The sequence below is a fragment of the Oncorhynchus mykiss genome, chromosome 23 (assembly GCF_013265735.2).
Source record: "Oncorhynchus mykiss isolate Arlee chromosome 23, USDA_OmykA_1.1, whole genome shotgun sequence".
In the NCBI taxonomy this organism is placed as follows: domain Eukaryota; kingdom Metazoa; phylum Chordata; class Actinopteri; order Salmoniformes; family Salmonidae; genus Oncorhynchus; species Oncorhynchus mykiss.
The window spans coordinates 57,566,176-57,638,264 of record NC_048587.1 but is presented as its reverse complement, the minus strand read 5'-3'; the positions used below and the strand labels follow the sequence as shown (position 1 = coordinate 57,638,264).

The 72,089-nt window shown below is 43.1% G+C and overlaps 1 protein-coding gene and 1 pseudogene across 2 annotated transcripts; one reads left to right on the top strand and one right to left on the bottom strand.

The window, feature by feature from the left end:
• The first annotated feature begins 22,143 nt into the window (after positions 1-22,143).
• Positions 22,144-48,264, top strand: LOC110503041 (lutropin-choriogonadotropic hormone receptor-like). The gene is made up of 14 exons (XM_036960878.1): positions 22,144-22,457; positions 22,741-22,812; positions 31,775-31,849; positions 32,697-32,771; positions 32,947-33,027; positions 33,366-33,443; positions 33,837-33,905; positions 34,460-34,534; positions 38,757-38,945; positions 39,035-39,097; positions 39,252-39,476; positions 40,427-40,538; positions 45,943-46,200; positions 46,518-48,264. The coding sequence occupies exons 1-14, from the start codon at positions 22,240-22,242 to the stop codon at positions 47,082-47,084; spliced, it is 2,157 nt and encodes a 718-aa protein (XP_036816773.1). The 5' UTR covers positions 22,144-22,239; the 3' UTR covers positions 47,085-48,264.
• Positions 48,265-49,769: 1,505 nt separating this feature from the next.
• LOC110503040 lies at positions 49,770-67,519 on the bottom strand (annotated as a pseudogene). The gene is made up of 16 exons (XR_005039135.1): positions 67,174-67,519; positions 66,874-67,071; positions 66,439-66,573; positions 65,740-66,263; positions 65,293-65,488; positions 62,675-62,776; positions 62,162-62,291; positions 61,736-61,785; positions 57,574-57,667; positions 54,325-54,596; positions 53,967-54,239; positions 53,543-53,695; positions 53,180-53,291; positions 52,762-52,904; positions 51,297-51,386; positions 49,770-50,372 (listed from the first exon to the last, which is right to left on the bottom strand). The product of XR_005039135.1 is annotated as an uncharacterized LOC110503040 (transcript).
• Positions 67,520-72,089: the final 4,570 nt, after the last annotated feature.

Here is a 72,089-nt window from a genome sequence, read left to right as displayed (position 1 = left end):
TTCTATAGAAATGAGTGAAGTAAAGTACAGATACCCCAAAGAAAGTACTTTCAAGTCTTTACATCACTGGTGTTTCCCCTCCACTAGACCACTGGTAGATATGAATAGACTGACAAACAGACATGCTGTTATGAAAACTTCCCGGCAGCAACAGATTGGGAACATATAGTTCACCTAGTTTCAAGGTTCAAGAGGCAACCATAGGGTATTTAGTTATTACATCTTAAACAATGTACTGCAGATGCTTCTGAGGAATAGAGGCAAATCACCATTCAGTCGTTAGAGAATGTCAAACTCATTCATATCAACCATTCCAAGACATCATTCATGACCAGTGTCAGTGTACAGTCAAAAGCCATTCAGAGTCCATTATAGATCTTCTCTGAAGGTAACACAAAGGGAGAGAAGAGTAATGTGTTGCACGTTAAACAGATCATGTTGATACAAAGACCATAATGCAACAGTTCAGCCATTCATTTTCCCACGGGGCTTCCCCTAGCCTAAGTCCCAGATCTGCTTGTGCTGTCATGATAACCTCTGTGTTAGCCACACAGGACAAACAGATCTGGGACTCAGGCAAGGCTTCCCCCACTTTGTCCCTGACCTCTTCCTTGTACATTAACTGTCTCAAAACACTGAGCGCTCAGAAAACAAGAGTTTAAAACTAACAACATGTGTAATGTGTGTGTGTGTGAGTGCGTGCGTGAGTGAGTGAGTGATTAACGCAACCAGCTCGCAGAGTTTCACGTTAGAAGTTCATCGCATGTTCCACAAATGTCAAATTCCGCAGTTGTTCCAAACATCAAATTTCAAAGTGTTTAAGATTAAGTTCAGACATTAACTTGAATGTTTAAGGTCAGGTTTAAATCAGGCATTAACTGCAAAGGCGCTAAATAAATAAATAAGTAAAATAAATACAGTAGGGAAAGAAGTAGTTGTTTGGGCTAAATTATAGGTGGGCTATGTACAGGTGCAGTAATCTCAGTAAAGTCAGTGAGTTTTGCTGAGTGGCCCTCTCTTGGCAGGTTTGTTGTGATGCGATTTTCTTTCAATTTTTTTAATAATGGATTTAATGGTGCTTCGTGGGATGTTCAAAGTTTCACATTTTTTTAATAACCCAACCCTGATCTGTACTTCTCCACAACTTTGTCCCTAAACTGTTTGGAGAGCTCATTGGTCTTCATAGTGCCATTTGCTTGGTGGTGTCCCTTGCATAGTGATGTTGCAGACTCTGGGGCCTTTCAAAACAGGTGTATATATACTGAGATCATGTGACATTTCACGTGACACATAGATTGAACACAGGTGGACTTTATTTAACTAATAATGGGACTTCTGGAGGTAATTGGTTGCACCAGATCTCATTTAGGGGCTTCATAGCAAAGGGGGTGAATACATATGCACACACTACTTTTCAGTTGTTGTTTTTTTGTATTTTTTATTATTATTTCACTTCACCAATTCTGACTATTTTATGTATGTCCATTACATGAAATCGCCCCAAAAATCCATTGCAAAAACAGGTTGTAATGAAACAAAATAGTGAAAATGCCAAGGTGGTGAATAATTTTGCAAAGCATTGTACCGTCAGGCTTCTAACCTTCCTCTTAGAACTAAGATTTTACCAAGCTTCTAACCTTCCTATTAGAAGTGAGATATCACCAGGCTTCTAACCTTCCTCTTAGAAGTGAGATATCACCAGGCTTCTAACCTTCCTCTTAGAACTGAGATATCACCAGGCTTCTAACCTTCCTCTTAGAAGTGAGATATCACCAGGCTTCTAACCTTCCTCTTAGAAGTGAGATATCACCAGGCTTCTAACCTTCCTATTAGAAGTGAGATATCCCCAGGCTTCTAACCTTCCTATTAGAACTGAAATATCGCAATCCGGTGACTTCTAGCTGACACATGCACTGTGTGCAAAAAATATTAAGAACATTCTTTCCATGACGGATTGAACAAGTGAATCCACGTGAAAGCTATTGAAGTCACTTGTTAAATCCACTTTAATCAGTGTAGATGAATGGGAGGAGATAGGTTAAAGAAGGATTTTTAAATCTCAAGACAATTTAGACATGGATTGGGATATGGTAGTAGGAACCAGGTGCACCAGTCTGAGTGTGTCAAGAATTGCAACGCTACTGGCTTTTTGAGGCTCAACAGTTTCCAGTGTGTATCAAGAATTGTCCACCACCCAAAGGACATCCAGACAACTTGACACAACCGTGGGAAGCATTGGAGTCAAACAATGGCCAGCATCCCTATGGAATACTTTTGACACATTGTAGAGTCCATGCCTGACCACATTGATGTTAGGGAGGTGTTTCAAATTTTTTGTACACACAGTGTATATTGTTTTGTTATCATTCTAAATAAATACCACTATAAAAATAATACAACACACTGATTTAGACAGATCTTAAATGGAAAATGTATACATTTATAGAAAATTTAATTTCTTTCACCTGGTTCCACAGATAATTAATATGAGGTTAAATGTGGTGAAGTGCCCCATGCCCTTGGTATGTCTCTGTCTCTGTGGTGCTGTCAGACAGAGCTTATTGTCTTCAGTCACTTGGTTCTGGTCAATTATCTACCCTGGTTACAGAAATACGATTGGCATTCTGTTTCAGTGGTCTTCCAAATAAAAAAGGAGGAGGAGGGCTTCCTGACCATCCTCCTCCACTCCTCCACCCGCTGCTCCCCCCTTTCAGTTTCATTCGGAGAGGAGAAGATTTCTTGGATAGATGACCCTACAGTAGCTGGTCCCAGATCTGTTTGGACTGTCTTGGCAAGTTGGCCAGACAGCACGAACTGATCTGGTATCATGCTATCCTATGGCGAACTGCTATGAATCTGAACCCATGTGGAATGCAACCAGACCTGGTTTCAAATAGTATTTATTTCCTTTCAAATATTTGGGATGCTGGATGAGGGGGGTTTTCACATTTGGGACTACTACATAGGCTTCATTGCGTTAGGCAAGCTTAATAAAGAGCAGCCTACGGATTTGAAAGTAAACAACAAGCCAGGTCTGACCTTAACAGAGAGATGATACTCCTCTGACCAGGCCCAGAGAGAGTAGGACTAATAAATACCATCCATTCTAATATGTCTTTCCTCACCTGAGATTCATTCAAACCCCAAGGCAGGCCAGGGAATTGTGATGCATCCCTCTTTCAGACACCCTCAGGTCAAAGCATTATTTTATTTGTGCCCTTCTATTCTCTCTCTGTCTCCTCTCCTCTGCTTTATGTCTTCCATTCTTACATTAGTCTGGTTCCCCCTGGCTCACTCTCTTCAGTCTTAAATGTGCGCATGCGCGTGCACGCAAGACACACACACACATATTGATATAACGCCTGAAGTAATTCACAATGTATGTTCGAGTTGCCAAACATCAGCCTCGAAACCTTAATGACTTGGAGAAGATCTGCAAAGAGGAGTGGGACAAAATCCCTCCTGAGATGTGTGTAAACCTGGTGGCCAACTACAAGAAACGTCTGACCTCTGTGATTGCCAACAAGGGTTTTGCCACCAAGTACTAAGTCATGTTTGCAGAGGGGTCAAATACTTATTTCCCTCATTAAAATGCAAATCAATTTATAACATTTTTGACATGCGTTTTTCTGGATTTTTTTGTCTCTTACTGTTCAAATAAACCTACCATTAAAATTATAGACTGATCATTTCTTTGCCAGTGGGCAAACGTACAAAATCAGCAGGGGATCAAATACTTTTTTCCCTCACTGTATACTGTATATTTGTTCCGTAAGGTAATGCAGTAGTAATGTAATACTAAAGAAAGGTAATGCAAGATTGGCATATAATTTGCAATGTGGCAATAGCCATCTATTGCGATCCAACAGGAGAGCACCCACTTAGCATAAAAAGTTATTTATACAACTGGTTGCTTTTTAGTAATGCTAACTGGTAGGCCTGTGATGCAAAAATAGGCAGCTATTTTTCTGTTCTATCTGAGAAATCACTGATCAACCCCATCAGCCCAGCCAGGCAATTCATTAACTGTGAAAAAGCATCTAGACCTTATTTCCCCTTGCTTCTTGCCTTGCATTTGGTTTGAAACAACAAGGGTTTGTATAAACGTTGATGCTTGCCTCTCTGACCTCAACAAAATTGTTTTTACAAAAGTATAGGGATCTCCACCGTCGCATAGAGAATGAACGTATCGAGATGAGACAGACAGATTTTGTCAATAGGATAACAGATCAAATGAATAGAAAGTCAGCTGGTTAGCTGTCTCTCCAGCTTCAGTTTGAAGTATTGATTTAGCTGTGCAGTTGGCTAGCATGCATACTGTAGCATTGTCTAGTGGGGGATTGAAATAAATACATTGTCAGTGTTATGATTACAATTACTCCCATTTCTGTCAAATGGTCTGGCAGTAGGTGTGTAACCTATAGCATAACTCTGATTGATGAGCATGATGATTGATACGATGAATTCAGCACCATGGACAGCGCCAGCAGTGCATTCCCTGCATAACAACCAACCTGACAATCAAATGGACATTGGGTTTGGCTGGCAGCGGTGCCAATCGAACGAATGACCTGCCGGCTTGGCTAGCAACCCTAGATTTTATATTCTCATAGAGGGATGAAATAGTAGCCTATGAATACTTTTATCAAAATGAGGTAATCTGTTGTTTAAAGAACCATATGTTTATTGGAGCATGGTTAGAGTGTGGTTCCCTGTGGTTATTTAGCGTACAACCCTCCTACAACTGGACAGTTTTTTGGCTCTTTGAATTTTAAAAACAACTTTCTGTTTGACACACACACTTCATTGAAAGAGCCTGTGTGAGTCCCAAATGGCACTCTATTCTCTATATAGAGCATTACTTTTGAGCAGAGCTCTATGGGCCATTTGGGACATAAACTAGGACTGTTCTCTCTGCTACCGCACGGCAAGCGGTACCGGAGCGCCAAGTCTAGGTCCAAGAGGGTTCTAAACAGCTTCTACGACGAAGCCATAATACTCCTGAACATCTACTCAAATGACTACCCAGACTATTTGCATTAAAACTGCATTGTTGGTTAAGGGCTTGTAAGTAAGCATTTAATTGTTGTATTCAGCGCATGTGACAAATACAATTTGATTTGATTTGAACATATCTGCAATACAAAACATTATTACACCACTACTCTACCACTACATATCTACAATACAACACATTATGACACCACTACTCAACCACTACATATCTACAATACAAAACATTATTACACCACTACTCTACCACTACATATCTACAATACAAAACATTATGACACCACTACTCAACCACAATATATCTACAATACAAAACATTATGACACCTTACTCAACCACAATATATCTACAATACAAAACATTATGACACCACTACTCAACCACAACACATCTACATCTATGGCTCCATAAAACCTCTCCATATGCTGCTTTGATTGTGCCTGGCTACAATGTCTTCAGGAGAGACAGGATTGAAGGAAGAGGAGGAGGTGTGATGATTTACATGAAAGAACATATCCGATGTAAACAAATTGAGTGGTCATGTGATAATGAACTAGAATGTATTGGCCTGAACGTTACACTGTCTCCCCAAATGTATTTTACCCTTATTGGAATGTATAGGCCACCCTCCACCAAAGTGTGTTTTTTGATCAGTTTAATAACATGCTTAGGGAATGTGATTTTGGGAAAGATGTCATCTTAATGGGAGATTTTAACATTAATTATGAAGACAAGTCTTGTAGGAAAACCCTCAAACGGATCACTAATACCTTTGACCTCACACAGCTAGTTAAAGTCCCAGCCAGGGTGACTTGTTGCTCTAAAACACAGATTGACCTGGTGTTCAGTAATAAACCAGAGAGTGACTAAATCATTCAATATGGTTACTGGGCTATCTGATCATAATCTGATACTTATAGCCAGAAAGCTGTCTAAGAGCAGGTTTAACCTCTCTACTGTTAGAAAGCCGGATCAACTAAGAATACCTAAGAGTGAATTAAACTATTTTGAAAATGCAATGTTAACAGGGAAAGACCATAGTTACACTGCAAAAAGACTAGAAATCATGGTGAATAACAATCTAACACAGGATGCAGTCGAAATAGCAATAGCCTTCAATTCCTACTTTATTGACTCTGTCAGGGTGCTGACACAGAACACCTACACTGGTTTGTTGGGCTCAGTGCTAGTGAATGAAGCTCAACCTGTCTTCATCATAAGGTAGGTGTCACGCCCTGGCCTTAGTTATCTTTATTTTCTTTATTATTTTGGTTAGGTCAGGGTGTGACATGGGGGATTTATGTGTTTTTACTGGTCTAGGGGTTTTGTATGTTTATGGGGCTGTTTCCTTTCTAGGTAGTTTTGTATGTCTATGGTTGCCTAGATTGGTTCTCAATTAGAGGCAGCTGTCTGTCGTTGTCTCTGATTGGGAACCATATTTAGGCAGCCATGTTCTTTGGGTATTTTGTGGGTGATTGTCTTCTGTCTTTGTGTCATTGCACCAGATAGGACTGTTTCAGTTTTCACATTTGTTGTTTTGTATTTTGTAGTGTTCCCGTTTATCGTCTATATTAAAGATGTTGAACACCACGCTGCATTTTGGTCCTCCTCTCCTTCAGCGGAAGAAAACCGTTACAGAATCACCCACCAAAACAGGACCAAGCAGCGTGGTGACAGGCAGCGGCAGGAGGAGCAGCGCAATCAGGACTATTGGACTTGGGAGGAGATACTAGATGGAGATGGACCCTGGACGCAGCTGGGGAAATATCGCCGCCCCAAGGCAGAGCTGGAGGCAGCCAAAGCGGAGAGGCAGCGGTTTGAAGAGGCAGCACGGAAGCAGGGTTGGAAGCCTGAAAGTCAGCCCCAAAAATGTCTTGGGGGGATGCACAGCCGCCAGTCTGCAAGGAGCCGCCAAAGCCGGCAGTCTGCAAGGAGCCGCCAGTCAGCCAGGATCTGCCAGAGCCGCCAGTCAGCCAGGGTCAGCCAGGATCCGCCAGAGCCGCCAGTCAGCCAGGATCCGCCAGAGCCGCCAGTCAGCCAGGATCCGCCAGAGCCGCCAGTCAGCCAGGAGCCGCCAGTCAGCCAGGAGCCGCCAGTCAGCCAGGATCCGCCAGAGCCGTCAGTCAGCCATGAGCTGCCAGAGCCGTCAACCAGAAGCTGCCAGAGCCGTCAACCAGCATGAGCTATCTCTCAGTCCTGAGCTACCTCTCAGTCCTGAGCTACCTCTCAGTCCTGAGCTACCCCTCAGTCCTGAGCTACCCCTCAGTCCTGAGCTACCCCTCAGTCCTGAGCTACCCCTCAGTCCTTGGCTACCCCTCAGTCCTTGGCTACCCCTCAGTCCTGGGCTACCCCTCAGTCCTGGGCTACCCCTCAGTCCTGAGCTGCCCTTCAGTCCTGAGCTGCCCTTCAGTCCTGAGCTACCCCTCAGTCCGGAGCTGCCCCTCAGTCCAGAGGAGTTTGTTTAGTGGAGTGGGGCCCTTTAGTAGGGTTGCCAATCCTAGGTCGGCGGCGAGGGTCGCCGTTCCTAGGAAGAGACTAAAGCGGACAAAGACTATGGTGGAGTGGGGTCCACGTCCCGCGCCAGAGCCGCCACCGTGGACAGACGCCCACCCAGACCCTCCCCGATGGATTTAGGTGTGCTCAGTTTTCACATTTGTTGTTTTGTATTTTGTAGTGTTCTCGTTTCTCGTCTATATTAAAGATGTTGAACACCAACCACGCTGCATTTTGGTCCTCCTCTCCTTCAGCGGAAGAAGGTGAGTCAAAGGTGAACAAGGTGATTAGGTCACTAAAGAATTCTAAAGCCAAAGATGTGTTTGGGCTGGACTCTACCTTTCTTAAAAACTACAAAGAGTCACTCATTGGCCCCATTACTAAGGTCACCAACACATCTATTGGTCTCGGGGTGTTTCCAAGGGTATGGAAGTCGGCCGTAATAACGGCCATCTTTAAATCAGGCGACTCTGCTGACGTAACTACAGGCCCATTAGTATACTACCTGTGGTGTCAAAGGTTGTTGAAAGTGTGTAGCAGAACAACTGATTGCCCACCTCAACAACAGCCCCTTCACATTACACTCCATGCAGTTTGGCTTCAGAGCGAAACACTCCACAGAAATGGCCAACTGCTTTCTTCTGGAAAATGTGAAGTCCAAGATAGACAAAGGGGGCGTTGTTGGGGCTGTGTTTCTGGACCTAATGAAGGCTTTTGACAAGGCAGGGTACATTTAACACTATAGACAGTAGACTGTAACAAGGCAGGGTTACATTTAACACTATAGACAGTAGACTGTAACAAGGCAGGGTACATTTAACACTATAGACAGTAGACTGTAACAAGGCAGGGTACATTTAACACTATAGACAGTAGACTGTAACAAGGCAGGGTACATTTAACACTATAGACAGTAGACTGTAACAAGGCAGGGTACATTTAACACTATAGACAGTAGACTGTAACAAGGCAGGGTACATTTAACACTATAGACAGTAGACTGTAACAAGGCAGGGTACATTTAACACTATAGACAGTAGACTGTAACAAGGCAGGGTTACATTAAACACTATAGACAGTAGACTGTAACAAGGCAGGGTTACATTTAACACTATAGACAGTAGACTGTAACAAGGCAGGGTACATTTAACACTATAGACAGTAGACTGTAACAAGGCAGGGTTACATTTAACACTATAGACAGTAGACTGTAACAAAGCAGGGTTACATTTAACACTATGCACAGTAGACTGTAACAAAGCAGGGTTACATTTAACACTATAGACAGTAGACTGTAACAAGGCAGGGTTACATTTAACACTATAGATAGTAGACTGTAACAAGGCAGGGTACATTTAACACTATAGACAGTAGACTGTAACAAGGCAGGGTTACATTTAACACTATAGACAGTAGACTGTAACAAGGCAGGGTTACATTTAACACTATAGACAGTAGACTGTAACAAGGCAGGGTACATTTAACACTATAGACAGTAGACTGTAACAAGGCAGGGTACATTTAACACTATAGACAGTAGACTGTAACAAGGCAGGGTACATTTAACACTATAGACAGTAGACTGTAACAAGGCAGGGTTACATTTAACACTATAGACAGTAGACTGTAACAAGGCAGGGTTACATTTAACACTATAGACAGTAGACTGTAACAAGGCAGGGTTACATTTAACACTATAGACAGTAGACTGTAACAAGGCAGGGTTACATTTAACACTATAGACAGTAGACTGTAACAAGGCAGGGTTACATTTAACACTATAGACAGTAGACTGTAACAAGGCAGGGTTACATTTAACACTATAGATAGTAGACTGTAACAAGGCAGGGTACATTTAACACTATAGACAGTAGACTGTAACAAGGCAGGGTTACATTTAACACTATAGACAGTAGACTGTAACAAGGCAGGGTGACATTTAACACTATAGACAGTAGACTGTAACAAGGCAGGGTTACATTTAACACTATAGATAGTAGACTGTAACAAGGCAGGGTACATTTAACACTATAGACAGTAGACTGTAACAAGGCAGGGTTACATTTAACACTATAGACAGTAGACTGTAACAAGGCAGGGTTACATTAAACACTATAGACAGTAGACTGTAACAAGGCAGGGTACATTTAACACTATAGACAGTAGACTGTAACAAGGCAGGGTTACATTTAACACTATGCACAGTAGACTGTAACAAGGCAGGGTTACATTTAACACTATAGACAGTAGACTGTAACAAGGCAGGGTTACATTCAACACTATAGACAGTAGACTGTAACAAGGCAGGGTTACATTAAACACTATAGACAGTAGACTGTAACAAGGCAGGGTTACATTTAACACTATAGACAGTAGACTGTAACAAGGCAGGGTTACATTTAACACTATGCACAGTAGACTGTAACAAAGCAGGGTTACATTTAACACTATAGACAGTAGACTGTAACAAGGCAGGGTTACATTTAACACTATAGACAGTAGACTGTAACAAGGCAGGGTACATTTAACACTATAGACAGTAGACTGTAACAAGGCAGGGTTACATTTAACACTATGCACAGTAGACTGTAACAAAGCAGGGTTACATTTAACACTATAGACAGTAGACTGTAACAAGGCAGGGTTACATTTAACAATATAGATAGTAGACTGTAACAAGGCAGGGTACATTTAACACTATAGACAGTAGACTGTAACAAGGCAGGGTTACATTTAACACTATAGATAGTAGACTGTAACAAGGCAGGGTACATTTAACACTATAGACAGTAGACTGTAACAAGGCAGGGTTACATTTAACACTATAGATAGTAGACTGTAACAAGGCAGGGTTACATTTAACACTATAGACAGTAGACTGTAACAAGGCAGGGTACATTTAACACTATAGACAGTAGACTGTAACAAGGCAGGGTTACATTTAACACTATAGACAGTAGACTGTAACAAGGCAGGGTTACATTTAACACTATAGACAGTAGACTGTAACAAGGCAGGGTTACATTTAACACTATAGACAGTAGACTGTAACAAGGCAGGGTTACATTTAACACTATAGACAGTAGACTGTAACAAGGCAGGGTTACATTTAACACTATAGACAGTAGACTGTAACAAGACAGGGTTACATTTAACACTATAGATAGTAGACTGTAACAAGGCAGGGTACATTTAACACTATAGACAGTAGACTGTAACAAGGCAGGGTTACATTTAACACTATAGATAGTAGACTGTAACAAGGCAGGGTTACATTTAACACTATAGATAGTAGACTGTAACAAGGCAGGGTACATTTAACACTGTAGACAGTAGACTGTAACAAGGCAGGGTTACATTTAACACTATAGACAGTAGACTGTAACAAGGCAGGGTACATTTAACACTATAGACAGTAGACTGTAACAAGGCAGGGTTACATTTAACACTATAGACAGTAGACTGTAACAAGGCAGGGTTACATTTAACACTATAGATAGTAGACTGTAACAAGGCAGGGTACTTTTAACACTATAGACAGTAGACTGTAACAAGGCAGGGTTACATTTAACACTATAGATAGTAGACTGTAACAAGGCAGGGTTACATTTAACACTATAGATAGTAGACTGTAACAAGGCAGGGTACATTTAACACTATAGACAGTAGACTGTAACAAGGCAGGGTACATTTAACACTATAGACAGTAGACTGTAACAAGGCAGGGTTACGTTTAACACTATATATACCACATAATACCAGTAGCCTTGTGTTGTTTTCCTAGTCTCCACCTGGCCCCCCATGGGTTGGTTCCCTGGCACTCATTGCAGGAACTGATTGGCTGTATAATCCATATTCAATCATTAAATCATCTACGTTTTTTATTAAGTAGATTTTATTGAATGTTACTTGTTCTACTGCACTCTATTCTAACCAAACCTGCATTACCAGTTCATATCAGTAGGTGTCACTATGTACTAGCTAGCCGAAAAGGACTTGACGTCATGATGGATGCCTGTCTCTGTATGTGTGAAAATGATGGTGGTGCTAGAAACCATAAATTCTCTCTTTCTGCATTAACCATCCATCTGTTAGGGTTGGACAAATGTGTTAAAATTGTCTGTGTCAACTGCACCATGGTGGAATTTAACATTTCTTTACTTTTAAGACAGTGAAATTTGTGCCAAAAACATTTCTTTATAACCACCATCAGTGGAAATAAAATAAATGTCCAACATTACTTGACTAACAAACTGTCTGAATAACCTTTTCAGGAACTGCAGTATCCCTTGGCCTTGGGTGGCAGCAGCAGATTGTTTCATCTTCTTTATCCTGTGCCAAACCCATTTATTCAGTGAGTCTACTCAAAATGATTAACGTTAGCTGCAGGCTGCATGATTGCATCAACCTAAAATGTTAGTTAGCCTGGCTACTAAAGCTAACATTAGTAGTTTTGTTAGATAGTTATAGATGGGATCATTCTAGCTGACTCAACTTATTATATTAACTGCTTTTATCAATACATACCTTGTTCTCCATGAAAATCTGTGTTTTCTCTCTGATGAGGCAGTCAACCAGGCAGGTGCAGAGTGCGGAGTCAAACAACGAGACTTGAAGTTTGCCCCTGAACATGGCAGTTAACCCAATGTTCCTAGGCTGTCATTGTAAAAGAGAATTTGTTCTTAACTGACTTGCCTAGTTAAATAAAGGTTAAAAAATATATAATAATAATAATAATAGTTTTTGAGGAAATAGCAAGCATTAGCTTGAGATACTTGTTTGAGGTAGGGTTTTTGGTGTGTTTTTTCTCCAATTTATGCTTTGGCCACAAATACAATTATAGGATGAGTCAACACATTTTTGGGGGTATGTGTCACGCCCTGACCTGAGAGAGCCTTTTTATGTCTCTATTTTGGTTTGGTCAGGGTGTGATTTGGGTGGGCATTCTATGTTTTGTTTTCTATGTTTCTTTAGTTCTATGTTTTGGCCGGGTATGGTTCTCAATCAGGGACAGCTGTCTATCGTTGTCTCTGATTGGGAATCATACTTAGGTAGCCCTTTTCCCCTCCTTCAGTGTGGGTAATTGACTTTGTTAGAGGCATTATAGCTTATGTTAAGCTTCACGGTCGTGGCTTTGTTTTGTTGGTGACATTTACCTAAATAAACAGAAATGTACGCTCACCACGCCGCACTTTGGTCTACTTCTTACGATGCCCGTGACAGTATGAGTTAACAGAATATGAACTTTTAAAAGTTAGATTTTCACTGGATAGTTAATGTGGCATGAGAGAGCAGACCTTGGTTCAAATACTATTTCAAATACTTGAAATTATTTACAGTGCCTTGCGAAAGTATTCGGCCCCCTTGAACTTTGCGACCTTTTGCCACATTTCAGGCTTCAAACATAAAGATATAAAACTGTATTTTTTTGTGAAGAATCAACAAGTGGGACACAATCATGAAGTGGAACGACATGTATTGGATATTTCAAACTTTTTTAACAAATCAAAAACTGAAAAATTGGGCGTGCAAAATTATTCAGCCCCTTTACTTTCAGTGCAGCAAACTCTCTCCAGAAGTTCAGTGAGGATCTCTGAATGATCCAATGTTGACCTAAATGACTAACGATGATAAATACAATCCATCTGTGTGTAATCAAGTCTCCGTATAAATGCACCTGCACTGTGATAGTCTCAGAGGTCCGTTAAAAGCGCAGAGAGCATCATGAAGAACAAGGAACACACCAGGCAGGTCCGAGATACTGTTGTGAAGAAGTTTAAAGCCGGATTTGGATACAAAAAGATTTCCCAAGCTTTAAACATCCCAAGGAGCACTGTGCAAGCGATAATATTGAAATGGAAGGAGTATCAGGCCACTGCAAATCTACCAAGACCTGGCCGTCCCTCTAAACTTTCAGCTCATACAAGAAGAAGACTGATCAGAGATGCAGCCAAGAGGCCCATGATCACTCTGGATGAACTGCAGAGATCTACAGCTGAGGTGGGAGACTCTGTCCATAGGACAACAATCAGTCGTATATTGCACAAATCTGGCCTTTATGGAAGAGTGGCAAGAAGAAAGCCATTTCTTAAAGATATCCAAAAAAAGTGTTGTTTAAAGTTTGCCACAAGCCACCTGGGAGACACACCAAACATGTGGAAGAAGGTGCTCTGGTCAGATGAAACCAAAATTGAACTTTTTGGCAACAATGCAAAACGCTATGTTTGGCGTAAAAGCAACACAGCTGAACACACCATCCCCACTGTCAAACATGGTGGTGGCAGCATCATGGTTTGGGCCTGCTTTTCTTCAGCAGGGACAGGGAAGATGGTTAAAATTGATGGGAAGATGGATGGAGCCAAATACAGGACCATTCTGGAAGAAAACCTGATGGAGTCTGCAAAAGACCTGAGACTGGGACGGAGATTTGTCTTCCAACAAGACAATGATCCAAAACATAAAGCAAAATCTACAATGGAATGGTTCAAAAATAAACATATCCAGGTGTTAGAATGGCCAAGTCAAAGTCCAGAGCTGAATCCAATCAAGAATCTGTGGAAAGAACTGAAAACTGCTGTTCACAAATGCTCTCCATCCATCCTCACTGAGCTCGAGCTGTTTTGCAAGGAGGAATGGGAAAAAGTGTCAGTCTCTCGATGTGCAAAACTGATAGAGACATACCCCAAGCAACTTACAGCTGTAATCGCAGCAAAAGGTGGCGCTACAAAGTATTAACTTAAGGGGGCTGAATAATTTTGCACGCCCAATTTTTCAGTTTTTGATTTGTTAAAAAAGTTTGAAATATCCAATAAATGTCGTTCCACTTCATGATTGTGTCCCACTTGTTGTTGATTCTTCACAAAAAAATACAGTTTTATATCTTTATGTTTGAAGCCTGAAATGTGGCAAAAGGTCGCAAAGTTCAAGGGGGCCGAATACTTTCGCAAGGCACTGTAAAATGTATCTGTTCTTGATTGAGCTTGTCTATTGCAATAGAACCCAAAGACAGTGCTGACCTGCCACTCCATGCAGGCTAATATTTTGTGTACAGATGCACTTAACATGAATTATATCGTATTGCTTTCAATAGACTGTGTGATGTGACAACTAATGACAAACTTTGTTCTGCTGGGAAGATTTTTCCGTAACTGATCATTTGGACATCATTATTTCACTGGTGTTTGCATCTTTCACATTTCGGAAGGAGAGGGGACATTTGGGGACAACTTGCAGAAAAAGGGGGGTGGAGCTACCGACGGGAGGAACATCTCTCTTCTGGGTTTACGAGGTGACATGCAGGATAAAGCTAGACGCTCAATGTATTTGAAAGACTTCAAATAGTATTTGAACCCAGGTTTGCATGGGAGAGAGCCGCAGTCAGTCCAAGAGACCCAGCCTGTGAAGTATTATGAAGAGGGCTGCTAACCATCAGGGTCTGCCTGGGGCTGTCATGACGTCTAAGGCAGTGCAACAACAGCTAGACACAAAAGCACTGAATCACAATCTCACAGCGAATGACACTAACAAGAGCGAGAGAGCAGCTGGATAAGTGCAGAGGATGGAAGACATGCACAATAAACAATCTACAGCAACTGGAGGGCTCCTCCTAAAGTGGTTTCTCTCTTACTCTCTTTGAACTTGACCTCAGAGATTAAATAGTACTGACGTTGAGTGAAGACTCTTGTTTTGAAACTAGGCCACCATGTGGTACCGTACAGTGGCAGTCGATGCCGTTTAAGATGAGGGAGGCCAATATTATTTTTTTAGGAGCATGACCTTATTTATAGTACAGCATATTGGATGACTGTCATTCAAAATTGCTTATTGAAACTATCGATTATCATAGACAATGTCTCTTACCCTCAGTGCAGTGGGCAGCAGGGAGGAGGTGCTCTTATTCTCCATGGACGTTACAGTGTCCCAAAACATTCTGGAATTAGTGCTACAAGAAGCACATTTATGTTTGAAAAAGTTAGCCTTAGCTTTCCTAACTGACTGAGTATATTGGTTCCTGACTTCCCTGAAAAGTTGTGTATCGCAGGGGCTATTCGATGCAAATGCAGAAAGCCACGTGATGTTTTTGTGCTGGTCAAGGGCAGTCAAGTCTGGGGTGAACCAATGGCTATATCTGTTCTTAGTTCTACATTTTTTGAATGGGGCATGCTTATTTAAGATGGTGAGGAAGGCACTTTTGAAGAGCAACCAGGCATCCTCTATTGAAGGGATGAGGTCAATATCCTTCCAGGACACCCGGGCCAGGTCGATTAGAAAGGCCTGCTCACTGAAGTGTTTTAGGGAGCGTTAGACAGTGATGAGGGGTGGTCGTTTAACCGCGGATCCATTACGCACGCAGGCAATGAGACAGTGATCGCTAAGATCCTGGTTGAAGACAGCAGAGGTGTATTTAGAGGGCAAGTTAGTCAGGATGATATCTAAGAGGGTGCCCATGGTTACGGATTTAGGATTGCACCTGGTAGGTTCCTTGATAATTTGAGTGAGATTGAGGGCATTTAGCTTAGATTGTAGGATGGCTGGGGTGTTAAGCATGTCCCAGTTTAAGTCACCTAACAGTACGATCTCTGAAGATAGATGGGGGACAATAAATTCACATATTGTGTCCAGGGCACAGCTGGGGACTGAAGGGGGTCTATAAACAATCGGCAAAGGTGAGAGACTTGATTTTTAAAAGTAGAAGCTCGAATTGTTTGGGCACAGACCTGGATAGTATGACAGAACTCTGCAGGCTAACTCCGCCCCCTTTGGCAGTTCTATATTTCTATGCCAGAGCAGAATTCTACTGTCTGAAAGGGTATAGACAGACGCTTGTGATGCAGCACTTTATAGTTAGGGATAGAAATGTCAGGATTTTTGGTGGCCTTCCTAAGCCAGGATTCAGACACGCCTAGGACATCTGGGTTGGTGGAGCTTGCTAAAGCAGTGAATTAAATACACTTAGGGAGGAGGCTTCTAATGTTAACGCATAAAACCAAGGCTTTTACGGTTACAGAAGTCAACAAATGAGAGGGATATGGGAGTGATGGGAAATTGGAGTTTTCCTGGGGGCTGCAGGGCCTGGGTTAACCTCTACATCACCAGAGGAACAGAAGAGGAGTAGGATAAGGGTACGGCTAAAGGCTAACTAAAACAGCAATAGACAAGGCATATTGGCATTAGGGAGAGGCATGTGTAGCCGAGTGATCATAGGGATCATAGGGTCCAGTGAGTAGCTAGGCAAGCTGGAGACACGGCGATTCAGACAGCTAGCAGGCTGGGGCAAGCAGGCTAGCAGACGGGCCTCAGGGGGAATTCGCAACGGAAAAGCCTATTGAAACCCCCTCGAACGGTTACGTCTGCAGACCAGTCGTGATGGATCGGCGGTGCTCCGTGTCGGCAGCAAAGGGTCCAGGCCAATTGGCAAAAGAGGTATTGAAGCCCAGGAATTGTCTGATGGATCTCTTTGTCTAGCCGGGAGATGGGATTAGCTCGAGGATAGCTCCAAGCTAACTGGTGCTTGCATTGGGACAGTGACGTTAGCCAGGAGTAGCCACTCGGATAGCAGCTAGCTAGCGGCGATGATCCATTGTAAAGGTTCAGAGCTTGCGGTGGGAATCGGGAGATGTGGTAGAGAAAAAGCAGTTCGATATGCTCTGGGTTGATATCGCACTGTGCAGACCGGCAGGAAAAAGGCTACCTAAGTATGATTCTCAATCAGAGACAACCAACGACACCTGCCTCTGATTGAGAACCATACCAGGCCAAACTCAAAAAACAACATAGAAAAACGAACATAGACAACCCACCCAACTCACGCCCTGACCATACTAAAACAAAGACCTAAATAAAAGAACTAAGGTCAGAACGTGACAATGCCACTTTTATATTTACATACCCTACATTACTCATCTCATATGTATATACTGTACTCGATACCATCTACTGCATCTTGCCTATGCCGTTCTGTACCATCACTCATTCATATATCTTTATGTACATATTCTTTATCCCTTTACACTTGTGTGTATAATGTAGCAGTTGTGGAATTGTTAGGTTAGATTACTCGTTGGTTATTACTGCATTGTCGGAACTAGAAGCACAAGCATTTCGCTACACTCGCGTTAACATCTTCTAACCATGTGTATGTGACAAATACATTTGATTTGATTTGAAATCTAATGTGTGAAAGGGTATAGACAGATGCTTCAGATGCAGCACTTGTTTAATTGTCTGAAAGGATATCAATTGTTGCTATCAACCCGTTACTGTAGTGGCGTCCTATGTACGAAAACTGGTCGGTTCAGGTCTGTAGGTGTAGCCTTCATGCGACAGGACTTTTTTTACCCACACAGAGAGGATACATTTGGGTTCCATTGTTCTGCTCCTCTGAGAATAATAAATACTGGGGGAGGGTACTGTAGCAGATCTTTTTAAGCAGAATATTTGGATTATTAGCATATGAAAGTCTTGCAATTCGATTGCTGAACTATCGAAGCCATCCATCCAGTATTTTGTAATTGAAATGTTGACGTATTACCAGAAACATTATTTTCACATTAAATGTTTTATTTTCACAACTGATAAAAATTGGGTATGCTATAACCTATAGATAATATTCTGCCCATATGAACACATTTATTTTAGGCCATAAAAAGAACCTCTGCATGACGTAATGAAAAGGATCAAAAAGAAACAACATTGTTTCACATGCTTTAATTAAAGACTCCTAAACAGAATCAGGTTGTATATACAGCTGGCTTCACAGTTTCCCTGACAAATAGGCCTGCAAGGAAACTCAACATATCTCCACAAAGTTGAGTGCAGGAGGGGTCTGTGCTCGGTGTAGTACCTTCCACAAAAATGTTGATTTACAAAAAATAATGTAAGCCACTCACACACACACACACACACACACACACACCGTCCCTCCCTCCCTCCCTCCCTGTCTGTCTGTCTCTCTCGCTCTCTGTCTCTCTCTCTCTCTTCCTCTTTCAGCCTTTCTTTAGCACCCACCTTCTCTCTTGCCCTCTCACTCTCCTTCCCCTTACGTCTCTCCTCCCTTCCACCCCCCCCCCCCCTACTATCCTCTCTTCCACTTCTCATCCCTTCCATCTATCCTCTATTTCCACCCTGCCATCTCTCATATTCCCTTCTACTTCTCCTCCCTTCTACCTCTCCTCCCTTCCACCTCTCCTCCCTCCCGGCCCTAAGCCGTGGTACATTTGCCATATATCACAAACCCACAAGGTGCCTTATTGCTATTGTAAACTGTTTACCGACAGAATTAGAGCAGTAGAAATAAGTGTTTTGTCATACCCATGCTATACAGTCTGATATACCATGGCTGTCTGCCAATCAGCATTCAGGGCATAAACCACCCAGTTTATACATTTAAGCAATAAGGCGCAAGAGGGTGTGGTATATGGCCTAAGAACAGCTAAGGGCTGTTCTTAGGCACGAGGCATCGCAGAGTCAGCCAATCAGCATTCTGTAACGAATCTCCTCCTCGTCTGATGAGGAGTAGGAAAGATCGGACCAATGCGCAGCGTGACAAGTGTCCATATTTTAATGAAATATAACCGAACACTGAATACAAAAGAACAAGAGAAATAAATGAAAACCGAAACAGTTCTGTATGGTAAAATACAGACACAGAAAACAACTACCCACAACCCATAGTTGGAAAACAGGCTGCCTAAGTATGGTTCTCAATCAGAGACAATGAAAAACAGCTGCCTCTGATTGGGAACCATACCAGGCCAAACACAGAAATACAAAAACATAGAACAACACATAGAATGCCCACCCCAACTCACGCCCTGACCAAACTAAAATAGAGACATAAGAAAGGTCAGGGCGTGACACATTCAGGGCTCATACCACCCAGTTTATAATATTATTTATATACACGGGTCCTTAAGCTTGTCTTTGTGGACGTTTGCCTCCTTAAATTTGAGCAAATTTCATTAAACTGTGTCTTTTGTTATTTATCTTTGGCCATGTACATCTGTTCCAAACCGTTAAACTGCGGTATTGCTAAATAAAACTCTCTTAATCCTTAAGAGTCTAAGCCAGATGGAATTTTTTTAAGACGGTCGTACCAGGGATCATTTAGCTTTTTGATTTAAAATTTTAGGACCCCTTTAGGTATCCCCAAAAAATATACAAAAAAAAAATGTTGATTAAACATTGAATTTGGCCTTACTGCTATTAGCAAATAGAAACATACTGAATTCATACATGGAAAAAAAACATCTAAAGGATGTTTGATTTAAAATGTCATATATCTGAGAGATACAAGAAAGATAAGGAAATACACTACTTGACCAAATGCATGTGGACACCTGTTCATTAAACATCTCATTCCAAAACCATGGGCATTAATATGGAGTTGGTCCCCCCTTTGGTCTCCCCTTTGATGCTACGACAGCCTCTACTCTTCTGGGAAGGATTTCCACTTGATGGAACATTGCGGCGGGGACTTGCTTCCATTACACCACACCGCTCTCGACAAACCATTTCTGTATGCACCTTGATTTGTGCACGGGGGCATTGTCATGCTGAAACAGGAAAGGACCTTCCCCAAAGTGTTGCCACAAAGTTAGAATCACAGAATCATCTAGAATGTCATTGTATGCTGTAGCATTAAGATGTATCTTCACTGGAACTAAGGGACCTGAACCATGAAAAACAGCCCCTTACCATTATTTCAGCTTCACCAAACTTTACAGTTGGCACTTTTCATTGGGGCAGGTAGCGTTCTCCTGGCATCCACCAAACCCAGATTCGTCCTTCAGACTGCCAGATGGTGAAGCGTGATTCATCACTCCAGAGAACGTGTTTCCACTACTCCTGAGTCCAATGGCAGTGAGCTTTACACCTCTCCAGCCGACTCTTGGCATTGCGCATGGTGATCTTAGGCTTGTGTGTGACTGCTTGGCCATGGAAACCCATTTCATGAAGCTGACTTGTTGGAAAGGTGGCATCATATGACGATGCCATGTTGAAAGTCAGTGCGATCTTCAGTAAGGTCATTCCACTGCCAATGCTTGTCTATGAAGATTGCATGGTTGTGTGCTAAATTTGAATCACCTGTCAGCAACGGGTATGGCTGAAATAGCCGAATACACTAATTTAACTTTTGTACTTTTGTAAATGTAACTACTTTTACCCACATTTAACTAAACATATTGACACTAAACTACTTCCATATACACTGATTGTACAACACATTAGGAACACCTTCCTACTATTGACTTGCTCACCCTTTTGCCCTCTGAACAGCTTCAATTTGCCGGGGCATGGACTACAAGGTGTCAAAAGCTGGCCCATGTTGACTCCAATGCTCTCCCCTGTTGTTTCAAGTTGGCTGGATGTCCTTTGGGTGGTGGACCATTCTTGATACATACGGGAAACTGTTGCTCATGAAATACCCAGCAGCGTTGTAGTTCTTGACACACTCAAACCGGTGCGTCTAATTCGTTTTCTGAGGGGAGCGGACATCGACTCTAGGGGGTTTTAACAGTGGAAATTGGAATTCATTCATTTTTTTTACCATGTGTATGATCGCCTGTGTCCCTCCACTCCATCTCAAGTCAAGTTTATTTGTCATATGCACAGGATACACATGGGTATACACAGTACAATTATGTTTTTAAAACATGCTAGGTCTGAATGGTCCAATGAGGAGATGAGCAGTTAATCTCTAGGACTATATATTATAAATATTTCACTTTTTGAAGTTTTTTTAAGTGTCTGTCCTATATCTAGGAGATTTAAAAGAGCTCAGGATATATATATATTTTTTTAGACATATTTAACCTCTTTTTTTGGGGTAGACACAAAACTACCTCCATACTTCCATTTGTTTTTTAAACCAGTACTGGTAACTTTTATGGATTGTGGGGGGTGGTAGAGAAAAACGGAGAACATCATTGTGTTGCTGAGAATATTATCTTTCCACAGTGAGGTCACATTAGTTTGTAGCCCAAACGGTTCAGACTTTACAAACAGAAGTTGGCATGTGGATGGTACAGAAGAATAATCATGTGGGGCTTGTGGGAGTCATAAAGTAAAGACCACTGTCGTGAGGGTGGGAGTGATCATATTTTTTTGTAGGCCAAACGTTACAGCCGTTTTTGTGAAGACCGATTTTCGGTATGTCTCATTGTCTGACAAACACCACTGTAGCTGGACACTTTGCACCAGATGCGGAAGGCCAGCATAGGTGGAGAGATGGATTGAAACACCGCCCATGCAACAAACAAAAAATATCTAGCTTAAACTGACTCTTGGAGGGTCTAAGGAAGAAGTCCACTGCTTGACAGGCCTGAAGGTTAAATTCATGAGGGTTATATAGCCACACAGCTGCCTCACCAAGGTTCCATACACCCCTCATAAAACCACACTCATGTTCACATGATTTAATGTATAACACATTAAACTGACATGAATTTGGGTTGGAGGGAGAGTAGAGTGGTTATGGTGTGACCCTGTCAGGACTGGGCTCTAACTGTAACCTTGTTGACTGCTGAGTGACTAATGACTGAGTGACGCACACAAGATACAGTAGGTACAAGTACAGCACGAGCGCAGGCAGGTGGAAACGATACCAGTCCTCTCTTTTCTCCTCTTTGTCAAGTAGTGCCTGAAGACGGTTTTATTGGTTTTCTCTGGAGAAAGTCACAGTTGGGGGAAGGGGGGAGCGGTTGACAAAGCGCCCAGGTAGCATAGACTTCCATGATGGCACCAGCCCCGCGGACGGTGTGGGTTCTTCTCGCGCTGTCCGGTGTCCTGAATGTGCGCTCCTGTTGGACTTTTACTTGTCCTTCCATTTGCGAATGTTCAATGAAGAGCGATACATGTACCACAAACGGGAGAGAAACGGGAGAGAAACTCAGCTGCACGAGGGAAACGCAACTAAGGTCCGGAGTCGCTCCTTCGTTTATTCGAAACGTGTAAGTAGCCTACAATTCTATTCAGTTTTTGAGGAGGAATTGTGCAGATATTTTGAAATTATAGCGTCAATATGTATACAGTGCTTGTTAAAATGTTAAAACGTTTGTCGAGCTGATTATTTATTATTTGTTTTTTGAATTTAACCTTTCAATTCAACCAGTCGATTAAGAAACAAATTCATATTTACAGTGAGGGCATCAGTACAGTACCTAATGGTGTGCTTTGCCTTCATCATAATACCTTACGTTTTAAACAAGTGTTTTCTTTGTGAATTATTTCTAGAAGACTAATTCATCTGCCATTGACAGAAGTTTCAAGCAATGCCTTCAGGGGACTGATCAACGTGTCCAGAATGTGAGTTTCAATCAATCAATTACATGTATTTATTAAGCCATTTTCACCCATGACATACAGTTGAAGTCCGAAGTTTACATACACAGCCAAATACATTTAAACTCAGTTTTTCACAATTCCTGACATTTTCAAGTAAAAATTCCCTGTCTTATGTCAGTTAGGATCCCCACTTTATTTTAAGAATGTGAAATGTCAGAATAACCATAGAGATAATTATTTATTTCAGCTTTTATTTCTTTCATCACATTCCCAGTGGGTCAGAAGTTTACATACACTCAATTAGTATTTGGCAGCATTGCCTTTAAATTCTTTAACTTGGGCCAAACGTTTCGGGTAGCCCAAAGCCCATTTTGGCCCATTCCTCCTGACAGAGCTGGTGTAACTGAGTCAGGTTTGTAGGCCTCCTTGCTCACACACGCTTTTTCATTTCTGCCCACAAATGTTCTATTGGATTGAGGCCAGGGCTTTGTGATGGCCACATCAATACCTTGACTTTGTTGTCCTTAAGCCATTTTGCCACAACTTTGGAAGTATGCTTGGGGGTCATTGTCCATTTGGAAGACCCATTTGCAACCAAGCTTTACCTTTCTGACTGATGTCTTGAGATGTTGCTTCAAAATATCTCCCTCCTCATGATGCCATCTATTTTGTGAAGTGCACCAGTCCTTCCTGCAGCAAAACACCCCCACAACATGATGCTGCCACCCCCGTGCTTCACGGTTGGGATAGTGTTCTTCGGCTTGCAAGCCTCCCCCTTTTCCTCCAAACATAATGATGGTCATTCTGGCCAAATAGTTCTATTTTTGTTCCATCAGACCAGAGGACATTTCTTCAAAAAGTACGATATTTGTTGCAAACTGTAATCTGGCTTTTTTTAAGGCGGTTTTGGGGCTGTGGCTTCTTGCTGAGCGGCCTTTCAGGTTATGTCGATGTAGGACTAATTTTACTGTGGATCTAGATACTTTTGTACCTGTTTCCTCCAGCATCTTCACAAGGTCGTTTGCTGTTGTTCTGGGATTGATTTGCACTTTTCGCACCAAAGTACGTTCATGTCTAGGAGACAGAACGCGTCTCCTTCCTGAGCGGTATGACGGCTGCCTGGTCCCATGGTGATAATACTTGCGTACTATTGTTTGTACAGATGAACGTGGTACCTTCAGGCGTTTGGAAATTGCTCCCAAGGATGAATCAGACTTGTGGAGTTCTACAATTTCTTTTTCTGAGGTCTTGGCTGATTTCTGATCTTTTGATTTTCCCATTACGTCAAGCAAAGAGGCACTGAGTTTGAAGGTAGGCCTTGAAATACATCCACAGGTACACCTCCAATTGACTCAAATGATGTCAATTAGCCTATCAGAAGCGTCTAAAGCCGTGACTGTGGAGTGGACATTTGTGGAGTAGTTGAAGGACGAGTTTTAATGACTCCAACCTAGGTGTATTTAAACTTCAGACTTCAACTGTATATCGTCAGAGTGCCATTATTAGCCCTAGTGACGTTACTTGTTTTCTGTTTAACTCTGGGGTTGCCTTTTCACTGTAATAGGTCTGTTTAAACTCGACTTGTGCACATTTATATACTTATTTTATTTGTGTTGCGGAACACATACTGCTGGTAGCTGTTGTGAAAAGTGTGATATTGTATGAAAAATGACTCTAAATGCATGTTAAGAAGAGGAAAGGAGATGTCCACTTTGAATGGGTAGCTTTGGAAGAGTTAGCAACACACGTCCTTTTAGAGAAAGTAGTTTGGCGTTCTTTCATTTGTGATGTATTATTACTTTTCACCCGCTATTTAGGAGATAAAAAGCATGTCAATTCATATCAACAAATTGTTGGTTACTATATGGGAAATAATGCTAAGCATGGTTGGTGAACCAACTCGGTGGCCTTGTGGTAAGAGTGTTAACTGGAAGGTTGCTAGTTCAATCCCCTGTAAGAGTGTTAACTGGAAGGTTGCTAGTTCAATCCCCTGTAAAAGTGTTAACTGGAACGTTGCTAGTTCAATCCCCTGTAAAAGTGTTAACTGGAAGGTTGCTAGTTCAATCCCCTGTAAGAGTGTTAACTGGAAGGTTGCTAGTTCAATCCCCTGTAAAAGTGTTAACTGGAACGTTGCTAGTTCAATCCCCTGTAAGAGTGTTAACTGGAAGGTTGCTAGTTCAATCCCCTGTAAAAGTGTTAACTGGAACGTTGCTAGTTCAATCCCCTGTAAGAGTGTTAACTGGAAGGTTGCTAGTTCAATCCCCTGTAAAAGTGTTAACTGGAACGTTGCTAGTTCAATCCCCTGTAAAAGTGTTAACTGGAAGGTTGCTAGTTCAATCCCCTGTAAGAGTGTTAACTGGAAGGTTGCTAGTTCAATCCCCTGTAAGAGTGTTAACTGGAAGGTTGCTAGTTCAATCCCCTGTAAGAGTGTTAACTGGAAGGTTGCTAGTTCAATCCCCTGCTGCGTCATACCAAAGATTGTAAAAACGGGACCCAAAGCGTCTCCTTTATTTAACCAGGCAAGTCAGTTACGAATAAATTATTATTTTCAATGACAGCCGGGGAACAGTGGGTTAACTGGTCTAGGAACAGTGGGTTAACTGCCTTGTTCAGGGGCAGAACGACAGATTTGTACCTTGTCAGCTCGGGGGTTTGAACTTGCAACCTTCCGGTTACTAGTCCAACCACTAGGCTACCCTGTCGCCCCATTAAGAAGATAGATTGGGGTTAAAGCTCTGTGATAGACTAACATCCTGTCCAGGGGGTTTACTTGTACATCAAGCTGCCTCATGCTACAGAAACCCATTCTAGTTTTTCACAAGCCAACCCCTTTGGAAGATAATCATGAAAAGTGAATAAGAATCTTGTACTGCATAATATGATTATTTGTATCTCATTAATATCTGGTAAGATGTTGTGTGTTTTGCCTTATATGTCAGTAGTGTATTTGTATAGGTGTTAACTTAAACACACAAAGTTAATATGCATAGAGGGTCTTGGTCTGAATATGAAGCATTGTGTGGATAGAAATAGAATCGCACAGCCATTTACCATTGAAGTTTTCACTATGAATTTCATTAATCACTTTTGTTTTTGAATCTCATAGACACACAATAAAGTCTCATAATGTGACTGATTGGGTATCAAAACCTGGTTTCTTGTGTGATACAAGACTGTTAGCACACTGAACTAAAGCTGCGAATGTGAATTTACTATTAACATTTTAATCATTTAGTAGACACTCTTATCCAGAACAACTTACAGTTAGTGCATTCATCTTAAAGGTTGAGTAAGTTAAAGTTTTTCGACAAATGCACCCAAATTTCTATTCTATTTTATTCGTTTATATGTAGTGAATGCCATAATGTCGTTATTTTGTTAGATGCTTCTCCCAATTAGCTAAAATCGTATTTTTTCAAAGACGTTTTAGCTGTCACGCTAGCTGTTCGGTCCAAACAGATTCACAAATGATGGGAATTTGTCGTGCTATGAACACATTGTCTCCCCCCGATACTTGCCTGGGGAGGCCTGCTCCCTCTGTGACTAAAGCCAGTCTGAGAAATGTGCTAACAAATGTTTTTGCTGTGAAACTAAATAAATGCTGCATTCTGACCAACAAAACTTATTTGCTAGATTCATGACAGTGTTGTTAGACAAAGCAAGGAAAGTGAACTTCAAATGTGATATAGTTTTATTGGAATTTGCAGCTGTTGTTGGTAATTAATGAATCTGCTAGACTGTGATTTGACTTACGTTATCTTTAAGGTAGCTAGATAAGAGAGACAACAACATTCCACAGTCATAACAAGAACATGTCTTCCTCACTGTCTTCCTCACTGCCCTTTCCCATCTGGACAAAAGGAACACCTACAGTATGTGAGAATGCTATTCATTGACTACGGCTCAGTGTTCAACACCATAGTGGAAGCTGGCCACTAGGGTTAACAGTGAGCGCTGTTTCCTTCAAGTAGATTTCGGTTTTGACGTTGTGGACGGGAATGGCGGATGGGCGTAAGTTTGAATCAAGTGATAGAAAGTTGTTTTTAAAATATTTGTTTTAAGCCTATCCCAAACCTTAACCCTTATCTTAACCATTTGGAGTTAATGCCTTAATTGAAGAATTTGGAGTTAATGCCTTATTTAAACCTGACCTTAAAAATGTGTAGTTAATGCCTAAACCTAACCTTAAACACTTACATTTTTGACGTTTGGAATTACTTAGACATTGACGTTTGAGAAAAATGTATGAATGTCTAATTCTGATGTGAGACTGTGAGAGCTGGTAGGACAACAACCTCTCCATCAACGTCAGCAAGACAAAGGAGTTGATCATGAACTACAGGAAACGGAGGGCACACCCCTATTCATATCAACGGGGCTGAGTCGAGAGCGGGTCGAGAGCTTTAAGTTCCTCAGTTTCCACATCACTAATGATCTATCATGGTCCAAACTCACCAACACATTTGTGAAGAGGGCACTACAACGCCACTTCCCCCTCACAACCACTCCCTTCCTTATTATCCTACTGCGTTAGAAGTCACAACCTCTCCGTTCCTTATCATCCCTAGCATATTAGACATCACAACCACTCCCTTCCTTGTCATCCCTAGCATATTAGAAGTCACAACCACTCCCTTCCTTGTCATCCCTAGCATATTAGAAGTCACAACCACTCCCTTCCTTATCATCCCTAGCATATTAGACATCACAACTCACTCCCTTCCTTGTCATCCCTAGCATATTAGACATCACAACCCACCCCCTTCCTTGTCATCCCTACCATATTAGAAGACACAACAACTCCCTTCCTTGTTATCCTACTGCGTTAGAAGTCACAACCCACTCCCTTCCTTATTATCCTACTGCGTTAGAAGTCACAACCACTCCCTTCCTTGTCATCCCTACCATATTAGAAGTCACAACCCACTCCCTTCCTTATTATCCTGCGTTAGAAGTCACAACCACTCCCTTCCTTATTATCCTACTGCGTTAGAAGTCACAACCACTCCCTTCCTTATAATCCTACTACGTTAGAAGTCACAACCACTCCCTTCCTTATTATCCTACTGCGTTAGAAGTCACAACCACTCCCTTCCTTATTATCCTACTGCGTTAGAAGTCACAACCCACTCCCTTCCTTGTCATCCCTAGCATATTAGACGTCACAACCACTCCCTTCCTTATCATCCCTAGCATATTAGACATCACAACCACTCCCTTCCTTGTCATCCCTACCATATTAGACATCACAACCACTCCCTTCCTTGTTATCCTACTGCGTTAGAAGTCACAACCACTCCCTTCCTTATCATCCTACTGCGTTAGAAGTCACAACCACTCCCTTCCTTGTCATCCCTACCATATTAGAAGTCACAACCCACTCCCTTCCTTATTATCCTACTGCGTTAGAAGTCACAACCACTCCCTTCATTATTATCCTACTGCGTTAGAAGTCACAACCACTCCCTTCCTTGTCATCCCTACCATATTAGAAGTCACAACCCACTCCCTTCCTTATTATCCTACTGCGTTAGAAGTCACAACCACTCCCTTCCTTATTATCCTACTGCGTTAGAAGTCACAACCCACTCCCTTCCTTGTCATCCCTAGCATATTAGACGTCAAAACCACTCCCTTCCTTATCATCCCTAGCATATTAGACATCACAACCACTCCCTTCCTTGTCATCCCTACCATATTAGAAGTCACAACCACTCCCTTCCTTATTATCCTACTGCGTTAGAAGTCACAACCACTCCCTTCCTTATCATCCCTAGCATATTAGACATCACACCCCACTCCCTTCCTTATCATCCCTAGCATATTAGAAGTCACAACCCACCCCCTTCCTTATCATCCCTAGCATATTAGACATCACAACCACTCCCTTCCTTGTCATCCCTACCATATTAGAAGTCACAACCACTCCCTTCCTTATTATCCTACTGCGTTAGAAGTCACAACCACTCCCTTCCTTATCATCCCTAGCATATTAGACATCACACCCCACTCCCTTCCTTGTCATCCCTAGCATATTAGAAGTCACAACCCACTCCCTTCCTTATCATCCCTAGCATATTAGAAGTCACAACCCACCCCCTTCCTTGTCATCCCTACCATATTAGAAGACACAACCACTCCCTTCCTTATTATCCTACTGCGTTAGTAGTCACAACCCACTCCCTTCCTTATTATCCTACTGCGTTAGAAGTCACAACCACTCCCTTCCTTGTCATCCTACTACGTTAGAGGTCACAACCACTCCCTTCCTTATTATCCTACTGCGTTAGAAGTCACAACCACTCCCTTCCTTATTATCCTACTGCGTTAGAAGTCACAACCCACTCCCTTCCTTATCATCCCTAGCATATTAGACATCACAACCACTCCCTTCCTTGTCATCCCTACCATATTAGAAGTCACAACCACTCCCTTCCTTGTTATCCTACTGCGTTAGAAGTCACAACCACTCCCTTCCTTATCATCCTACTGCGTTAGAAGTCACAACCACTCCCTTCCTTATTATCCTACTGCGTTAGAAGTCACAACCACTCCCTTGTCATCCTACTGTGTTAGAAGTCACAACCACTCCCTTCCTTGTTATCCTACTGCGTTAGAAGTCACAACCACTCCCTTCCTTATTATCCTACTGCGTTAGAAGTCACAACCACTCCCTTCCTTGTCATCCCTACCATATTAGAAGTCACAACCCACTCCCTTCCTTATTATCCTACTGCGTTAGAAGTCACAACCACTCCCTTCCTTATTATCCTACTGCGTTAGAAGTCACAACCCACTCCCTTCCTTGTCATCCCTAGCATATTAGACGTCAAAACCACTCCCTTCCTTATCATCCCTAGCATATTAGACATCACAACCACTCCCTTCCTTGTCATCCCTACCATATTAGAAGTCACAACCACTCCCTTCCTTATTATCCTACTGCGTTAGAAGTCACAACCACTCCCTTCCTTATCATCCCTAGCATATTAGACATCACACCCCACTCCCTTCCTTATCATCCCTAGCATATTAGAAGTCACAACCCACCCCCTTCCTTATCATCCCTAGCATATTAGACATCACAACCACTCCCTTCCTTGTCATCCCTACCATATTAGAAGTCACAACCACTCCCTTCCTTATTATCCTACTGCGTTAGAAGTCACAACCACTCCCTTCCTTATCATCCCTAGCATATTAGACATCACACCCCACTCCCTTCCTTGTCATCCCTAGCATATTAGAAGTCACAACCCACTCCCTTCCTTATCATCCCTAGCATATTAGAAGTCACAACCCACCCCCTTCCTTGTCATCCCTACCATATTAGAAGACACAACCACTCCCTTCCTTATTATCCTACTGCGTTAGTAGTCACAACCCACTCCCTTCCTTATTATCCTACTGCGTTAGAAGTCACAACCACTCCCTTCCTTGTCATCCTACTACGTTAGAGGTCACAACCACTCCCTTCCTTATTATCCTACTGCGTTAGAAGTCACAACCACTCCCTTCCTTATTATCCTACTGCGTTAGAAGTCACAACCCACTCCCTTCCTTATCATCCCTAGCATATTAGACATCACAACCACTCCCTTCCTTGTCATCCCTACCATATTAGAAGTCACAACCACTCCCTTCCTTGTTATCCTACTGCGTTAGAAGTCACAACCACTCCCTTCCTTATCATCCTACTGCGTTAGAAGTCACAACCACTCCCTTCCTTATTATCCTACTGCGTTAGAAGTCACAACCACTCCCTTGTCATCCTACTGTGTTAGAAGTCACAACCACTCCCTTCCTTGTTATCCTACTGCGTTAGAAGTCACAACCACTCCCTTCCTTATTATCCTACTGCGTTAGAAGTCACAACCACCCCCTTCCTTATCATCCCTGGCATATTAGAAGTCACAACCACTCCCTTCCTTATCATCCCTAGCATATTAGACATCACAACCACTCCCTTCCTTATCATCCCTAGCATATTAGACATCACAACCACTCCCTTCCTTATCATCCCTAGCATATTAGAAGTCACAACCACTCCCTTCCTTATTTTCCTACCACGTTAGAAGTCACTAGAAAGTGTAGTCTCTATAAATTATAGAAATAATGACTCCAATGTCAACCCATTGATGTTAGGCTAATGCATGTTTTGTTGCATCCAATGGCAGTGTCCGCGATCAGGTAACGTAACGGACCGCTTGTGGATTTGACAGCTCTAACACAGTTCCACCTCGGACACCTCCAAAATAACTGCTATGTCAATCTGATTGAATCTAGTCCTAGGTCACACTGGCCAGTTTGCTATTGCGGAGTTCAGATGGTCTTGTCATGAATGACTCACATTGGCTTGACTCACTCACTTTCCTCCAAGGATGATGATGCTCTGAAATGGCTTTTTAATCGTTCTCCAAAAGTAATGCTAATTAAGAAGGTATACAACAAGTTAAGAGGGAAGGTACATACACACACAACACACACAGGGCTGAGTGAAAATATAAGCATAGTGGGTCGCTAGGTTTAATTATTCTCTGGTTTAAAATGGAATCTAAATGGCTATCTAAATGGAAAGTGTTGGTTAATTACAGATCAGTCGGCGGTACGGTGGCTTGGAAAGGTCAAACGTATGGAGGTTTATAAAAAGGTATAATTAACACTAGAAGAAGGGGGTTGAGGGGGTGTGGGAGGTTGGTTTGGGATGGGGGATGGGTTGGAGGGTAGCAAGGGCATCATCAGGAAGACAGGAAACAGTCAAGGGCATGTCACTAGAGCCTTCCTCACTGCATTTCTTTGTTTTTTAAAGAAGTGTCATAACGCTTCTCTTCCTCTCTGAGCCTAGTCACCTTGACCTCATCACAATACGTATTATTTCACTCTTCCATTTGCAGTCTACGCTCTGCATAATCTCTATTCGATGATTAACGGATATTCCTTTAGAATGGGAATGTACATTATGCTGTGTATTTTTCTGCCACAGTGAGATCTCTCAGAGTGACTGCATCAGGAACATAAGAAACCATGCATTCCTCTCTCTCCACAGCTTGGCTGAGATGTAAGTGTCTCACGCACGCACGCACGCACGCACACACACACGCACACACACACACCAATTACAGAACTTTCATCTCAAAATTGTCAAGGTTTCAGTTGGTGAGATAACGTTTTGTTCCATTGGAGGCCATGGATTAGACTGTGTTGTCTCCTACCCTGATAAGTTTTGATGTTACTGTAATACACTGGTTAATGTGAAGATTTGTGGTTCATTGAACCTTGAATGAGCCATTATCTAAACCATTAGTCTGCCTTGTATGTGCCATTATCTAAAGCCATTAGTCCGCATTGAATGAGCCATTATCTAAAATCAATAGTCTACCTTGAATGAGACATTATCTAAATCCATTAGTCTGCCTTGTATGAGCCATTATCTAAATCTAATAGTCTACCTTGAATGAGACATTATCTAAATCCATTAGTCTGCCTTGTATGAGCCATTATCTAAATCCAATAGTCTACCTTGAATGAGACATTATCTAAATCCATTAGTCTGCCTTGTATGAGCCATTATCTAAATCTAATAGTCTACCTTGAATGAGCCATTATCTAAATCCATTAGTCTGCCTTGAATGAGCCATTATCTAAATCCATTAGTCTGCCTTGAATGAGCCGTTATCTAAATCCATTAGTCTGCCTTGAACACAACAATGCATGCAGAATATAATTGACTTAATTTATCCTCTTCATTCCTAGATATAACATTACTGTAACAAAAACATTTAAAAGTATGAGTCACAAGTACACTCATGAGTAAAAATATATGTTACTTGATTGGGCTATTGGAAATCAATGTTAACTTTTTTTAAATAAATGTTAATATTGTTCTGTTTTCTGTTATTCCTTAGACAGATACAGAACATCAGAAATCTGATCAGTATAGAGAAGGGGGCCTTCACTGATCTGCCCAGGCTGAGATACCTGTAAGCCTTTATTACAAGTACAGTATATTGTTAGTTACCATACAACTGTAATTCCAGGTACAATACCTGTTTGTCAATGTTCAATTTATATATATATATATATATATATATATATATATATATATATATATATATATATTTACCTCTGTTTCTTTCTTCATCTCCTCTCTCCCAGGAGTATCTGTAACACAGGAATAATACATTTTCCTGACTTCTCCACCATGTCCTCTTTGGTGATACTGGATAACTTCTTCCTGTACGTATCCAGAACTTGACCCACTTGAAACTGGATTACAAGTTGATGTTGGTCTACCTTATATTTTAAAATCATATGTTATGGTAATATAGCTTCACCCATTTTAAGATAATATACACTCAACCCCAGTGTTGCCCTGCAATTTCAATTCCAATTTTTCTCACTGAAAAGGAACTGACCCTGGTCTGTGACATGACATGTTCAGTGGCCAGGCACTGATATTTAGTTTCTCTTCTCTACTCTTTGCTTCTTTCTGCTCATCTCTTCACTCACCTCTCCTCTCCTCTTCTCCTCTCCCCTCTTCTCTCTTATCCTCTCCTCCTCGTTTCTGTGTTCAGTGAGCTGGGAGATAACATGCATCTCGACAGCATACCTGCCAATGCCTTTCAAGGTATCACAGAGGAGAGTGTCTACATGTGAGTATCAGTACAATACTATGACTTATTTTCAGCCATACTCCAAACAGCCATACTCCAAACAGCCATACTCCAAACAGCCATACTTTCTTGAGCAAATGACTCATTTTGTGGGCTTTAATTTTCTCAGCACGTGTTTAGATCATTGATTAGAGAATTCTCTCATCTAGGCGTTTCATGTAACCTAAGAATCGTTTCACTGCTGATTTCATTTAACCTCATCTAATTGGTTGCAGTAACCATTATAATTGTCATTGCGTCCAGGTTTAGGACAGCACTAGTAAATTATGTTTTTTAATCCTTTTCTGTTCTATGTCTGTAAGCAATTGTAATCGGCGAAGCTGACATTGACAACCAATTCAAATGAAATGCTTAGAAATGTTTTTCTTTCAGGAAAATTATAAAAAATGGATTCAAGGAAATCAGGTCACACGCTTTCAACGGAACAAATCTGGATAAACTGTATGTATTCCCCTCAAACAATCAACATTTCTCTCCGCTGCTGCTGAGTTTCAGTTGTTACAACAAAGTCCCGGAAACACACACACATCCTCTCTCTCAGCAGGAGCTGCTGTTGTGAGTTTTTCTAAGCCTGTTTTGCTGTTGTTTCAGAGTTGTGTCGAAGGCTTGGGTTAATCAAAGAAACTCAATGTACCAGTAAATAAATGTCTTGTGAGACAAAACATTGATTGGGTGCCCCGTTGTTTATTTTACCCCCTTGCCACGCTGAGGCGTCAGCGGCGTCTTGGTCTCGCCAGAATCGCTTTCAAGGAGTCTAAACAAACAAAGCTTAGTAAGTTAGTTAGTTAGTTGAGATGAGGATCAGTTGGTCATCCATAGAAAAGTATAGGTTTTAGAGAAGAAAAAACAAAAAAAGGGACAAATATCAGAATCCAAAAGCAAAACGCCCATATTTCACTCATTTATTGCAAGGATATAACTGTCATGGCTTGTGCTCATCTGTGATGAAGACAAACATGACTTCATCCCATGTTTTTGACTGTTTTCTTGTGTAGGATTCTGAAAGGAAACAGGTATCTGAGGAACATCCATGAAGATGCCTTTGAGGGGGCCTCAGGGCCAATTATGCTGTAAGTGAATACTTCCTTTGACAACCATAATGTAAAATTCACCTTCAGTATAATAGTCCATTCCTGTAATATAAACGTCCTTCTACCCACACTGACCTCCACAGAGCCCCAATATTTCCTGTTTCACACCCTTCCTGCCACACTGACCTCCACAGAGCCCCAGTATTTCCTGTTTCACATCTTTCCTGCCACACTGACCTCCACAGAGCCCCAGTATATCCTGTTTCACACCCTTCCTGCCACACTGACCTCCACAGAGCCCCAGTATTTCCTGTTTCACATCTTTCCTGCCACACTGACCTCCACAGAGCCCCAGTATTTCCTGTTTCACATCCTTCCTGCCACACTGACCTCCACAGAGCCCCAGTATTTCCTGTTTCACATCTTTCCTGCCACACTGACCTCCACAGAGCCCCAGTATTTCCTGTTTCACATCTTTCCTGCCACACTGACCTCCACAGAGCCCCAGTATATCCTGTTTCACACCCTTCCTGCCACACTGACCTCCACAGAGCCCCAGTATATCCTGTTTCACACCCTTCCTGCCACACTGACCTCCACAGAGCCCCAGTATATCCTGTTTCACACCCTTCCTGCCACACTGACCTCCACAGAGCCCCAGTATATCCTGTTTCACACCCTTCCTGCCACACTGACCTCCACAGAGCCCCAGTATTTCTTGTTTCACATCTTTCCTGCCACACTGACCTCCACAGAGCCCCAGTATTTCCTGTTTCACATCTTTCCTGCCACACTGACCTCCACAGAGCCCCAGTATATCCTGTTTCACACCCTTCCTGCCACACTGACCTCCACAGAGCCCCAGTATTTCCTGTTTCACATCTTTCCTGCCACACTGACCTCCACAGAGCCCCAGTATTTCCTGTTTCACATCTTTCCTGCCACACTGACCTCCACAGAGCCCCAGTATTTCCTGTTTCACATCTTTCCTGCCACACTGACCTCCACAGAGCCCCAGTATATCCTGTTTCACACCCTTCCTGCCACACTGACCTCCACAGAGCCCCAGTATTTCCTGTTTCACACCCTTCCTGCCACACTGACCTCCACAGAGCCCCAGTATTTCCTGTTTCACTACCTATAACGAACAATGTCAAACATACACATTAGTTATACATTTAACAAATATTACATAGACAACATCTGACTACTGATCCATTTTTATCATAGAGAACTTGTGGTTTATGGTGCATTGGAGGGATTTCTTAGGCATAATGATTATTCATCCATGTTCAACAATACAAGGTTTATGCTGTAGTCTACGATTTGTCGGCCAGGTCTATCTCAGTATTTATGAGATTGTAATGGTATGCATGTTGTCTAGTCTAGTAGTGTTGTTTTTTTGCATCCTGCTTTACTTTGTTAATATCTTTAAAAAAAATAATGTTAATAACTTCTTATGGCTGCAGGGGCAGTATTGAGTAGCTTGGATGAAAGGTGCCCAGAGTAAACGGCCTGCTCCTCAGTCCCAGTTGCTAATATATGCATAATATTATTAGTATTGGATAGAAAACACTCTGAAGTTTCTAAAACTGTTTGAATGATGTCTGTGAGTATAACCGAACTCATATGGCAGGCGAAAACCTGAGAAAAAATCCAAACAGGAAGTGAGAAATCTGAGGTTGATCGATTTTCAACCCAGCCCCTATTGAATTCACAGTGGGGTATGGATGAAGTTGCACTTCCTAGGGCTTCCACTAGATGTCAACCGTCTTTAGAAACTTGAATGAGGCAGCTACTGTGTTGTGAGGCTGAATGAGCCAGGTGTCTGGCAGAGAGCCATGGGCTGGTCACGCGCAATTCACATGATAGCGACCTGCGTTCCATGGCTTTCCTACAGACAAAGGAATTCTCCGGTTGGAACTTTATTGAAGATATATGATAACACCCTAAAGATTGATTCTACACTTAGTTTGACAAGTTTCTTCGACCTGTAATATAACTTTTGAATTTTTCGGCCGATGTTCGAATGGACCTGCACGAGCGTTTGGATTTGTGTACTAAACGCCCTAACAAAAGTAGCTACTTGGACATAAATATTGGACATTATCGAACAAATCTGGCACAGCGGTTGCATTAAGGAGAGGTATAAGGAGAGGTATATCTCGGTTCATCTACATTTATGATGAGTATTTCTGTTGAATTGATGTGGCTATGCAAAATCACTGGATGTTTTTGGAACTAGTGAACGTAACGCGCCAATGTAAACTCATATTTTTTTATATAAATATGAACTTTATCAAACAAAACATACATGTATTGTGTAACATGAAGTCCTATGAGTGTCATCTGATGAAGATCATCAAAGGTTAGTGATTAATTTTATCTCTATTTGTGCTTTTTGTGACTCCTCTCTTTGGCTGGAAAAATGGCTGTGTTTTTCTGTGAGTTGGTGGTCACCTAACATAATCGTTTGTGGTGCTTTCGCTGTAAAGCATATTTGAAATCGGACACTGTGGTGGGATTAACAACAAGATTACCTTTAAAATGGTATAAAATACATGTATGTTTGAGGAATTTGAATTATGAGATTTCTGTTGTTTTGAATTTGGCGCCCTGCACTTTCACTGGCTGTTGTCTTATCATCCCGTTAATGGGATTGCAGCCCTAATTAAAGTATGTTAGGGTGAAAGGTTAGGGTTAGCTCTGGGGTGGTAAGTAGCCCAGTGACTAAGGAGTTAGACTTGTTTGCCTGTTGGATTCCCGGGCCGGACCATGGGGGAAAAAAGGGGGATATTGCTCTGGCAACTGGAGTGCTGCTGGGTTCACATCCTAACAACAATCCCCTACTGTTGGGACCTTGATCTAGCCCCCACAACATGCTCTCCATCCATTGCAGATTTTTTTATGTTTTCATTTTGCTACACATACATACATTTTACCTATACATTTTGCCTATACATTTTACCTATACATTTTACCTACACATTTACCTATACATTTTACATACACATTTTGCATGATACTTTTATATATAACATTACCAAACAAACTCTTTAATCCCACCTATCACCATAGACCTCCCTTGTTTGGTTTCCATGTGCCATATATTTTTCAATTGTGCTGTGATGTTTTACAAAAATGTTGAACCTTTCTAAACGCATAGTATCCACAGATTGTGAGCTAAAGATGAAAACCTTTCCTATGAGTATTATTATATTATTTATTGACTGACTATGGCTTCCCAAATCGCCCAACACTGCTAATTGTATGGTTAATTTTAAGTGCATGTTGTGATTTTTTAACCATTCCTGAACCTGTGACTAGAAACAAGCTACATAGGGGCAATACCAGAATACATTATCTGTTGATTCTGTCTCTTCACAGCAAAATCTACAGAGCTGAGATTGTTGTATGCCCCATATATATATAGCATTCTATTGGTGGCAAGAATATTATATCATATTTTAAATTGAAAAACTCTGTTGAGTCAAGTGTAGTTTTTTGTACCAGTTCATAATGCCATGGAATTGGTACATTGAAAATCTCCTCCCATTTATTTTGCGACCTGTATGGCGCAGCTGTCAACATGTTTATCCTCAGATGGTATATTTTTCTATTTGAGCCAGTTCCTTTCAGCCAATTTATATCAAGTTCCCTACCTTCTCCCTTTTCCACTTGCCTCCTCCATTTTTGTGGTAGTGCTGCAATCAGTTGGTTGTAAATTTGGATTGAGCAGATAGTCCCATGTATTTTCAATAACTGCATATGTGACATAACTCCTCCATTTCTATTTGTAATATCATGAATAAATATAAATACATTTTGAAAAAAAAATCCATATCGAATGTTTTTATATTAATCAATATATCTGAATTTAACCATAACATTTGTTGTAATATTTGTTCTATCTTTTCTGCTAGGATAAAACTAAAATTGTAACCAGCTTTGTACGGCTTGTTTAAGAAACGGCGATAATTTCATTTCCAATTAGTTGGAAATGAGAAGTTGTAATCTGTATGAAGGCAAAAAAGTTATTTTTGAACAAAGGATGAGCTTTCATTTATTTTCATCCATTGCAGCTTGACCCTACGCTCCTCTCAACTGTGTGATGGGTGCTATCGGGGGGGGGGGGGGGGGGGGGGGGGGTGAAGAGAACAGAAGACAATTTTCAGTTGTTTGCTATAACTATAGACAATTAAGTTTCTATTGTTTCTATTGTAAAAAACACTCTGGTGTTTACTGTATGTTTGTTGTCCAGTGACATCTCCTCCACAGCTCTCCACACCCTCCCCCGTCGAGGCTTGGGACATTTGAAGGTCCTGATTGCCCGTTCTACCCCTTACCTGAAGACTCTACCCCCTCTGGAAAGCCTCCTAGAGCTAGAGGTGGCAGAGGTCACTTACCCCAGCCACTGCTGTGCCTTCCACACCTGGCGACGCAAACACAGGTAGGTACACATCACATATTGGTACACACACAGTTTGACATTCAAGAGTCTACTATAACCTTCCTGTTTTTTTCCTTATCCATCCAAAGGGAAAAAGTTATCCTTGCACTCTCTCCGAACCTCAGAAGGCTGTGCGATGACGATAAAATCATGTAAGACAATTATTGCACCATGTATCAGGGGAAGGTTCTGTACACATGTAGCGGTCTCTATTGACAGGCTGTTTTTTAACCATTGATTGCACATTTTCTTTTCTTTTTTTGGTCTCAAATTCTCTGCTCAATGTTGTCTTCCCCTTTTCTACAGGGACCCATCAGCAGACAATGTAACAGACCTGTACGACATCAACTTCCAATACCCAGACCTGCAGCTGAGCCTGTGTCCTGGACCCTTCCAGTGCACCCCAGAGCCTGATGCCTTCAACCCCTGTGAGGACCTGCTGGGGTACTCCTTCCTCCGTGCAGTCACCTGGCTCATTACTGTGTTCGCTGTGGCTGGGAACATGACTGTGCTGATTGTACTGATCACCAGGTAAAGGGTTTTGACTAGGTGGTGTACAGCTACGACAGGAAGTGACTTAGTAGCAAGTTAGGAAAACTTACGCAGCAGGTTAGTTGAATGAACGGAGCAGGTTAGTATAATTAGGTTAAGGTTAGGAAAAGGCTTAAGGTTAGCTAAAATAATCTCCTAACCTGCTACTGTCACGTGTGAAGGATTGGGAGACAGGCACAGAAATGCGTAATAGTTTTTTTTATTTCACCCAAATTACCGCGTGCCATGTAAAGGCACAGGGACGAAGACCAAACAAACACGTATACAAAACATGGGGTTGAGACCCAAACAAAGGAGTGAGAGTTGAGAGTACCTCGAATAAATACACAAGCGAACAATGATACCACACGGGACGAGACCCGTATTCATCTGCGCAATACAAGCGGCACGAAATCCAAAACAACAAGGCACAGGTACTCACAGGCACAACGGACATTGGAACAATAATCGACAGCCTAATGGAAACCAATTACAATCAGGGAAATGGGGACCAGGTGTACGTAATGACACAGTTCTGGAGGGATCCGTGATAGCTACAAAAAGCAAAAATAAATAAAAAAGCTGAAGTTGTATTCCGTCTAGTCACAACCCAGGTAGAGAGAGAGAACATCGAGATGTATAATACACAAGACTGGCTGGCATAGACCCACATAGTTTTAGAGTGTGAGGATAATGGCAGCCATCTTAGTAAGGGATCAATTTAATATTTTTAATTCTATGGGAAAGAACATGCTCAACTCTTATCCACATTACAGTGTGTGGTTTACTAAGACATGTTGCTTAAATAAGATAAATATAATTAAAGCAATATGGTTAAATAAAGGTGAAAAAAATCATTAAAACAATATCATTAAAACAATGTTTCAATTGCTAAATATATTCAAGTGATTGCTGATCTTTTTAACATTTTTGATCATTCTCCTCACCAGTCACCAGAAGCTTAATGTCTCCCAGTTCCTGATGTGTAACCTGGCCTTCGCAGATCTCTGCATGGGGCTCTACCTCCTCCTCATTGCAGCCATGGACTACCACTCCCGCAAGGTACGGTAGTGGTAGTCCAACCACCTACCACTGGGAGTGGTAGTTCAACCACCTACCACCACTTACCACAACTCCTAAATTGCTCCAGAGGGGATGCACTCTGGCTGACCCTGTGATGCTTGCTTTCCAATGTTTATACACTGTAGAAAAATACACTGCTCAAAAAAATTAAGGGAACACTTAAACAACACAATGTAACTCCAAGTCAATCACACTTCTGTGAAATCAAACTGTCCACTTAGGAAGCAACACTGATTGACAATAAATTGCACATTTCCATAACAGGTGGAAATTATAGGCAATTAGCAAGACACCCCCAATAAAGGAGTGGTTCTGCAGGTGGGGACCATAGACCACTTCTCAGTTCCTATGCTTCCTGGCTGATGTTTTGGTCACTTTTGAATGCTGGCGGTGCTTTCACTCTAGTGGTAGCATGAGACGAAGTCGACAACCCACACAAGTGGCTCAGGTAGTGCAGCTCATCCAGGATGGTACATCAATGAGAGATGTGGCAAGAAGGTTTGCTGTGTCTGTCAGCGTAGTGTCCAGAACATGGAGGTGCTACCAGGAGACAGGATAGTACATCAGGAGACGTGGAGGAGGCTGTAGGAGGGCAACAACCCAGCAGCAGGACCGCTACCTCCGCCTTTGTGCAAGGAGGAGCAGGAGGAGCACTGCCAGAGCCCTGCAAAATGACCTACAGCAGGCCACAAATGTGCACGTGTCTGCTCAAACGGTCAGAAACAGACTCCATGAGGGTGGTATGAGGGCCCGACGTCCACAGGTGGGGGTTATGCTTACAGCCCAACACTGTGCAGGACGTTTGGCATTTGCCAGAGAACACCAAGATTGGCAAATTCGCCACTGAGCACATGTGACAGACGTGACAGTCTGGAGACGCCGTGGAGAACGTTCTGCTGCCTGCAACATCCTCCAGCATGACCGGTTTGGCGGTGGGTCAGTCATGGTGTGGGGTGGCATTTCTTTGGCGGGCCGCACAGCCCTCTATGTGCTCGCCAGAGGTAGCCTGTCTGCCATTAGGTACCGAGATGAGATCCCCAGACCCCTTGTGAGACCATATGCTGGTGCGGTTGGCCCTGGGTTCCTCCTAATGCAAGACAATGCTAGACCTCATGTGGCTGGAGTGTGTCAGCAGTTCCTGCAAGAGGAAGGCATTGATGCTGTGGACTGGCCCGCCCGTTCCCCAGACCTGAATCCAATTGATCACATCTGGGACATCATGTCTCGCTCCATCCACCAACGCCACGTTGCACCACAGACTGTCCAGGAGTTGGCAGATGCTTTAGTCCAGGTCTGGGAGGAGATCCCTCAAGAGACCATCCGCCACCTCATCAGGAGTATGCCCAGGCGTTGTAGGGAGGTCATACAGGCACGTGGAGGCCACACACACTACTGAGCCTCATTTTGACTTGTTTTAAGGACATTACATCAAAGTTGGATCAGCCTGTAGTGTGGTTTTCCACTTTAATTTTGAGTGTGACTCCAAATCCAGACCTCCATGGGTTGATACATTTGATTTCCATTGATCATTTTTGTGTGATTTTGTTGTCAGCACATTCAACTATGTAAAGAAAAAAGTATTTAATAAGAATATTTCATTCATTCAGATCTAGGATGTGTTATTTTAGTGTTCCCTTTATTTTTTTGAGCAGTGTATATATACACAAAATGTAAAGTGTGTTTCATGAGACCAGCCACCCAGACAGCTGATGAAACTGTGGGTTAGCATAACCAAAGAATTTCTGCACAAACTCTCAGAAACCGTCTTAGGGAAGCTCATCTGTGTGTTCATCGTCCTCACCAGGGTCTTGACCTGACTGCAGTTCGGCGTCATAACCGACTTCAGTGGGAAAATGCTCACCTTTGATGGCCACTGGCACGCTAGAGAAGTGTGCTCTTCACTGATGATTCACGGTTGCAGCTGTACTGGGCAAATGGCAGAAAGCGTGTATGGTGTCGTGTGGGCAGGCGGTTTGCTGATATCAATGTTGTGAACAGAGTGCCCCATGGTGCCGTTGGGGTTATGGTATGGGCAGGCATAATCTACGGACAGCGAACACAATTTAATTGCATTTTACCAATGGCAATTTGAATGCACAGAGATACCGTGACGAGATCCAGAGGCCCATTGTCGTGCCATTCACCCGCCGCCATGTTTCAACATGATAATGCACGGCCCATGTAGCAAGGATCTGTACACAATTCCTGGAAGCTAAAAACATTTCCCAGTTCTTCCATGGCCTGCATTCTCACCACCAGACATGTCACTCATTGACAATATTTGGGATGCTCTGGATTGATGTTTATGACAGCATGTTCCAGTTCCCACCAATATCCAGCAACTTTGCACAGCCATTGAATCAAATCAAAATACAATTTTATTTGTCACATACACATGGTTAGCAGATGTTAATGCGAGTGTAGCGAAATGCTTGACCTTTTAGTTCCGACAATGCAGTAATAATCAATGAGTAATCTAACCTAACAATTCCACAACGACTACCTTATACATACAAGTGTAAAGGGATAAAGAATATGTACATAAAGATATATGAATGAATGATGGTACAGAACGGCATAGGCAAGATGCAGTAGATGGTATCGAGTACAGTATATACATATGAGATGAGTAATGTAGGGTATGTAAATATAAAAGTGGCATTGTCACGTTCTGACCTTAGTTCTTTTATTTAGGTCTTTGTTTTAGTATGGTCAGGGCGTGAGTTGGGTGGGTTGTCTATGTTCGTTTTTCTATGTTGTTTTTTGAGTTTGGCCTGGTATGGTTCTCAATCAGAGGCAGGTGTTGTTGGTTGTCTCTGATTGAGAATCATACTTAGGTAGCCTTTTTCCACCTGTGTTGTGTGGGTGTTTGTTTTCAGTCTTTGTGTGTCTACACCAGACAGAACTGTTCCGGTTGTTGTTTTGTTATTCAGTGTTCAGTTACTTTATTAAAAAGATGAACACGTACAACGCTGCGCATTGGTCCTCACCTTCTTCCACCGACAACGGCCGTTACAGGCATAGTTTAAAGTGGCTAGTGATACATGTATTACATAAAGATGGCAAGATGCAGTAGATGATAGAGTACAGTATATACATATACATATGAGATGAGTAATGTATTGTATGTAAACATTATATTAAGTGGCATTGTTTAAAGTGGCTAGTGATACATTTTTTACATCAATTCCCATTATTAAAGTGGCTGGAGTTGAGTCAGTATGTTGGCAGCAGCCACTCAATGTTAGTGGTGGCTGTTTAACAGTCTGATGGCCTTGAGATAGAAGCTGTTTTTCAGTCTCTCGGTCCCTGCTTTGATGCACCTGTACTGACCTCACCTTCTGGATGATAGCGGGGTGAACAGGCAGTGGCTCGGGTGGTTGTTGTCCTTGATGATCTTTATGGCCTTCCTGTGACATCGGGTGGTGTAGGTGTCCTGGAAGGCAGGTAGTTTGCCCCCGGTGATGCGTTGTGCACTACCCTCTGGAAAGCCTTACTGTTGTGGGCGGAGCAGTTGCCATACCAAGCGGTGATACAGCCCGACAGGATGCTCTCGATTGTGCATCTGTAGAAGTTTGTGAGTGCTATTGGTGACAAGCCAAATTTCTTCAGCCTCCTGAGGTTGAAGAGGCGCTGCTGCGCCTTCTTCACAACGCTGTCTGTGTGGGTGGACCAATTCAGTTTGTCCGTGATGTGTACGCCGGGAACTTAAAACTTACTACCCTCCCCGCTACTGTCCCATCGATGTGGATAGGGGGGTGCTCCCTCTGCTGTTTCCTGAAGTCCACAATCATCTCCTTTGTTTTGTTGACGTTGAGTGTGAGGTTACTTTCCTGACACCACACTCCGAGGGCCTCACCTTCCTCCCTGTAGGCCGTCTCGTCGTTGTTGGTAATCAAGCCTACCACTGTAGTGTCGTCCGCAACCTTGATGGCCACGCAGTCGTGGGTGAACAGGGAGTACAGGAGAGGGCTCAGAACGCACCCTTGTGGGGCCTCAGTGTTGAGGATCAGCGGGGTGGAGATGTTGTTGCCTACCCTCACCACCTGGGGGCGGCCCGTCAGGAAGTCCAGTACCCAGTTGCACAGGGCGGGGTCGAGACCCAGGGTCGTTTAGCTCAGTTACCTTAGCTTTCTTGGGAACAGGAACAATGGTGGCCCTCTTGAAGCATGTGAGAACAGCAGACTGGGATTTGGATTGATTGAATATGTCCGTAAACACACCAGCCAGCTGGTCTGCACATGCTCTGAGGACGCAGCTAGGGATGCCGTCTGGGCCTGCAGCCTTGCGAGGGTTAACACGGTTAAATGTTTTACTCACGGCGGCTGCAGTGAAGGAGAGTTCGCAGGTTTTGGTAGCGGGCCGTGTCAATGGAACTGTATTGTCCTCAAAGTGAGCAAAGAAATCATTTAGTCTGTCTGGGAGTAAGACATCCTGGTCCGCAACGGGGCTGGTTTTCTTTTTGTAATCCGTGATTGACTGTAGACCCTGCCACATACCTCTTGTGTCTGATCCGTTGAATTACAACTCTACTTTGTCTCTATACTGACGCTTAGCTTGTTTGATTGCCTTGCGGAGGGAATAGTTACACTGTTTGTATTCGGTCATGTTTCCGGTCACCTTGCCCTGGTTAAAAGCAGTGGTTCACGCTTTCAGTTTCGCGCGAATGCTGCCATCAATCCACGGTTTCTGGTTTGGGAATGTTTTAATAGTTGCTGTGGGTACGACATCGCCGATGCACTTTCTAATGAACTCGCTCACCGAATCGGCGTATTCGTCAATGTTGTTGTTGGACGCAATGCGGAACATATCCCAATCCATGTGATGGAAGCAGTCTTGAAGCGTGGAATCAGATTGATCGGACCAGCGTTGAACAGACCTGAGCGTGGGAGCTTCTTGTTTTACAGCCTGATCAACTCAATGTGAAGGAGATATGTCGCGCTGCATGAGGTAAATGGTGGTCACACCAGATACTGACTGGTTTTCTGATCCACGCCCCTACTTTTAAGGTATTTGTGACCAACAGATGCATATCTGTATTCCCAGTCACATGAACTCCATAGATTAGGGCCCAATTCATTTATTTCAATTGATTGATTTCCTTATATGACCTGTAACTCAGTAAAGTCTTTGAAATTGTTGCGTTTATATTTTAGTTCAGTGTATTTCTGTAATGACTCTTTCCGATTTGGACACTAACCTATTTTATGGTAGGAGTTCTAGTCTATAACCAATAATACAGTTGTATTTTATTGTTGGAGTTCTAGTCTATAACCAATAATACAGTTGTATTGTAGGAGTTCTAGTCTATAACCAATAATAGTTTTATTTTATTCTAGGAGTTCTAGTCTATAACCAATAATACAGTTGTACTGTATTGTAGGAGTACTATAATCACGCTACGGACTGGCAGACGGGCGGGGGCTGTGGCGTGGCGGGGTTCTTGACGGTGTTCGCCAGCGAGCTATCTGTCTACACGCTGACCATGATAACGTTAGAGCGGTGGCACACCATCACCAACGCCATGCACATCAACAAGAGGCTGCGGCTGAGGCATGTGGTGATCATGATGGCTGGAGGGTGGGGTTTCTCCCTATTGGCCGCTCTGCTTCCCATCCTGGGGGTCAGCAGCTACACTAAGGTCAGCAGAATGTTTTACGTTTAGGGCCCGTATTTACAAAGGGCCGGTTTCCCGGACACAGATGAAGCCTCGTCCTGGACTATAAAGCCCTTTCAATCTCCATTGCTCTTTAGTCCAGGACGAGGAACGGATCCTATCCTACTCGGCTGCTTTTTGAATACAGGCCCAGGTTTACAAACATTACATTTACACACAACAGCCATGGTGTTATTTAGTAGATGACAATTCAGCCTTTTTATTTTCGCTGTAAAATAACTCAATGACAATTGCTGTTGTTAAAAGGACTTTATATATAGTTATAGTTGATTTTCTTCCAGGTGTCGATCTGCCTGCCCATGGACATCGAGTCCCTAGCCTCTCAGGTGTATGTTGTAGCCCTCCTCCTCCTCAACGTCGCTGCCTTCTTCATCATCTGCTGCTGCTACGTACGTATCTACATGTCCATCCACAACCCCGACCTAGCAACCCGCCACGGCGACGCCAGGATCGCCAAGCGCATGGCCATCCTCATCTTCACCGACTTCCTCTGCATGGCACCCATCTCCTTCTTTGCCATCTCGGCGGGTCTCCACATGCCCCTCATCACCATCTCCCACTCCAAGATCCTCCTCGTCCTCTTCTACCCAATCAACTCCCTCTGTAACCCCTTCCTCTACACCATATTTACTCGAGCATTTCGGAAGGATTTGTGTCTATTGTTGAGTCGCTGTAGTTGTTGCCATGCCAGAGCGGAGTTCTACAGGGCACAGAACCTGGCAACACACACTATACCGCCTAAGGGTAGGTCTACATCCCCCAGAAAGGCTCACTCTTTCAGGTTCTATGCCTACCACATCAAGATGCAGGGATGCTTCCTCAGCAAGGGAGGTGGAGTGTGTGACTAGTCTCAGTCAGTCAGAACTAAGGGTACAGCCACATTGAGATTTTGGTTGCGTGGCCCTGCTCAGACGTTGCATCAACCAATGGCTGCGTGCCACATCATTGACAGTGTCGTCAACTGACAGATCGCTGTAACATATGTGGTTAGCTAATACGTAAAATGCCTATCCAGACATTGTAAGATCTGGCATGCGTCAGCAACGCCTGGGCAGAGAACACACCCTGAAAATTCCAGATTGAGCCAATGGTTTTTCAATGTGAGTCATCCGTTATCCAGATGAATGACAACAGATTGTCTGTCAAAAATACACAAAGCATTCAATTCAACTTTTGATGAGAAAAAACGGGCAATGATGTAAGTCATATACAACTTCATCCTTGTTTATGCATCTCGTTCAGGCCCTGTGATAGGCTAGCGTCCTGTCCAAGGGTTGTACTGTACATTAAGCTGCCTCACACTACAGAAATAAGAGAGGCTCCTGCCTCTATGAGCTTTTCTGGCTTGCAGAAGCCACGCCTCAATGTGGCCATAGCCTTAATCTCTGCTGTAACAAGGTGATTGAGCATCTGTGCCCCTCCCTTGTCGATTATGGCAGCCCCCCGCACCTCTCTGATTCAGAGGGGGTGGGTTAAATGCGGAAGACACATTTCAGTTGAATGCATTTAGTTGTACAACTGGTATCCCCCTTTCCCGTCATTGTAAATGACATCATTGTAAATAAGCATTTGTTCTTAACTGACTTGCCTTGTTAAATAAAGGTTCAATTATAAAAATAAAGACAAGCACATGGGAGTTCTCTGGGCAGGCCATATCAGGGAAGGAGCTGCTGCCGGCCTCCAAGCTGCCATGCTGGTTTGGCGTGAACGTGTTTTAGAGTATTGTTGTTGAGTGTAATAATGTAAAAAGTAAAGTGCATTGTTTGTAACTTGATGTGGCAGATTGGAGCCCAACAAGTTATAGCACAACCTTTTCATTGCTAATACTGTATTTTTCCTTGTGTACATTTTAAAGGGGAAGGCCCGTTTGTATATGTGTACATTTTAAAGGGGAAGGTCAGTTTGCATGTGTACATTTTATAGGCCAGTTTGTATTTACCTTAAGTCTGATGCATTGGTAGCTTATAGTAATGTCAACACGTGCATTTCCCTTATGTTTAATTGAAACTTGTAATAAACTATATTTTTGTAATTCTGTGTGTGAGATGCGTTTCCCTGGTGTTGTACCCAGTTGATGTCTCCATTGACTCTGCTCTATCCCAAGAATCTGTGTGTTGCACAGACAATTTAACCAGAATTGACTCAATCTCAATTTAATTGGAAATTGACTTTCTGCTATTTGCTAAACTTTCTGTTTGGCTTTCAATTAAGTAAGCTGAGCAGCTAATATTTTTGATCACATGAACCTGTATGCAAAGACAGGCTGTCCCAAATGGCAACCTATTCCGTATAGGGCCCTAGTCAATAGTGCACTATACAGGGAATACGGTGGCATTTGGGACAGATAATGTAAAGCATCCAATTCCCATAACCTTTTCCCTTTACTGACACAATAATGGGATTCAAGAATCAGCCCAACTATAATATCCAATGTCTGTTGAGTTTCAGTAGTATTCCTTGAGTTTCTCCTTACTGCAAGTTTCTTCCAATGAGTGTGTGTTCCACTAACAGTGAAATGTGAGATCCACCTCATAAGCTAATGTAGCTAGCTACGCTAACCAAACTCTACAAAAACAGAAAATTGTCCCAAACAGAGCAGCATGGACAGTCACAGCGGTGTTTCTGTGTCTTAATGTCAACATGAGCCCAGCCCTTGAGGTGTGTGTGCTGGAACATTTACTATAGAAAAGTCAGTGGCGACTAACTGGAGAACATGCTGACCAATAGGGCCTTAGCAGAATACCAACCTGTGAACACCACTCACATAACTAGAATGAAATGTGGTTAGTCATACCGTATATAAAAAATTAAATCAGCTGTCAAAGATACAGGAAGTTTCAGTAAAAAATGTTAAATGCAGACAGATTATTTGTTCGTTGGACATTGTGGGATCTTAGTCTTTAAAATAAATTATTTAAGAAATAGCAGTGGACATGCTTTTATGTGCAGATATGGATATAATAACTATCGAAGTAAACTTGGAGTCACATGATATGTTGTGTGATGATCCCACTACGATTCGGGAAAGCATGCAGTTTATTAGGCTACAGATGAAATAAGTTATGAACTTTACAGGGTGGTATAAGTGCACAGTGATCTTGATGCTCTTTTAGAATAAATATTGAGGGTCTTATTATGGTGACATGATGATCGATGCTTGACTGCTGTTTGACAAAAATGCACACTGTCATCACGGACTTTATCCGCAACAAATCATATTGGTGGAAACCACATTGGTGGGAAAACGTTCATATTTCAGAAAGAGGATTTTTTTAATCTTCCCATGAAAATCTGTTGCTAATTGGATGGAAAAATAGCTATGAAGTGACATTTCTCCTAGTCTATATGTACATTCACCTTCAAAAACTAAACAGCAGCAGGGTTCATTATTAATGCTTATAGTTCATCGTCAGTGAAAACAGAATAAGGTATTTGAATTTACATTGCAGACCAGGCAACCATACCATGAATGGATTTGGTACATATAAACAAAGAGAGCACCATTAAAAATGACTACGCTCTGCGTTTGGACCAACTTAGTGCTCAGTGCTCCTTTAATGGCATTACACAACAAATACAAAAATATAAATAAATAGTTACATAAACAAAATTAACAACTCAAAAAGCCCTTTGTGCACTGTGGTGGCTGGTGAAAAGTAGTGCACTATATAGGGAACAGGTTGCCGTGTGGGACGGACTCTTTACTCGTCCAGACATTTTTCTTCAGATTAGAAGCCTGCATAGATTGTATGTTCTAGCTCACTGAACAACTGTGGTTTTCCCCATTAACTTCAAATGATATTATTCTCTCAATATATTCATGTTTTATGCGCCTCGTTGGATACATTTAAGACTAAGTCAAGGCTGTATCCACATGGGTGAAATACAGACCAAGGTTCTGTTCCAATATTCACACTAGCATTCTACTTAGAATGTACTACCATTGCATCCCAAGAGGTATTGTACAAAAACCCCTCTTCGCCTCTGAACTATTCTCGTATGGACATTGGAACATAACAAAAACCCAGTCACCACTCTGCCTCGCCGACAGCCTTAGAGAAGACATAGTCCTTTCCTCCATAACACATCACCCCATCCTTCAGATAGAACTTCCACCGGTTCTTACTGCGGTGAATCTGAAGTGGTAACAAACACACATCATTACTATACAGTCATTAGAAAGCATGGACATTGATCAATCAATCATCTTGAAAGTATAAAAAAACTATGAATATATATATAAAACTGAAGATCTCGTACAATGCTGTGTACTACTCCCTTCAAATAGTACCCGCAAAACACCAGGATGCTGGCCTTCTAGGCAGAGTTGCAATGAAAAAGCCATATCTCAGACTGGCCAATAAAAATAAAAGATTAAGATGGGCAAAAGAACACAGACACTGGACAGAGGAATTCTGCCTAGAAGGCCAGCATCCCAGAGTCCCTCTTCACTGTTGACGTTGAGACTAGTGTTTTGGGGGTACTATTTAATGTAACTGCCAGTTGAGGACTTGTAGGGCATCTGTTTCTCAAACTAGACACTCTAATGTACTTGTCCTCTTGCTCAGTTGTGCACCGGGGCCTCCCACTCCTCTTTCTATTCTGGTCAGAGCCAGTTTGCGCAGTTCTGTGAAGGGAATAGTACACAGGGTTGTACGAGATCTTAAGTTTCTTGGCAATTTCTCCCATGGAATAGCCTTCATTTCCCAAACTTTTGAACGGTAGTGTGTGTGTGTCATACACACTATACACAGTCATTAGAAATCTGTTTTTTACCAGGAAGTCATTAGAAATCAAAGGTTCAGAAATCAATGATTGAATTCTGTCTATATATTGTTTAATCAATATATGTTACACCCATCATCAATATGAAAGATAAAGGAAGAGGATGTTTTATCTACACCACTAGGAAGCCGAGGCATACCGTATTTACAACACTAGGAAGTTGAGGCATACCGTATTTACAACACTAGGAAGCTAAAGCATACCTTATCATACTGACACACTAGGAAGCTGAAGCATACCTTATCATACTGACACACTAGGAAGCTGAAGCATACCTTATCATACTGACACACTATCACATTGTCAGTGTCAAAGAGATCAGGAATGTCCTGCTCACTCACGTCATCCCCAGAGTTTAAAGGATCCTATCAGGGAGGGAGAAAGAAAAAGGGGACAGAAAGATGAGGACAGAAAGAGGAGGGAGGACAGTGAAAGAGGCGGGGGGAGAGAGGGAGTGAGCGAGCGATAGTTAGAGATAAAGAGGGGGGAGGGAGAGAGTTATATGGGACACTGGATGCTCACGATTAGCACCAAGGTTGTGGGATCAAGTACTGAAAATGCAGACACTTTATGGCTTTGGATAAAAATGTCTACTAAGGTATTTAGCTGTTTTGATTTATAGAACAAGCAGAACAGAGTTTTAACCTTGCATTCCCCGTCTGAAACACCCTCAACCCAGATGTCAATGACAGCTCTGTATAGTGGTGAGGTGTCAGAGGCACAGTCAACATATTTTAATATGTTTGGACCCCAGGAAGAGTAGCTGCTATGGGGATCCCTAATAAATACAAATACAAACGTCAGAGGCAGTCAACATGTCAGAGACAGCTCAGCAGTCAAAGACATCCAACAGACTTCACATCCTCCTCCAGCACACTGACTTAAACTAGGTTCATCTCTGCTTTTGTTCATGCCAATAAGGCATAACAGGACCCAAATAACGTTAGGTGATTATTGTCAAATGATGCAACAACACCAACTACAGATTTTGGTACAGGTTCAGCAGCATCGGAAGATTATCCATTTAAAATGCATGTTTGTCCAGGCCCAGGCTTGATCTGTGTCCAGGTAACCAGACAGGCCTAGGCTTGATCTGTGTCCAGGTAACCAGACAGGCCTATGCTTGATCTGTGTCCAGGTAACCAGACAGCACTAGGCTTGATCTGTGTCCAGGTAACCAGACAGGCCCAGGCTTGATCTGTGTCCAGGTAACCAGACAGCACTAGGCTTGATCTGTGTCCAGGTAACCAGACAGCACTAGGCTTGATCTGTGTCCAGGTAACCAGACAGGCCCAGGCTTGATCTGTGTCCAGGTAACCAGACAGCACTAGGCTTGATCTGTGTCCAGGTAACCAGACAGCACTAGGCTTGATCTGTGTCCAGGTAACCAGACAGCACTAGGCTTGATCTGTGTCCAGGTAACCAGACAGCACTAGGCTTGATCTGTGTCCAGGTAACCAGACAGCACTAGGCTTGATCTGTGTCCAGGTAACCAGACAGCACTAGGCTTGATCTGTGTCCAGGTAACCAGACAGCACTAGGCTTGATCTGTGTCCAGGTAACCAGACAGGCCCAGGCTTGATCTGTGTCCAGGTAACCAGACAGGCCCAGGCTTGATCTGTGTCCAGGTAACCAGACAGGCCCAGGCTTGATCTGTGTCCAGGTAACCAGACCCAAATAGTCATTTTGAAAAACAAAAAGGACAGGATGCATCTCTTTTCCTCAATAACCATTTCTTACCTCTTCCACTGTGATTTCATCCATCCCCACACTGTCACCACTGGAGCTGGAGATGCCATCATCACTGCTGCCATCTACCTCCTGTAGGGCCTGGAGAGCCTCCACAGTCATCATTCCTAGGAACTCATTTTCTCCCATCGCACCTGTAACCACACTCTTAGCTTGTTCAACTCATCTATGGCTGCGTTTACACAGGCAGACCATTCTGCTCTTTTGACCAATCACATCAGCTCTTTTCACATCTTTCAGATCTTGTTCAGAATGGATCTGATTGGTCAAAAGACCAATCAGTGAAAAGTGAAACAAATATCAGAATTGGACTGCCTGTGTAAACGCAGCCTATTAGAATGATGCAGCAATTGTTAGCTAACAAAGCAATCACTTCCCTAGCATAACTATTGTTGACAATGCTGCACACCTCCTTCCAACTCCTCCACCTCCTCAGAGCTGCTGTCTGCAGGCCCGTCCAGCTGGATGATGTCTGCCAGAGCATCATTGTAGTTGTAGTCTTTCAACAGGGCCATCTCCAGCTGTGGAAGACAGAATAGGAAGTGTTATGAACTACCAATTGAGACCAGATGCCCTAAATACTTATGGAGATCTGAGAGAATTTGACTGGTGTTAGCAATATGACAAACACTCCACCTTGCCCTCTGACAGGTTAGGGGTGAGTTTAACCAAAATGATTAATCCTACAGTATGAAATCCTCTCAAATCAACAAGGTTCTAGGGATTGGATTTGCGATTGGGCCTTAGTCCCAGTTGCCATCTCCCGTCTTACCTTGGTAGCATCCACAGGTAGACCCTCCAGGTGGGTTGTCATATCAGCCACCGCTCCTCCATGATCCTCCTGTTTCACCATCTCGCTGGCCTCAAACTCTGACCCCTGACCCATAAACCCTGACCCTTCAGACAGGGTCGTCTCCATCTTGACCTGGGTAAAAACAAACATGATTATATAAGCTGTATGTTGAACCTTGGCTCAGGTCTCTTGTTTTCAAATGGAACCCTTTGCCCTATATTTATAGTAGGCTACTTTTGACCAGCGCCCTATGGGCCATGATCAAAAGCAGTGCAGTATATAGGGAATAGGGTGCCATTTGTGAGTAAGCCTATGTCTTCTGAAATATAGCAGTACCCTGCCTTGCCACTGTAAAAACATGAGATGTTTGACTGTTTGAAGAAGATATTGCGGAATTATTTACCTGAAGGCTTGGCATGTGGGCGGAGCCGGAGGACAGGCTCATGTCTAGTGGCTGTGGACTGTCAAAATCAATCCCATCCAGAGTGAAATCACCACTGTCGAAGGGGCTCTCAGGGGGGTGAGATGGAGGTTGGGCTGGGGGCTGGAAGGACACTGGAGTCTGACTAGAAAAGGTTGCCTGAGCTGAAGGAACCTGTGGCTGCTGAACAAGATTATTCTCCTGAACTGGGGGCTGGACCACAGGTTGGGGTAGCAAAGGCTTCTCATTAGGTGGCTGGGGAAAAATACATAATTTTTCTGTAAAACACATTTGGAAAAACCCAAAGTGCTACAATAAAAACATCAAGATGGTGATTCACCTGGACCGGAGGAATCAGGCTCCTCTGCTCTGTGGTCTGAGGATCCGCTCTGGGAGGAGCCACAGGCTGTGGGGGAAAAGGTTCAGTCTTCGGAAGGGCCATGGTCTTTAGGACAGTAGAAGGGACCACTGTGGCTGACTGCTGGGAAGCTGAGCTGGGATCTCTCCACTCCACTACAGGTACCCCTTGCCTGGGTTGGGCCTGAGAGAGATGGTGATGACCGGCTGGAGTCTGGGTCACCATCACTGGGACATTGACCTTATAAAGCTGGCCTTAGGGAGGCAGAGGAGAGGAAACGATAAGTAAAAGGATCCATTCTAGAAATGTGTATCCATAGCCAAATCAAATAAATCAAATTTTATTTATCGCATACACATGGTTAGCAGATGTTAATGCGAGTGTAGCGAAATGCTTGCGCTTCTAGTTCCGACAATGCAGTAATAACCAACGAGTAATCTAACCTAACAATTTTACAACAACTACCTTATACACACAAGTGTAAAGGTATGAAGAATATGGACATAAAGATATTTGAATGAGTGATGGTACAGAAAGGCACAGGCAAGATGCAGTAGATGGTATCGAGTACAGTATATACATATGAGATGAGTAATGTAGGGTAACATTATATTAAGTGGCATTGTTTAAAACCTCTAGTGACTCCCCATCCCGCATGAGGGAGCGTAATCGTCGGCTGACACTAATTAGCATAACGCAACGGACATAAATATTCCTAGAAAATATTCCTATTCATGAAAATCACAAGTGAATATATATTGAGACACAGCTTAGCCTTTTGTTAATCACCCTGTCATCTCAGATTTTCAAAATATGCTTTACAGCCAAAGCTAGACAAGCATTTGTGTAAGTTTATCGATAGCCTAGCATAGCATTTTTGTCCAGCTAGCAGCAGGTAACTTGGTCACGGAAATCAGAAAAGCAATCAAATTAAATCGTTTACCTTTGATGAGCTTCGGATGTTTTCACTCACGAGACTCCCAGTTAGATAGCCAATGTTCCTTTTTCCAAAAAATATTATTTTTGTAGGCGAAATAGCTCCGTTTGTTCTTCACGTTTGGCTGAGAAATTCCCGGAAATTGTAGTCACGAAAACGCCAAAAAATATTCCAAATTAGCTCCATAATATCGACAGAAACATGGCAAACGTTGTTTATAATCAATCCTCAAGGTGTTTTCAAATACCTATTCGATAATATATCAACCGGGACTGGTGGCTTCTTAGTAGGATAGAGAGAAGCAATGGCCGCATTTGTCCTTTACGCACCAAACACTCTGTGAGAGACTTCAGCTGACCACTGACGCAATGTTGACGTTCAGGCTCATTTTTCAAAATAAAAGCCTGAAACGATGTATTGTGACACTAGACACATTAGGGAAGCCATAGAAAAAGGAATCTAGTTGATATCACTGCTCAATAGGGACGCATAGGAACGCAGAGCCTTCTAAATAAGAGTCCCTTCCTGTTTGGATTTTTCTCAGGCTTTCGCCTGCAACATCAGTTCTGTTATACTCACAGACAATATTTTTACAGTTTTGGAAACTTTAGAGTCTTTTCTATCCTAAGCTGTCAATTATATGCATATTCTAGCATCTTGTCCTGACAAAATATCCTGTTTAGTACGGGAACGTTATTTTTCCAAAAATTCAAATACTGCCCCCTTAAATTAAAGTGGCTAGTGATATATTTTTACATCAATTTTTCCATTATTAAAGTGAGCTGGAGTTGAGTCAGTGTGTTGGCAGCAGCCACTCAATGTTAGTGATGGCTGTTTATCAGTCTGATGGCCTTGAGATAGAAGCTGTTTTTCAGTCTCTTGGTCCCCGCTTTGATGCACCTGTACTGACCTCATCTTCTGGATGATAGCGGGGTGAACAGGAAGTGGCTCGGGTGGTTGTTGTCCTTGATGATCTTTATGGCCTTCCTGTGACATCGGGTGGTGTAGGTGTCCTGGAGGGCAGGTAGTTTGCCCCCGGTGATGCGTTGTGCAGACCTCACTACCCTCTGGAGAGCCTTACGGTTGTGGGCGGAGCAGTTGCCGTACCAGGCGGTGATACAGCCCGACAGGATGCTCTCGATTGTGCATCTGTACAAGTTTGAAAGTGCTTTTGGTGACAAGCCGAATTTCTTCAGCCTCCTGAGGTTGAAGAGGCGCTGCTGCACCTTCTTCGACCACGCTGTCTGTGTGGGTGGACCAATTCAGTTTGTATGTGATGGCTATGCAGAGGAACTTAAAACTTTACTACCCTCTCCACTACTGTCCTGTCGATGTGGATAGGGGGCTACTCCCTCTGCTGTTTCCTGAAGTCTACGATCATCTCCTTTGTTTTGTTGACGATGAGTGTGAGGTTATTTTCCTGACACCACACTCCGAGGGCCCTCACCTCCTCCCTGTAGGCCTTCTCGTCGTTGTTGGTAATCAAGCCTACCACTGTAGTGTCGTCCGCAAACTTGATGATTGAGTTGGAGGCATGCATGGCCACGCAGTCGTGGGTGAACAGGGAGTACAGGAGAGGGCTCAGAATGCACCCTTGTGGGGCCCCAGTGTTGAGGATCAGCGTGGTGGAGATGTTACCTACCCTCATCACCTGGGGGCGGCCCTTCAGGAAGTCCAGTACCCAGTTGCACAGGGCGGGGTCGCGACCCAGGGTATCGAGCTTGATGACAAGTTGAGGGTACTATGGTGTTAAATGCTGAGCTGTAGTCGATGAACAGCATTCTCACATAGGTATTCCTCTTGTCCAGATGGGTTAGGGCAGTGTGGTTACGATTGCATCGTCTGTGGACCTATTGGGGCGGTAAGCAAATTGGAGTGGGTCTAGGGTGTCATGTAGGGTGGAGGTGATATGGTCCTTGACTAGTCTCTCAAAGCACTTCATGATGACGGAAGTGAGTGATAGTCATTTAGCTCAGTTACCATAGCTTTCTTGGGAACAGGGACAATGGTGGCCCTCTTGAAGCATGTGGGAACAGAAGACTGGGATAAGGATTGATTGAATATGTCTGTAAACACACCAGCCAGCAGGTCTGCGCATTCTCTGAGGACACAGCTTTATCCAAATGGGGACTAACCACATTTTAATATATTATTAATTCTGCCCAGAACCATACCAGTGTCTACATCAAAGGAGTGTATAAGTGTTCAAACAGAGTGATTCATGTTCTTTTTAAATCAAGTTTGTCAAAACGGGTGTCTGTATGAAGGTTTATGCATGCTGTGGCCCTTCTTACCAGAGGCCGTCTGCAGTGTGACCCCTGCAGGGATCTGGACTGGGTAGGTCATCCCGGGAGGAAGAGAGAAGGTGGCCAGAGTCCCACCGTTGTTCTGCAACACAATGAGATGCTTTACACATATTGGATCTTAGAAGAATTTAAAATGTATTTTGATTTGTTTAACACTTTTTGGATTTAATGTGTGTTATTTCATAGTTTTGATATATTCACTATTATTCTACAATGTAGAAAATAGTAAAAATAAAGAAAAACCCTTGAAATGAGTAGGTGTCCAAACTTGTGACTGGTACAGTACATAAAGAAATGATCACACAGGATTTTGTAAAAATACAATTGGTAGAGAAAAATAAAACAAAAAATATGTGCCTCCCAGCCCCCTGTCCCATTCCCCCCCAGCCCAATGTCACCCACAGCCCGAAATACCCCCCCCCCCAAGCCCATCATCATGTCTCCATCCAAACCCCCACATGGAAAAAAGATTTCCACCACGCCTAGCAACAGGTTGGTTTTTAGTCCCCCATTTCATATAAAAACCGGTGTGTTAAATACAGTCTGAACAAACTTAATTTATAAATTGATGGTTGGGATTACAGGATACCAAAGTATTATTTTTCCATATTCTGTTCCAGTTAAAGGGTTGTTCAGATTCACTTAGATCTGTGGCCCATACCGTTTTAATGGCTGGCTCAGATTGAGCTTTCCAAAAGTTGTTTATAAACAGAACAAAAATAAATGCAAGCATAAAAGTATATTAACAAGTTACAGTTCAAATAAGGAAATCAGTAAATTGAAAAAAAATGTATTAGTCCCTAATTTATGGATTACACATTAATAGAAATACAGATATGCATCTGCTGGTCACAGATACCTTTTAAAATAATGGCTGTGCAAAGTTATTGGGCATTGGCGGGAACTGGAACACTGCCGTATACATTGATCCAGAGCATCCCACACATGCTCAACAGGTGACATGTCTGGTGATTATGCAGGCCAAGAACTGGAACATTTTCAGCTTCCAGGAATTGTGTACAAATCTTTGCAACATGGGGCCGTGCATTATCACGGACGAGTAAGGGTGGGTAATGAAGCTAGTGGGCCAGACCAAATTTTTTTTATTTGCCCTTTATTTAACTAGACAAGTCAGTTACGACAAATTCTTATTTTCAATGACGGCCTAGGAACAGTGGCAGAACGACAGATTTTTACCTTGTCAGCTCGGGGATTCGATCTTGCAACCTTTCGGTTACTAGTCCAACGCTCTAACCACCAGGCTACCTGCCGCACCATTAAGGGTGGGTAACGAACTTAGCAGACTGGACCATGAAGGGTGGGTAACGAAGTTAGCAGACTGGACCAGGAAGGGTGGGTAACGAAGTTAGCAGACTGGACCAGGAAGGGTGGGTAACGAAGTTAGCAGACTGGACCAGGAAGGGTGGGTAACGAAGTTAGCAGACTGGACCAGGAAGGGTGGGTAACGAAGTTAGCAGACTGGACCAGGAAGGGTGGGTAACGAAGTTAGCAGACTGGACCAGGAAGAGTGGGTAACGAAGATAGCAGACTGGACCATGAAGGGTGGGTAACGAAGTTAGCAGACTGGACCAGGAAGGGTGGGTAACGAAGTTAGCAGACTGGACCAGGAAGGGTGGGTAACGAAGTTAGCAGACTGGACCAGGAAGGGTGGGTAACGAAGTTAGCAGACTGGACCAGGAAGGGTGGGTAATGAAGTTAGCAGACTGGACCAGGAAGGGTGGGTAATGAAGTTAGCAGATTGGACCAGGAAGGGTGGGTAACGAAGAAAAGCGAATGAACATGAAAACAAAAGATGACATATGCAAGCCTAATGACTAAAAAGTCAAACATAGGATAGCAGTAGGGTTTATTAATTGGCATGGTGTTAACACTGTGTACATGTCTTGAACCATTGGCAATATCATAGGCTAGGCTGCATGATTGTGCATGGTTAGAATACCTGAATAATGAGCCAGTCATGGGGTTCCATTAGTCGGCTTGTCCCCTTGTGTGTTTAGTTTGATGTGCTTCTCCAATAAGTATTGAGCTTCCTTGGCAGTGGAAAACATGTGTGGTGTGTTCTAAGGGCAAGTTGAGTTTTGCCAGGTGGATGAAGCCGCATCTCAAGTTTAGCTTGAGAGCTCGAGTAGCTGGGATCTCACCTTATTGAAGGTCTCCCTCTGTTTCAGCAATTCGGCACAGAGGTCTGGGTAGATGCTGATCCTCTTCCCTGCATAGGTCACGCCCCCAGATGCTGTTGCAAGGTGAACAATTTGCTACTTGACTTCAAAGTTATGGATCCGTATACAGTGAGAGCCATTGAGGAGTTAACCCGCAATGTTAATCAGTGGCAAAAAAGGCAGCTTCTCCTTCCGAACAGTTCATAGAAAAGATTGCTCATGAAGGATGTTGGGTTGCCCGCATCCACACCAGTTTCAAGTCCTATGACCCAACAAGAGTTGGATTATCCCTTCCAATTTTGCTTGCACTTTCCAGGTCACGGAATCATACCTCTGTCACATTGACTGTTCTCCAGACTTTCCACTTCGGTTGAATAGGTATCCACTTTACCAGTGCCAATGATTAATTTACCGGTATTAAATGGTAAATTGAGGGCAGAGGTAATCTCCACACAAGCAATCTCCCGGATAGTGCCGGCCAGCTCTTTCTGTTGTCTGGTGCTGAGAGCCACCATGTTCCCACTGGTGAATTGTGGACGGACAAATTCCAGCTGCTGGAGCATAATAGACCTGCTAGTTATTTCTTGTGAAACTATTAATGTCCCACACCTTAATATGATGCCTAGTATTGACAAGTAGTTTCAGGAAATATGTCTTAATTCATAGTCATTCGCAAAAGAAAGCCACGAAAATAACAAAGTATTTTTGACCTCCGCTCTCACACAAATAATGGGACTGCTGGGTTGACATGTCAATGTCAGTAACAGTGGGCACTGTTTTCCTGAGAGTCATGGGTTCAGGCCTAAGTCCTAGGAAACTAGAAGCTGTCTAAAATAAAAGCTGTCTAAAATATCATTCTGCATATTTATTTATTTAACTAGGCAAGTCAGTCTTATTTACAATGACGCCCTACACCGGCCAAACCGGGACGACGCTGGGCCAATTGTGCGCCGCCCTATGGGACTCCCAATCACTTCCGGTTGTGATACAGCCTGGATTCAAACCAGGGTGTCTGTAGTGATGCCTCTAGCACTGAGATGCAAAGCCTTAGACCACTGCGCCACTCGGGAGCCTCATCAGGTGTGCAGATATACACCGAGTGTACAAAACATTAGGAACACCATGACAGACTGGTCAGGTGAACGCTGGATATCGATACGGTATGTAATTGTAAAAACAATCCTCTTAAAACAGCTTACTTACTGCACAATAACTGGTGTTGATCACTGCTGCCGGCCTGGCTCTGATCATTGGTGCCGACAACTTGGCATATAAATCAGGTTTTGGCGCCAACATAATACACATTTTTTTGCACAATTGTGTGCCGCCTCATGAATCTCCCGGTCGCTGCCAGCTGCGACACAGCCCGGGATCGAACCCGGATTTGTAGTGACACCTCTAGCACTGCCGTCTACAGGTGTCGTCTACAGGCTGCCAGTAGGCCCTCCCCGTCTACCAGTAGCCCCCCCCCCACCCCGTCTACAGGCTGCCAGTAGGCCCCCCACCCCGCCTACAGGCTGCCAGTAGGCCCCCACCCCGTCTACAGGCTGCCAGTAGGCCCCCACCCCGTCTACAGGCTGCCAGTAGGCCCTCCCCGTCTACAGGCTGCCAGTAGGCCCTCCCCGTCTACAGGCTGCCAGTAGGCCCTCCCCGTCTACAGGCTGCCAGTAGGCCCCCACCCCGTCTACAGGCTGCCAGTAGGCCCACACCCCGTCTACAGGCTGCCAGTAGGCCCCCACCCCGTCTACAGGCTGCCAGTAGGCCCCCACCCCGTCTACAGGCTGCCAGTAGGCCCCCACCCAGTCTACAGGCTGCCAGTAGGCCCCCACCCAGTCTACAGGCTGCCAGTAGGCCCCCACCCCGTCTACAGGCTTCAGTAGCTCTTCTTCCAAATAGCGGTTTGCAGATATTATGTACTGCACAACAAAACGTTAAGTACATAAAATGTACGACAGTTTTGTGTAACTTGCCTTAGCAGTGAAACTCTGGACGTGTTGACCTGCAGGGATCACCATAGAGGCTGGGGATGAAAGGAGGAATGGAATGATTAGCTTAATCAATTAAATACATAGCGATCTGCATGCAATAATCAATTGGCCCGATTAACTCACACTGTAGAAAATGCAACAATTACCCGATATGGTGGATCAACTCATTGATTTGTGAAATAGGCCTAGATAGCAATGGGTGAGTTGGTCTTCGGGTGCATCCCAATAATATCTAATGTTCCTGAAGTTTACACTCTTCTTCCAACAAATCTAAAAGCATTGGTGGAGGCATGGAGGGAGTTTCCACCATATTTCCTTTATCAGTCATTTCCAGTGAAGGGAAGTGAACAATTGCACACTTTGGTAGAAAGGAGAGATATCTGGGACCCTTGGACATAAAAACATTACCTGCAGGTTTTGTAAAAGTCTGTCCATAGTTTGGAGGGAGCTGCAGCACAAAGTTGGATGAGTTGATGGTGTTCTTCATGAGGGCCAAGCCATCCACTGCTTTGGACTGCATAATCTTTGACTCCCAGAGCTACAGATTAAATGTTGGTTTGCTAGTTAGTTGATTTGACAAAAGCCATACCAAATATGATTGCAGTTCCAGTTACACAGCAGTAGTATTACTGCAGTAGGGTCTATGCTCTTTTCTTGATTTCATCACTTCAATGTGATGCTGTATATTCTGCAGTATTTATATACGTCATGAATGCAGTTATTTTTTGTGAAGAGGGCAGGCAGTTAAGTCCACTCTGTGTAACAAAGTGAAGTCATTCCAGTCAGGGAGGACTAACGTCAGAACGAAGAACGGGGAGAAGTACCACAAAGGCTGGCGGTGTTGAGTCGATATCGCCATCTGCCGGCCTCTGCCGTAGGGGAGAAGATCGTGCTTATAAAAATCCTTGAAGTCCCACTCACCTGTCTCAGGTCATCAAGGACACGGTCCTCCAGTCCTTCATCCAGAAACACCTCCCGCATGCTCTCAATCACATCATCTATGATGGACAGGTAGAGCTTCGGCTGGAGGGGTTTTCAAGGAGGATACAGGGAAGCACGAAGGATTATTAGTTATCTAGTTAACAGTATGTAGTCAAGTTAGCTAGCGTTAACAACTAGTTATTTGGCTGATTGACAGTTTGGCAATCAAGAAGAGTAAAGTTAGTGACATGGCTATGTCGAGACACATTATCAAGTTACTAAGTAACCAAAACAACAACATAATGATCCGTTTATGGGCAACTTGCTCCTTACCACATGACTTGAATTTGATAGCATTTCGAGGGTCTAAGATGGTGCCTTGGTCTCGCTAGCTAGCGCGAGGTAATCAAAATAGCTAACGTTAGCTAGCAGACAAACAGAAAATATTGACAGGAATTTTCTATTTCAATATTAACAGATCTGTGGTTTTTGTAATTCTTTCCTAAGTGGACATTGATATAGCGGACCTTTGTTTCAATAACTAAAAACAACTAGCTACTTCAAACTGCAGGCTGTCGACTCCAACACAGGTGTGACCTTTGACCTCTACATTTGTTCAACTCCTCCCCCTTCTCACAAACGCATGCATAAAATGCAAATATATTCAATTTGTTTTATTTATAACTAGCACTGAAGTCATATACACATACATACAATAAAACATTTTTTATATAATTGTATATGTGAGTGCAGGCCATTCCTGCATTTCTAGGATTACATAACCATACTTCAAAGATATTGACCTATGGAAAAATAAGAGATGAGAGCTTGCATGCTTAGCTGTGGAAAAAGGCCATGGTTGGCTAGCTAAACAACAAAGCTAAACAACAAAAGCTAGCTAAACAACAAATTAGGGGATCAACATTTTATATAATTACTCAATTTTTCCTTCAAATTTAAAATACACTCCAAATAGTTTTTGGAACTAAGCCTAAACACTATGGGGTAGTTTCTCAGACAGATTGATCCTTGTCCTGGACTAACAACCAATCTTGCATTACCCATCTCATATGTATATACTGTATCCTATTCTACTGTATCTTATTCTATGCCGCTCTGACATTGCTCGTCCATATATTTGTATATTCTTAATTCCATTCCTTTACTAGATTTGTGTGTATATGTTGTGTAATTGTTAGATATTACTTGTTAGATATTACTGCACTGTCGGAGCTAGAAGCACAAGCATTTCGCTACACACCCAATAACATCTGCTAAACACTTGTATGTGACCAATAACATTTGATTTGATTTGTAAAGCAATCTCAACGAGAACCTCCATTGAAAGTGCTTTTTCATCCAGGACAAGGTTTAGCCTAATCTGTGACCGGGAAACTGGCCCTGTGAATGTCTACAAGGTATTTCCTCTTTTATAAAGAGCTTCTGCAACCTCCTGTCAATGAATAATCTTCTGAGAGAACTGTAAAGTGCATTGTGATGGTAGGGCTGTGTGTTGGGTTGTTCGTTCCTCCAATAATAATAATAATATATTTGTTTTTTGTAGCCTACTTCGATTCCTCCATGGCTGGCTGCCAGTCTGTTTCTGCTCTCTTGCCAACTCCTTACAGAATTGTCATGTCTGGCACCCAGGCTAGGTTATAACATGTTAATATCCATACATACAGGGATACAACAGGGCCAAACAATATTATGGAATGTCAACCTTTTGATTTTATTTTAACCTTCATTTCACTAGGCAAGTCAGTTAAGAACAAATTCTTATTTACAATGACACCCTACCCGGAGGATGCTGGGCCAATTGTGCGCCGCCCTATGGGACTCCAAATCACAGCCAGTTGTGATACCGCCTGGATTTGAACCAGGGTGTCTGTAGTGATGCCTCTAGCACTGAGACGCAGTGCCTTAGCTCGCTGCGCCACTATAAAAACAATATAAAAACAAGTGTTCATCAGCCACATGTAGGTCACTTTGAAAGATGTCCTTGTATCAAGGCATCCTGTGTTTTGTCTCGATTCGAAGGCTTCCTCACGATGAACGAGACTTGGAAGTATGGTAATTGATCATCATCACTACTGTGGTGTGCAGACTGATTGCCTATGTGCTTCTGTCTCAATCCACTTCTTCTTAATTTCCAACTACAAAAAGGACAGACCAATATGGTTTAGTTTCATTATGGAATACCCTCTATGGCCCCACTGGACACAGATGTCAATTCAACATCTATTCAACGTTGGTTCAACATCATTTGATTGACATGACGTGGAAACAACGTTGATTCAACCAGTGTCTGCCCAGTGGAGCAGGACAATGATAGAGCTTAGTTTGCTAGACGACAGTATGGGACCAACTTGTCAGCTGGTGTCACAGTAATAACTATGCTATATCAGACAATATTTTGTGTTGGATGAAATATATACCGAGTTCCCCTAATAAGTCGCAAATCACGATTTTGCTTTGGAACTAACAAAAATAGAGCAAAATAGAAACAAACAAAATTAAGATCAACCACAGCATTATAGATATTAAACAGTATTATATATACAACACATTATAGATATTAAACTTGTTATCTAATATAACAATATCTCAGGCCTTGCCTGACAATGATAGTGGGTCCTACCGGTGACATGTTTCTGAGGCTGAACGTCACTGTCTGTGCCCAGTGACGTCACTCTGGTCTGTGAGACCACAGCCCCTACCATCTCACACTCCATCGTGACAAACGGATACCAGTCAGTGGGGATCTCCTGATCTGAACCAAGCTCTAATTTACAGGAGAAGGTATGGGATTTTCTACTGCTGTGAGAGGAAAAAGGGAGATTGTGTTTTCTAGCCAAGCTGTAGTATAACAAACCCTAATACTATAAAGTCTTTATGTATTTTAGCTAAACTGATTAGGGAACATAAGTTACAGTTTAACATAGCCTATATTGAAACATATTTCGGTAAATGTAAAATAAAGCCAAATCAGAATAAGCCAGCATTCCATACAAAAAGGGATTATCAATAGACCATCATCAATCGATCATCAAAGACAGCCAGACTATTCCTCTTAATCCTTACCCATGTTCTTAGCATGCAGTCTGTCGATCCTCCACACCATGGCCAAGTACACATTCTCATACTTGACTGTCCCCACGGTAACTTGCATGACCGGCTGTGACTCAACAACACTGACTGTCCCCAGACACGCGTTCCGGTTGATCCTGGCCGGCAGGGACTTCCGTCTTAGCAACGTCACAGTGCGTGACACCTTCACCCAGTCCGCCGGTACCGGCACACGGATCAGAACGTTCTCGTAGAGCGGCTCAGTCTCCGACACTCCAGTAAATGACGGGAAGGCGGCTGATATGTTGAGAAAGGCTTGGAGTTCCACATAGGCCCCTTGGACAGTCACCACGGCTTTGACGGAGAACGGTAGGTTAGTACATCCCAGGGCTAACGTCTTGTAGCGCATCAGTTCTACTCTACAGGCGTCCGGAGGGGAGAACTTGAGCAGCCGGGACCTGTGGAACTCCAAGTCATTGATGCACTTGTGGAAGTGGCAGTCACTGATCTCCATCCAGCCCTCAAGGAGGTTGTCCTGAAAGACCACAATGGAAATTAAAGGACCACAATTGAAATAGACCTAGGTCAACCTTTTGGTGTCACCCTGGATGATTCTACTAATTGTGTTGTCTTTTGATATGCAGGTTAAATTGTATGTATGTGTTGATATGTGTGTTAAGAAACGAACACCCAACCTCCTCAGAGCCGAAGCTGGCGTCGAAGCGGAGGAGCCCTAGGTCGTTGAGAGCCAGGAAACACTCCCCTGGTCCGTTGAGGAAAGCCAGGCAGTGGATCCTCGTCATGGCTGCCCGATCCATTATCACACCGTCCTTAAAATGTATTTTAAGATTTTAGTCAATGAGAGGTCGCAAAAAAAGGATCCCCAAGGATCATGCAATATGTAAAAAGACAGGAGGTAAGGAGTCATTTTTGTGAATGATTTTAGCAAAAGACATTCATAGAAATGTATAACCTTCTTATTTAGGCTTTACATTTTTAGATAATACGTAACAGCAAGTAATTCATGAGTTTTTAATAACAACCTGTAATAATGCTGAAATACCAATGAACTACTAGGTACATTTCCTGAAGAGACTGTGTGCCATCTTACAGTAGTGAAGTAAATGTACCTTGTCCAGCTGCACCCAGAGGTGGTCTGGGATCTGCAGTGTCATCTCCTGTTCCTCGTAGTGCCGTTTTTGCGACAGGGGCGGAGTCAGCCTAAGAATCTCCTCCTCCATGGTCTCTAACAGATCCTCCATGTCGCCGTATTCCGTGGTTCCAAATTTCAGCAGCTGCTCCACCTCAGCCTTGTGGGACACCTCCAGCTTCAAATCAAATCAAACTTTATGCATTGTTGATTGTTGATTAAACACCAAGCCCCAAATTATTATTTTTTTATTATTTTTTTTTTTTTAAAGCCCTCTTACCTTGTGGTGGTAGCGCTTCTTCTCTGTGTAAGACACGTCCTCCACCTTCACTGTCTGGATCTTGCGAGGCTCTCCGTTGCTCTCCAGCTTGAGATCTGAAAACCTGCAGTGAGGCTGCAGCTGGAACTCTTTGAAGGGCTTCTCCAGTCCTTTCTCATAGTACATCTGGAGCACCCCTCCAGACAGCAGACGCAGGTAAATGGGGCCCCACTGTCGGGACGACATTCGGTATTTTCTTCTCCGGGATCCTCAGCATTAAAGACCAGCCGTCTCTCTTCTCGCTAAGAAACAGACTGTGAGAGACAAAGGCTGTTGATGGTCCCTCCCTGACGTCCTCCCTGTCTCTTACTCCTCTCCTCCCCCTCTATCCATCCCTAATCCTTCCTCTGTATCGTTGTCTTCCTCAGCCTGCAGGCCCTCCAGCTTGTGACAGATGTAGAAGTAGGAGTTCTGGAGGTGGTCTGGTCGAGGAGGATCTTTGCTGTCTTTCGGCTGGATGAAGAAGCAAGGCAGACTAGAACCTCCACCCTCAGTCGGAAGAGGAGCTCCCAGAGTCCATGCTATGCCCACCAGCCCGCTCCCAGAATGGGTTGAAATGCCCCGGGTCCCCCTGGAAGGAGGGGAAGGGACCGGGGCCATCGGAGACAGAGACGTCACTCTGGGGATGTGGAGTGGTGCCTGTGTGGGTGGCCTGGTCTAGGCCTGGGGGAGAAGAAGAATGCATGGTGGCAGAGGCAGAACTAGAGAAGCTACGGAAGAAGTCGTGCTGATCCCAGGACCTGCAATGGAAAGGTAATGCACTGCTAGGAGGAGCCTCCCTTACCGGCGTGCAGAGAGGAGTGTTGCAGGGCACACAGGAACTTCCATTGATGTTCAAATGCATTGGAGGGGAGCTGAATTCAAGGGAACTGCTGAAGCTCCAGGATGGATCTCCCAATGAGGGCAGTACCACTACCTGGGTGTGTCTTCAGGGCTGTAGAGACATAGGAAGGGGGTGACCCTATCTTTGCCCCTGGTGACTTCATGGGTGTTGAGGCCAACTTTGTCCCACTCCCTGGGATTTTCAGGGGTGTTGAGGCCAACTTTGTCCCACTCCCTGGGATCTTCAGGGGTGTAGAGGCCAACCTTGTCCCACTCCCTGGGATCTTTAGGGGTGTTGAGGCAAAAAAAGGGGACGTAGATGTAGTACACTCATCCTCGAAGGTCACCCAGTTTGGATTGTTCATGGAGCACATGGCTGGTTCTGTTGTTGACGTTATCCTCAGACTCCACCACAGAGGCCTTCCCTGCTGAAAAGCTGAACAGAACATTGTCATAGATTAGAATATACAGAGTAACAGCATACAATGTTTTTCTCTAGAATCTACAGGTATCAGTGGAGGCTGGTGGGAGGAGCTATAGGAGGACAGGCTCTTTGTAGTGGCTGGAATGGAATTAATGGAACAGAATCAAACATATGGTTTCCATATGCATGATGTGTTTTATACCGTTCTATAAAATTCCATTCCAGCCATTACAATGAGCCCGTCCTCCAATAGTGACTCCCACCAGCCTCCTCTGGCAGGTATTGTATATTGGTGCATTTGCTATGAAATATACTGTATCAGGCATCTCTTATTTACACCAATACATAACCTCACAATCCCCCCTAGTGAGCATTCTGTCTAAGAGACCTCTCCTACAGTTAGTGTTGCCAGATTAGGCAGTTTTCAAAATCGACATTTGAGCTCCTTTTAGTAGATTTTAGTGGGATTTTGGCTCAGATTAATCTGAAAAGTGTCATAAAAATCTGCCAACACAGCGCAGTCAGATGATGTTCCCTCAGCCAATCGGCGACATGAAATTTCCCACATGACTGGTTTAATTATTTAACAGCTGGCGAGTTGACTGTTGGTTTAATTATTTAAAAGCTGGCGAGTTGACTGTTGGTTTAATTATTTAAAAGCTGGCGAGTTGACTGTTGGTTTAATTATTTAATAGCTGGCGAGTTGACTGTTGGTTTAATTATTTAATAGCTGATGAGTTGACTGTTGGCTTAATTATTTAGTAGCTGGCGAGTTGACTGTTGGTTTAATTATTTAATAGCTGACGAGTTGACTGTTGGTTTAATTATTTAATAGCTGACGAGTTGACTGTTGGTTTAATTATGTAATAGCTGGCAAATTGACTGTTGGTTTAATTATGTAATAGCTGGTGAGTTGGGTTGTTTCTTTTATTAGTGGCAATTCAGCAAATGTTTTATTTAGTGCCATGTGGTAATAGTGCCATGTGGTAATAGTGCCATGTGGTAATAGTGCCATGTGGTAATAGTGCCATGTGGTAATAGTGCCATGTGGTAATAGTGCCATGTGGTAATAGTGCCATGTGGTAATAGTGCCATGTGGTAATAGTGCCATGTGGTAATATTTAGCCCAACACAAGAGAACAATACTGAATACATAAAGAAGTTAGAGAGGAGGAGAAAGCAACATCTTGCTCTTTGTCGTGCCTGTGTCTTGTCACCAGTCAACCACACACACAATCCCTGTGTTCTCCCACTGGAATTGAGGAGGATAAATATAGAAACACTGAACATGCTAGTAGACACCGATGAGTAACATCTGTCTAAACGCTACAGCTGCAGCCTTGTTGAATGAAAAAGCAGAGAGGTGCAGCTCTGCTCTGTCAGCAACTAACAGAGCAATTGGGGTCGATTTCAATTTGTGTTGGACTTCAGCTCCCTCCTATTCAAAGGTGGTGAAAAGTGGAATACATTGGAGTTGGAATAAAATATAGGGCTTTGGAAATTGTACATAGATAGTGATGGATGAAAATACCATGCTCTAGTAGGAAATGTGGAAGATGGAATGGAACTGAACCAGAGGGGTTGGGTGGAGGAAAACAAGGCTGGGGTCGTGTTCATTACGCCAAATAGAAGAAAACACACAGGGTTTCCTTGGACTCGTCCAATTGGTTTTCTGTTGCAAAACGTTTTGCTAATTAATATAAGGACACTGCTCTGCTCTCTAGTCAGTTTAAGCAGCATTCAGGAAATGTGTCACTGGCACTCGAGCAGAGAACCAATCACAACTCTTTATTCGCCAAAAGTATGAAACCATCTGTGATAACTAGGCTGTGGAACACTGGAACAGCTGGTGAGATATGGGGCACAGACACTACTACTTAACTCACATGACTTAATGAGTTACACCTCATATATTGTAAACCTCATCCCCAGGCTAACTGCGAAAGAGCCAGCTGGTGGCCAAATCTAATAAAATGATTACTGCATAGTCTATTATGTGGTAGCAGTAGATTCATTTGGTGGAGCTGTGGAAATATTGCCTTGTCCCAGATCTGTTTTGGAAGACATCACTAACAGATCTGGGACAAGGAACTCGGAAATATAGGCTAGTACATTAACCTGAGCTCTGATGTCATCCATGCCCCCACCATAGCCTCGACACCAGCTGTCATAAGTTTCCATGTTAGAGAATACTGTAATGTCTTGCAATGCCAGACTACCTCACCCCAGCACAATGGAGAGCAGACACGCTGTAATCATCATACAATCTAGCAATTGATTCCCAGTCAACAGAAGCAAAACACCGGTTTCAATCTGTATCCATCACAGCCACCAACCTCACCACAGAGATACAGGCCTAACTTATGAAAAATAAACTAAGCACAGTAGTTATTCTGCAATCTATGTCTCCTTACCAACTCCCTACCCCCACTATTACATTTACCACAGCCAATGGGTTACAGCCTACAGTATGTATGAAGACAACTAGTGGGACTGGAAAAGTTCCTTTCATGCTATAAATAACTATGGAGGGAGCTCTGGGGATGTAGGAGCCCAAGGGAGCGTCTAAGAGTAGAAATGCTGATCTAGAATCAGTTTTGCCTTTTAGATCTTAATGAATAAGATTACATGGACCTGATCCCCGATCACCACTTCTACTCTGAGACTTTTGTATTTTTATTTAACTAGGGAAGTCAGTTTAGAACAAATTCTTATTTACAATGATGGCCTACACCATCCAAACCCGGACGACACTGGGACAATTGTGCACCTCCCTATCCCAATCATGACCAGTTGTGATACAGCCTGAAATCGAACCAGGATCTGTAGTGGCACCTCTAGCCCTGAGATGCAGTGCCCTAGACACTCAGGAGCCCAAATTATACATACTGGGCCCAGCATGGTAATGGGGCTGTCAAGGCCTGGAGAGCTGGGTCGTTCTAATGAGGACTAAGGAAGTTACATATGGCAGGTATGTCTATTAGGGTTCACCCTCAGCTTCTCCCTCCGTCTTATGGACTGAACTGTGGTTTGATCTAGCAGTGTTCCAAGAAAGATTGAACCTTGTAGACCACAGGCTAACTGAGCTATGGTTTCAAAAGTGCATCAGCCTTAACGCCATATTCTGCCATTGTCCCTGCTGTCAATTAATCCCATTGATTCAGGCTTGTTGAAATGACAGAATGTGGCTTTTAGGGAAGAAGAACCTTGTATTGAGGCTAACTGAACCTTGCCCCAGGCCAATAATGTAAAACTCCTGCAGGCAATTTCACTCCCAGACAGTACTGCCACCTCCAGCAGCCTGTTACAAAGAGATGGAGCAGACAAATAGCCTGGTCCCAGATGTATTGTCAAGGTAGCAGGAGTTGGCATGAGAGTGCAAACGGATTCAGGACCAGGCTGGTAGCAGGGGGAATGAAAGTTGCTAAATCAGCAGAGGCAGAAGAAAGACATTCCTATCATTCCTAAGGGACAGAGCAACATGCACACAGTAAATACCAGCCTACTCTGCTGCTCCCACACAACTCACTGTCACTGGGTTCACAGACAATATATACCACATTGATTACACTGTACTGTAGATGTCACTCATGTCTGGTTGCTCATGTTAGCAGAGTTATGATTGAAACCT

Coding starts and splice junctions, on each gene's coding strand:
- LOC110503041 (XM_036960878.1), top strand. CDS start 22,240: ATGATGGCACCAGCCCCGCGGACGGTGTGGGTTCTTCTCGCGCTGTCC. Junction 31,850..32,696: donor CTCCACAGCTTGGCTGAGAT/GTAAGTGTCTCA, acceptor GTTATTCCTTAG/ACAGATACAGAACATCAGAA. Junction 39,477..40,426: donor CTGATTGTACTGATCACCAG/GTAAAGGGTTTT, acceptor TCTCCTCACCAG/TCACCAGAAGCTTAATGTCT.